Here is a 71807-nt window from a genome sequence, read left to right as displayed (position 1 = left end):
AGCACATTAAAAAAAAATGTTCCATACCATATACCATCAGTTCAGTTCAGTCGCTCAGCCGTGTCCGACTCTTTGTGACTCCATGAATCACAGCACGCCATGTCTCCCTGTCCATCACCAACTCCCGGAGTTCACTCAAACTCATGTCCATCGAGTCGTTGATGCTATCCAGCCATCTCATCCTCTGTCGTCCCCTTCTCCTCCTGCCCCCAATCTCTCCCAGGATCAGGGTCTTTTCCAATGAGTCAACTCTTCGCATGAGGTGGCCAAAGTATTGGAGTTTCAGCTTCAGCATCACTCCTTCCAATGAACACCAAGGACTGATATCCTTTAGGATAGAATGGTTGGACCTCCTTGCAATCCAAAGGACTCTTAAGAGTCTTCTCCAACACCACAGTTCAAAAGCATCAATTCTTCCATGCTCGGCTTTCTTCACAGTCCAACTCTCACATCCATACATGACCACTGGAAAAACCATAGCCTTGACTAGATGGACTTTTGTTGGCAGGGTAATATCTCTGCTTTTCAATATGCTATCTAGGTTGGTCATAACTTTCCTTCCAAGAAGTAAGTGTCTTTTCATTTCATGGCTGCAATCACCATCTGCAGTGATTTTGGAGCCCAGAAAAATAAAGTCTAACACTGTTTCCACTGTTTCCCCATCTATATGCCATGAAGTGATGGGACCAGATGCCATGATCTTAGTTTTCTGAATGTTGAGCTTTAAGCCAACTTTTTCACTCTCCTCTTTCACTTTCATCAAGAGGCTTTTTAGTTCCTCTTCACTTTCTGCCATAAGGGTGGTGTCATCTGCATATCTGAGATTATTGCTATTTCTCAGGGCAATCTTGATTCCAGCTTGTGCTTCTTCCAGCCCAGCGTTTCTCATGATGTACTCTGCATATAAGTTAAATAGGCAGGGTGACAATATACAGGCTTGACATACTCTTTTTCCTATTTGGAACCAGTCTGTTGTTCCATGTCCAGTTCTAACTGTATACCATCAGGGAGATGCAATTAGAGTAATGAATAATGATGAGGTATGACTGCATACCCATTATGATCAGAATCTGGAACACTGACAAAACCAAATGCTTAGAGGATATGAGGCAACAAGCAACTCTCATACACTGGGAAAGGCAAAATGATACCATACCTTTGGAAAGAATTTTGTGGTTCCTTATACAACTAAATATACTGGCACCTTATGATTTAGCAACTGCACTCCTTGGTATTTCCAAAGAATCTGGAAAATTCAGTCCACGTAAAAACCTGCATAAGTATGTTTTTAGCAACTTTATTCATAATTACCCAAATTTGGAAGCAGACAAGACATCTTTCAGTGGATGAATGGATAAATGGTGGAACATTCAGACAAAAAATTATTATTCAGAGGTATTTCAAAATGAGCTATCAATCCATGAAAAGACATGGAGAAACTTAAATGCATATTCAGTTCAGTTCAGTTGCTCAGTCATATCTGTCTTTTTGCAATTCCATGAACCTCAGCATGCCAGGCCTTCCTGTCCATCACCAACTCCCAGAGTTCACCCAAACTCATGTCCACTGAGTTTGCAATGCAATCCAATCTCCTCCTCCTCCACCACTCAAACTTTCCCAGCATCAGGATCTTTTCAAATGAGTCCAATCTTTGGATCAGGTGGCCAAAGTAGTGGAGTCTCAGCTTCAACATCAGTCCTTCCAAAGAACACCCAGGACTGATCTCCTTTAGGATGCACTGGTTGGATCTCCTTGCAGTCCAAGAAGACTCTCAGGAGAAGACTCTCAAGAGTCTTCTCCAACACCACAGTTCAAAAGCAGCAATTCTTTGCTGCTCATTCCAGTACAGTTCAGTCGCTCAGTCGTGTCCAACTCTTTGCAACCCCATGAAATGCAACAAACCAGGCCTCCCTGTCCATCACCAACTCTCAGAGTTTACTCAGACTCATGTCCATTGAGTTGGTGATGCCATCTAACCATCTTGTCCTCTGTCGTCCCCTTCTCCTCCTGCCTTCAATCTTTCCCAACATCAGGGGATTTAAAACGAGTCAGCTCTTTGCATCAGGTGGCCAAGATATTGGAGTTTCAGCTTCAACATCAGTCCTTCCAGTGAACACCCAGGACTGATTTCCTTTAGGATGGATTGGTTGGATCTCCTTGCAGTCCAAGGGACTCTCAGGAGTCTTCTCCAAAACCACAGTTGAAAATCATCAATTCTTCAGCACTCAGCTTTCTTTATAGTCGACCTCTCACATCCATACAAGATTACTGGGAAAACCATAGCCTTGATTAGATGGACCTTTGTTGACAAAGTAATGTCTCTGCTTTTAATGTGCTGTCTAGGTTGGTCATAACTTTGCTTTCAAGGAATAAACATCTTTTAATTTCATGGCCACAATCACCATCTGCAGTGATTTTGGAGCCCAAGAAAATAAAGTCAGCCACTGTTTCCCCATCTATTTGCCATGAAGTGATGGGACTGGATGCCATGATCTGTTTTCTGAATGTTGAGCTTTAAGCCAACTTTTTCATTCTCCTCTTTCACTTTCATCAAGAGGCGCTTTAGTGCTTCTTTATTTTCTGCCATAGGATGGTGTCATCTGCATATCTGAGGTTATTGATATTTCTCCCGAAAATCTTGATTCCAGCTTGTGCTTCTTCCAGCCCAGTGTTTCTCATGATGTACTCTGCATATAAGGCAAATAAGCAGGGTGACAATATATAGCCTTGACGTACTCCTTTTCCTATTTGGAACCAGTCTGTTGTTCCATGTCCAGTTCTAACTGTTGCTTCCTGACCTGCATACAGGTTTCTCAAGAGGCAGGTCAGGTGCTTTTGTATTCCCATCTCTTTCAGAATTTTCCGCAGTTTATTGTGATCCACACAGTCAAAGGCTTTGGCATAGTCAATAAAGCAGAAATAGATGTTTTTCTGGAACTCTCTTGCTTTTTCGATGATCCAGAGGATGTTGGCAGTTTGATCTCTGCTTCCTCTGCCTTTTCTAAACCAGCTTGAACATCGGTAAGTTCACAGTTCACATATTGCTGAAGCCTGGCTTGACGAATTTTGGGCATTACTCTACTAGTGTGTGAGATGAGTGCGGTAGTTTGAGCATTCTTTGGCATTGCTTTTCTTTGGGATTGGAATGAAAACTGACCTTTTCCAATCCTGTGGCCACTGCTGAGTTTTCCAAATTTGCTGGCATATTGAGTGAAGCACTTTCACAGCATCATCTTTTAGGATTTGAAAGAGCTCAACTGGAATTCCCTTGTAGTTCAGTCGGTAAAGAATTTGCCTACAGTTCAGGAGACCCGGGTTCAATTCCTGGGTTGGGAAGATCCCCTGGAGAAGGAAATGGCAACCCACTCCAGTATCCTCGCCTGGAAAATCTCATGGACAGAGGATCCTGGTCAGCTGCAGTCAATGGGGTCACCAAGAGTCGGGCGCAACTGAGCGACTAACACTTACTTACACTTAACTGGAATTCCATCACATCCACTAGCTTTGTTCATAGTGATGCTTCCTAAGGCCAACTTGACTTCACATTCCAGGATACATGGCTCTAGGTGAGTGGTCCCACCATCATGATTATCTGGGTTGTGAAGATCTTTTTTGTACAGTTCTTCTTTGTATTGTTGCCACCTCTTCTTAATATCTTCTGCTTCTGTTAGGTCCATACCACTTCTGTCCTTTATTGAGCCCATCTTTGCATGAAGTGTTCCCTTGGTATCTCTAATTTTCTTGTAGAGATTTCTAGTCTTTCCCATTCTATGGTTTTTCTCTATTTCTTTGGCATTGATCACTGAGGAAGATTTTCTTATCTCTCCTTGGTATTCTTTGGAACTCTGCATCCAGATGCTTATATCTTTCCTTTTCTCCTTTTTTCTGCTTCTCTTCTTTCCACAGCTATTTGTAAGGCCTCCTCAGCCAGCCATTTTGCCTTTTTGCATTTCTTTTTCTTGGGAATGGTCTTGATCTCTGTCTCCTGTACAATGTCACAAACCTCTGTCCATAGTTCATCAGGCACTCTGTCTATCAGATCTAGTCCCTTAAATCTATTTCTCACTTCCACTGTATAATCATAAGGGATTTGATTTAGGTCATACCTGAATGGTCTAATGAATTTCCCCACTTTCTCCAATTTCAGTCTGAATTTGGCAATAAGGAGCTTATGATCTGAGCCACAGTCAGCTCCCAGTCTTGTTTTCGCTGACTGTATAGAGCTTCTCCATCTTTGGCTGCAAAGAATATAATCAATCTGATTTCGGTGTTGGCCATCTGATGATGTCCATGTGTAGAGTCTTCTCTTGTGTTGTTGGAAGAGGGTGTTTGCTATGACCAGTGTGTTCTTTTGACAAAACTCTATCAGCCTTTGCTTTGCTTCATTCTATACTCCAAGGCCAAATTTTCATGTTACTCCAGGTGTTTCTTGACTTCTTGCTTTTGTATTCCAGTCCCCTATATGAAAACGACATATTTTTTGGGGTGTTAGTTCTAAAAGGTCTTGTAAGTCTTCATAGAACCATTCAACTTCAGCTTCTTCAGCCTTACTGGTAGGGGCATAGACTTGGATTACTGTGATATTGAATGGCTTGCCTTGGAAACGAACAGAGATCATTCTGTCATTTTTGAAATTGCATCCAAGTACTGCATTTTGAACTCTTTTTTTTTTTTTTTTTAGTTTTTAAACTTTACATAATTGTATTAGTCTTGCCAAATATCAAAATGAATCCATCACAGGTATATATGTGCTCCCCATCCTGAACCCTCCTCCCTCCTCCCTCCCCATACCATCCCTCTGGGTCGTCCCAGTGCACTAGCCCCAAGCATCCAGTATCGTGCATCGAACCTGGACTGGCATCTCGTTTCATACATGATATTTTACATGTTTCAATGCCATTCTCCCAAATCTTCCCACCCTCTCCCTCTCCCATAGAGTCCATAAGACTGTTCCATACATCAGTGTCTCTTTCGCTGTCTCATACACAGGGTCATTGTTATCATCTTTCTAAATTCCATATATATGCGTTAGTATACTGTATTGGTGTTTTTCCTTCTGGCTTACTTCACTCTGTATAATAGGCTCCAGTTTCATCCACCTCATTAGAACTGATTCAAATGAATTCTTTTTAATGGCTGAGTAATACTCCATTGTGTATATGTACCACTGCTTTCTTATCCATTCATCTGCTGATGGACATCTAGGTTGCTTCCATGTCCTGGCTATTATAAACAGTGCTGCGATGAACATTGGGGTACACGTGTCTCTTTCCCTTCTGGTTTCCTCAGTGTGTATGCCCAGCAGTGGGATTGCTGGATCATAAGGCAGTTCTATTTCCAGTTTTTTAAGGAATCTCCACACTGTTCTCCATAGTGGCTGTACTAGTTTGCATTCCCACCAACAGTGTAAGAGGGTTCCCTTTTCTCCACACCCTCTCCAACATTTATTATTTGTAGACTTTTGGATCGCAGCCATTCTGACTGGTGTGAAATGGTACCTCATAGTGGTCTTGATTTGCATTTCTCTGATAATGAGTGATGTTGAGCATCTTTTCATGTGTTTGTTAGCCATCTGTATGTCTTCTTTGGAGAAATGTCTATTTAGTTCTTCGGCCCATTTTTTGATTGGGTCATTTATTTTTCTGGAGTTGAGCTGTAGGAGTTGCTTGTATATTTTTGATATTAGTTGTTTGTCAGTTGCTTCATTTGCTATTATTTTCTCCCATTCTGAAGGCTGTCTTTTCACCTTGCTTATAGTTTCCTTTGATGTGCAGAAGCTTTTAAGGTTAATTAGGTCCCATTTGTTTATTTTTGCTTTTATTTCCGATATCCTAGGAGGTGGGTCATAGAGGATCCTGCTGTGATGTATGTCAGAGAGTGTTTTGCCTATGTTCTCCTCTAGGAGTTTTATAGTTTCTGGTCTTATGTTTAGATCTTTAATCCATTTTGAGAAAAATATGGAACGCTTCACGAATTTGCGTGTCATCCTTGCGCAGGGGCCATGCTAATCTTCTCTGTATCGTTCCAATTTTAGTATATGTGCTGCCAAAGCGAGCACCATTTTGAACTCTTTTGTTGACTATGTTGGCTACTCTGTTTCTTCTAAGGAATTCCTGCCCACAGTAGTAGATATAATGGTCATCTGAGTTAAGTTCACCCATTCCAGTCCATTTTAGTTCACTGATTCCTAGAATGTTGACATTCACTCTTGTCATCTCTTGTTTGACCACTTACAATTTGCCTTGATTCGTGGACCTAACATTCCAGGTTCCTATGCAATATTGCTCTTTACATCATCGGACCTTGCTTCTTTCACCAGTCACATCCACAACTGGGTGTTGTTTTTGCTTTGGCTCCATCCCTTCATTCTTTTTGGTGTTATTTCTCCACTGATCTCCAGTAGCATATTGGGCACCTACGGACTTAGGGAGTTCATTTTTCAGTGTTCTATCTTTTTGCCTTTTCATACTGTTCATGGGGTTCTGGAAGTATACTGAAGAATACTGAAATGTATATTACTAAATGAAAGAAATCAATCTGAAAATGCTGTTTGACTCCAGAAGCCAATAAAAAAACTGATGATTATGGGGTTGTGGAATGGAAGGAGATCAAACTGACAAAAGCCAAAAGGATTTTTACCACAGTGGAAATGTTATTGTGCCTATATTGGTACATTGTTATATTTTGCCCAAACCGTAGAATGCACAACACCAAGAATGAACCCTAAACTGTGGAGTTCGTGTGATTGTAATGTGTCAGTGTAGGTTCATCGTTCATGAAAAATGTGCCATTCTGGTGGGTATTATTCTTAATGATGGAGGCTATGTATGGTTTTTTGTTGTTGTTGTTTGTTTGTTTGTTTGGTGTTCTAAAAGGTCTTGTAGGTCTTCATAGAACCGTTCAACTTCAGCTTCTTCAGCGTTACTGGTTGGGGCATAGACTTGGATTACTGTGATATTGAATGGTTTGCTTGGAAACGAACAGAGATCATTCTGTCATTTTTGAGATTGCATCCAAGTACTGCATTTTGGACTCTTTTGTTGACCATGATGGCCACTCCATTTCTTCTGAGGGATTCCTGCCCGCAGTAGTAGATATAATGGTCATCTGAGTTAAATTCACCCATTCCAATCCATTTCAGTTCGCTGATTCCTAGAATGTTGACATTCACTCTTGCCATCTCTTGTTTGACCACTTCCAATTTGCCTTGATTCATGGACCTGACATTCCAGGTTCCTATGCAATATTGCTCTTTACAGCATCAGACCTTGCTTCTATCACCAGTCACATCCACAGCTGGGTATTCTTTTTGCTTTGGCTCCATCCCTTCATTCTTTCTCGAGTTATTTCTCCACTGATCTCCAGTAGCATATTGGGCACCTACTGACCTGGGGAGTTTCTCTTTCAGTATCCTATCATTTTGCCTTTTCATACTGTTCATGGGGTTCTCAAGGCAAGAATACTGAAGTGGTTTGCCATTCCCTTCTCCAGTGGACCACATTCTGTCAGATCTCTCCACCATGACCCGCCCATTTTGGGTTGCCCCACAGGCATGGCTTAGTTTCATTGAGTTAGACAAGGCTGTGGTCCTAGTGTGATTAGATTGACTAGTTTTCTGTGAGTATGGTTTCAGTGTGTTTGCCTTCTGATGCCCTCTTGCAACACCTACTGTCTTACTTGGGTTTCTCTTACCTTGGTGTGGGGTATCTCTTCACGGCTGCTCCAGCAAAGCTCAGCCATTGCTCCTTACCTTGGATGAGGGGTATCTCCGCACTGCCGCCCTTCCTGACTTTCAATGTGGGATAGCTCCTCTAGGCCCTCTTGCGCACACGCAGCCATGGCTCCTTAGATGTGGAGTTGCTCCTCCCAGCCGCCACCCTTGGTCTCGGGCATGGGGGCGTGGGGTAGCTCCTCCAGGCCGCTGCCCCTGGCCTCGGGCTTAGGGGCATGGGGTAGCTCCTCCCGCCCACCGCCCCTGGCCTCAGGCTTGGGGCATGGGGTATCTCCTCCTGGCCGCCACCCCTGACCTCAGACACGGGGTAACTCCTCTGATCGCCGCCCCTGACCTTGGACGCAGGAATACGGAATGAAGCAGGGCAAAGACTAATAGAGTTTTGCCAAGAAAATGCACTGGTCATAACAAACACCCTCTTCCAACAACACAAGAGAAGACTCTATACATGGACATCACCAGACGGTCAACACCGAAATCAGATTGATTATATTCTTTGCAGCCAAAGATGGAGAAGCTCTGTACAGTAAGCAAAAACAAGACCAGGAGCTGACTGTGGCTCAGATCATGAACTCCTTATTGCCAAATTCAGACTGAAATTGAAGAAAGTAGGGAAAACCACTAGGCCTTTCAGGTATGACCTAAATCAAATCCCTTACGATTATACAGTGGAAGTGAGAAACAGATTTAAGGGCCTAGATCTGATAGATAGAGTGCCTGATGAACTATGGAATGAGGTTCATGACATTGTACAGTGCCGGGGACCAGCCCCGGCTGATCCAGGGTATTCGAAGGAGAGACGGCATAGGCGAGGATCAGGATACGATAGCTTCAATTAGATATTAATTAAAGATATAAAGAGTAATAGAATAAAGATAGCTCAGTAGGAAAATTCAGTGGAGAAAAGAGGCTGAGTAGCTTGGTTTACGCGGGGGACCAATAAAACTTCAAGACAAGAAGCTTGCACCACTTACGTAGGCCGCAGGCGTCCTTCCGTTCTCCCGAAGGAGAGGAGACACTGAGGCCTCCCCGGTCGGATCTTAGAAGCCCAGGCATAATTAGTAAGCATGGTGGGTTCCAAGGCTCCAGATGGAGACTCAACCAGAGTGAGAGAGAGAGCGACATGGGGAGACCAGTATTTCGAGAAACTGATCCCAATTCTTTATTTTCCAGAGTCTGTTTTTATACACTGAGATGTTATACAAAAGTCACGTGGGGACAGCAGTCCTGACTTTTATTAAAGTCAGGTGCTTCACACAAATGTATACAGAGGTCTTAGGGGTATTACATCATCTTCTGGCCAGGGGGGCCTGCTGACAATTTACGACCCTCTCCTTGTGACAGCGGTCAGTCAATCAGGACACTTATTTCTCCAGGGCTGATTATTCTCAAAAGAGACGCCATCCAAATAAAGTTACATTCCTACAGGGTGAGGGTGTAGTGGGTTTTAGTTAAGGAAAGAATTTACTTAGCCTAAGGTCTAACGTGATTAATATCAAAGGTTAATACTTATTTCTTCTATATATTCATTAATGTGTGTAAGGGCAGGGGATGTGGAGACGTAGCAACAAACATTGGCTCAACAAATGAAAAACCCTTCACCAACACAATTTCTAATCAGCCCATTATACTTATAGTTTTCTAACTTTTCTAAAGAACCTGTTTTTAGAGGGTTTAAAGCATCTTGTGCCTCTCACGGTTGGGAGGCTGTGAGCAATCACATGTGGCCGGAGGAGCCTGTCAGGCAGGCTAGAGAACCTTCAGAGGAGTTTGTAGGTTAAAACACTCTTGTCACACCCAAGAGTTTTTATTGACTGGAGCTCCAGGTTAACTCCTTCTCCGAAAGAGGTGGTGGGGGACAGCCCCCCGTAAAGTCAGAGGTGTAGGTGAGAGCACAAAGTAGTAAAGTAGGCAGGCTCTGGTTATGGGGGTAGATGCTCGAGGAGTTCCAGGGGGACTCCTGAGGCTCGATCCCGCCTTTGCGTATGTCGAGCCTCCTTCCTCATGACCTTTGTCACGGGCGGAGTACCTCACTCTGGCCCCCAACAGTACAGGAGACAGGGATCAAGACCATCCCCATGGAAAAGAAATTCAAAAAAGCATAATGGCTGTCTGGGGAGGCCTTACAAATAGCTGTGAAAAGAAGAGAAGCGAAAAGCAAAGGGAAAAAGGAAAGATATAAACATCTGAATGCAGAGTTCCAAAGAATAGCAAGAAGAAATAAGAAAGCCTTCTTCAGTGATCAATGCAAAGAAATAGAGAAAAACAACAGAATGGGAAAGACTAGAGATCTCTTCAAGAAAATCAGAGATACCAAAGGAGCATTTCATGCAAAGATGGGCTCGATAAAGGACAGAAATGGTATGGACCTATCAGAAGCAGAAGATATTAAGAAGAGGGGGCAAGACTACACAGAAGAACTGTACAAAAAAGATCTTCACAACCTAGATAATCACGATGGTGTGATCACTGACCTAGAGCCAGATATCCTGGAATGTGAAGTTAAGTGGGCCTTAGAAAGCATAGCTATGAACAAAGCTAGTGGAGGTGATGGAATTCCAGTTGAACTATTCCAAATCCTGAAAGATGATGCTGTGAAAGTGCTTCACTCAATATGCCAGCAAATTTGGAAACCTCAGCAGTGGCCACAGGACTGGAAAAGGTCAGTTTTCATTCCAATCCCAAAGAAAGGCAATGCCAAAGAATGCTCAAACTACCGCACAATTGCACTCATCTTGCACGCTAATAAAGTAATGCTCAAAATTCTCCAAGCCAGGCTTCAGCAATATGTGAACCGTGAACCTTCCTGATGTTCAAGCTGGTTTTAGAAAAGGCAGAGGACCCAGAGATCAAATTGCCAACATCCACTGGATCATGCAAAAAGCAAAAGAGTTTCTGCTTTATTGACTATGCCAAAGCCTTTGACTGTGTGGATCACAATAAACTGTGGAAAATTCTGAAAGAGATGGGAATACCAGACCACCTGATACCTCTTGAGAAATCTGTATGCAGGTCAGGAAGCAACAGTTAGAACTGGACATGGAACAACAGACTGGTTCCAAATAGGAAAAGGAGTTGTCAAGGCTGTATATTGTCACCCTGTTTATTTAACTTATATGCAGAGTACATCATTAGAAACACTGGGCTGGAAGAAACACAAGCTGGCATCAAGATTGCCAAGAGAAATATCAATAACCTTAGATATGCAGATGATACCACCCTTATGGCAGAAAGTGAAGAGGAACTCAAAAGCCCCTTGATGAAAGTGAAAGTGGAGAGTGCAAAAGTTGGCTTAAAGCTCAACATTCAGAAAACGAAGATCATGGCATCCAGTCCCATCACTTCATGGGAAATAGATGGGGAAACAGTGGAAACAGTGTCAGACTTTATTTTTCTGGGCTTCAAAATCACTGCAGATGGTGACTGCAGCCATGAAATTAAAAGATGCTTACTCCTTGGAAGGAAAGTTATGACCAACCTAGATAGCATATTCAAAAGCAGAGACATTGCTTTGCCAACAAAGGTTCACCTAGTCAAGGCTATGGTTTTTCCTGTGGTCATATATGGATGTGAGAGTTGGACTGTGAAGAAGGCTGAGCGCCGAAGAATTGATGCTTTTCAACTGTGGTGTTGGAGAAGACTCTTGAGAGTCCCTTGGACTGCAAGGAGATCCAACCAGTCCATTCTGAAGAAGATCAGCCCTGGGATTTCTTTGGAAGGAATGATGCTAAAGCTGAAACTCCAGTACTTTGGCCACCTCATGCGAAAGGTTGACTCATTGGAAAAGACTCTGATGCTGGGAGGGATTGGGGGCAAGAGGAGACGGGGACGACAGAGGATGAGATGGCTGGATGGCATCACTGACTCAATGGACGTGAGTCTGAGTGAACTCCGGGAGTTGGTGATGGACAGGGAGGACCTGCATGCTGCGATTCATGGGTTCTCAAAGAGTCAGACACGACTGAGCGACTGATCTGATCTGATGTCTGTTTTTTTAGGGAGTATATGGAATAACTATTCCTTCCTCTCAATTTCATTGTAAACCTAACACTTCTGTAAAAAATTCTTTTTTAAATAGTTATCTACTTTCTATTTGGATTCTTTATTACTGAGTTTTGAGAGTTCTTTATACATTCTAGTCACTAGTTCTTTGTCTATGTGCAAATTTTTCTCCCAGTTTCTAACTTGTCTTTTCATTCTCTCCTCAGGGTATTAGGCAAAAAAAAAAAAAAAAAGTTTTGATGAGATCTAGTTTATTAATGTTTTCTTTTATGAATCATGTTTTTGGTGTCAGGTTTAAGAATTTAGTGAAGTGAGAGTGTTAGTCACTCCATCATGTCTGACTGTTATGACCCCCATGGACTGTAGCCAGCCAGGCTCCTCTGTCCATGGAATTCTCCAGGCAAGAATACTGGAGTGGGTAGTCATTCCCTTCTCCAGGGGATCTTCCTGACCCAGGGATCTAGCCCACGTCTCCTGCATTGCAGGCAGAATCTTTACCATCTAAGCCACCAAGGAAGCCCAAGAATGTATTGCCTAGCTGTGTATCCAAAAGATTTTATCCTATATTTTTTTCTAAAAGTTTTCTAATTTTATATTTTAGATTTAAGCCTAGAGTCCTTTTGGGGGCTAATACTGGTTTCAGATGTAAGGTTTAGGTCAAAGTTCATTTTTTAAATTTTTGGCTAGTGGATGCCCAAGTCCTCCAAATCATTTAGTTACTGAATTGCTTTGATACGCTTGTGAAAATTTAATTGGTCATATTTGCAACGGTCTATTTATTGGTTCTCCATTCTGTTGTATTAATCTATGTGATCAGCACTTTGCCAACATTGTATAATGTCCTTAAAAATATAGTAAGACTTAACATCATATAAAATGATTCCTCCCAGTTTTCTCTTCTTTTTCAAGGTTGTTTTGTTATCCTAGGCCCTATATCTTTCCATCTGAATTCAGAAATAAGTTTGTCTATAGTCTATGTCTATGAAAATCCTGCTGGATTTTGAAAAAAAGTTGCATAAAACCTATAGATCACTTTGAGAAAAACTGATATTTTACTACCAGTTAAGTCTTCAATGGACTGGTTCAAAATTGGGAAAGGAGTACACCAAGGCTGTATATTGTCACCTTAGCTTATTTAACTTGAGTACATCAGGCAAAATGCCGGAGTGGATGAACCACAAGCTGGAGTCAAGATTGCCAGACATATCAACAATCTCAGATATGTAGATAATACCACCTTAATGGCAGAAAGCAAAGAGGAACTAAAGAGCTATTTGATGAAGGTGAAAGAGGAAAGTGAAAAAGCTGGCATAAAACTCAAAATTCACAAAACTGAGATCCTGGCAACTGATCTCATCACTTCATGGCAAATAGATGGGGAGAAAATGGAAACAGTGGCAAATTTTATTTCTTGGGCTCCAAAATCACTGCAGACAGTGACTGCAGCCATGAAATTAAAAGACACTTGCTTCTTGGAAGAAAAGCTGAGAAACCTAGACAGCATATTAAAAAGCAGAGACACCACTTTGCTGACAAAGGTCTACATAGTCAAAGTTATGTTTTTTCCAGTAGTCATGTATGGATTATGTGAGTTGGATCATAATGAAGGATGAGCACCAAAGAATTGATGCTTTTGAATTGTGGTGCTAGAGAAGACTCTTGAGAGTCCCTTGGACATCAAAGAGATCAAACCAGTCAATCCTAAAGGAGATCAACCCTGAGTATTCATTCGAAAGACTGATGCTGAAGCTGATGCTCCAAACTTTGGCCACCTGATGCAATGAGCCAACTCAATGAAAAAGACTCTGATATTCTGCAACATTGAGGGCAGGAGGAGAAGGGAGTGACTGAGGATGAGATGGCCTGGATGGCAACACCAACTCAGTGGACATGAGTTTGAGCAAACTCAGAAAGACAGTGAAGGACAGGCAAGCCTGGCATGCTGCAGCCCATGGGATCACAGAGTTGGACACAACTTAGTGACTGAACAACAGCAACAACAAAGCCTTCAAATCCACAAGTACAGTCTTCAGCTCCATGTATCTAGTTTTGTTTCATTTTTTCACTGACATTTAAAAATTTCAGCATTCATATCCTGAAAATGTTTAAATTTTGTACATAAGTATTTCATTTCTTAGGAATGATTATAGATACTACTGTGTTTTTCATTTGTTCCCAGGTTAACTATTAGTATATAAAATCTGATTAATTTTTTGTGTCTTGGACTTGTATCCTGTAATCTTGCTGGGCTCACTCATTAATTCTAGGAGGCTTTTCTTTTTTATATTTGGGGGAGGCAGTGACATAATTATATTATATGACCATGATTACCCTTAGGAGTTTGGGTGGTATACTGAGAATAAAGGAGAAGTCATTAAAATATTTTATGCAAAGGAGTGACCAGATCACACTTTGGATTGGAATAATCCCTCTGGTTATAAGATAAAGAATGAAGCAAAATAAATTTAAAGAGGAAGAATGGGTAAGTCTCAAATCATGTAGATGTGTTTCTGTGTAATTTTACAAGCTTGTTCCTACATGATGTTTGAATGATTAATTCAGTCAGTAGTGATTTCCACTGACGTGTCAGAAACTGATTCATTCCATTCCTTGACTTTCTGCTAGCACCAGCAGGAAAGTGTCAATGGACTTGTCATCTCTTAGACGTTCCAGAATAATTGCTGTTATTTTCAATTTTATTTCCATAGAGCAATGATGGAAGAAAGCTATTTATTGGCCCTCCCTTGTGGCCCAGTGGTTAAGAATCTGCCTGCCAAGACAGGGGACACAGGTTTGATCCCTGGTCTGGGAGGATTCCATCTGCCTTGGGGCAACAAATCCTGTGCACCATAATTATTGAGCCCTGGTGCCCTAGAGCCCACTTTCTGCAACAAGAGAAGCCACTGCAGTGAGAAGCCCACATACCACAACTAGAGAGTAGCCCCATACTGCAACTAGAGAGGAGCCTATCCAGTGAAACTAGTAATTGTATTTATTTTTCATGTGAAGAAACTCTGCTTTCAGTGGCTATTTAATTTATAAAGTTCATAGCTAAAAGATGGAATGTATGCTTTAGATACATGGCTTGAAAACTAGTTTGTGAAAGAATACTAAGTCGGTTAGGGTCACAATTTGACTCAAACATCATTTGTAAGCTAATCACATCAAGTTTATCAACACAAAATCTATTAATTGATTTACTTTATCTTCCAGATTTCTGTGGAAATGTAGCTTTCTTTATTAAAAAAAGTAGAAGAAACCAAGAAAATAGGAAAGAATCTTATAGTGTGGACAGCATTTTATATTCACAGGTATGTTTATATCATATTCAGTATTTGAGGCATTATACTAGCCTCTGAGAATATAGAACTGAGCTAGATGTAGTCTAGGCATCTTAGAAAACCTGAGGCAAAATGATTGTAAGACAATAAAAAAATAAAACGAAGATACAATCTCAAGTATGTATAAAAATATAAGTATACAATATATAAAAATAAATACAAAACTAAATATTGTCAAAGTTGCATAGAATCACAAAGCCTCGGGTTCTGCAGTGTCTGCCATGCCAAGCCAAGTGATTACAGTTGTGGCCGACTCTTTGCAACCCCATCAGGGAACTCTGTCCATGGGATTCTCCAGGCAAGAATAATGGCATGCATTGCCATTTTCTTCTCCAGTTCTGCAGTCCATGGGGTTGTTAAAAATTCAGTCATGACTAGGGGACTGCACAACAAGAAGAAACTGATAAGACAAACATCCTAAGATATCACCTATACATGGAATCTAAAAAACGGTACAAATGAACTGATCTACAAAACAGAAATAGAGAAATCAAACTTCTGGTTACCTGGTGGTAAAAGAGTGGAGAGGGATAAATTGGGAGATTGAGATTGACGTATAAACACAACTCTCTACAAAAGAGATAACTGGCAAGGACATACTATATTGCACAGGGAACATTACCCTATACTGTGTGAATTCCTATAGGGGAAATAGTCTATAAACAGTGCACACATGTACATGCATAGCTAATTCATTCTGCTGTATACTTGAAATTAACACAATTTTAGGAAAAGGCAATGGCACCCCACTCCAGTACTCTTGCCTGGAAAATCCCTTGGACGGAGGAGACTGGTAGGCTGCAGTCCTTGGGGTCGCTAAGGGTCGGACACAACTGAGTGACTTCACTTTCACTTTTCACTTTCATGCATTGGAGAAGGAAATGGCAACCCACTCTGGTGTTCTTGCCTGGAGAATCCCAGGGATGGGGGAGCCGGGTGGGTTGCCATCTATTGGGTCGCACAGAGTCAGACACGACTGAAGCGACTTAGCAGCAGCAGCAGCAGCACAATTTTTACTGGAGTATAGTTGTAAATCAAAATTTTTTACAAAAGAAGAAACTGAGAAATATACAAGTGAGATGGGAGAAATGGAAGTATTGGATTGGCCAAAAAGTTCATTCATGTTTTTCCATTCCATAAGATCTTATGGAAAAACTGGAAGAAACTTTTTGGCCAACCAATAACACAGAAAGAGAGAATGCATTATAAATTGCTATTTCATCCTTTGGGGGACTCATCAGTACAGTGTAGCTAATGCTGTAAAAATTTAAAACATTTTGTTTCTTAAAACTCAATAATATGTAACAGTTCTGAGATGTGGGTATCACAGCCTTCATTAGTATAAGTATTTAACTATTTGTGATTTAAGTGGGATAAAAGCAGGGTGTTTTAAATCTAGTAAAGTTAAATAAAAAATTGATATTTATATACATTTATTTACACACTGTAATTAAAAACATGAACACTGAGAATAAGTGTAAAAAGCTTTTTTTCAGTGTTTCAAATTCTGTTTTAAAATACGAAATCTAAAAGAAATGTTAGCCCTGGTAATTTTTTAAAACTTCATTTGGCTGCACCACATGTTAGTCATGGCACATGGGATGTTCAATTTTCCTTGCAGCATGTGGAATCTTTTCTTTTTTGCCACTTTCTGTGATTTTTTTTTTCTTTTTTCTGCTTTTTGCGTTAAAGAGTTGTTGTTTTTTTTCCCCATTGGAGTATAATCCCATATGGTGCAACTAAAGATTCCATGTGCTGTACAGCTGATTCACTTTGTTGTACAGCATGTGGGAATCATTAGCACATGAGACCTTCTAGTTGTGGCATGTGAGATCTAGTTCCCTGACCAGGGGTCAAACCCAGACCCCTTGCATTGGGAGCATGGAGTCTTAGCCACTGGACCACCAGGGAGTCCTTAGTCTTAGTGCTTTTGAAAATTTCCCTATATATCTGTAACTGATAGTAAGAGAATTTTGAATATGTTAACCAGTTATAAAGTTCTCATTAACATTTTGTATGGTTTCAGCTATCATAGTCATTTTTATGGTCCCATGTTTGCAAAGAAAAGTGCTGTCTATGTAACAAAAGAGGAATTCATTCATATTTTTTGTTTGGTCGCTAAGTCATGTCCAAATCTTTGTGACCCCATGGACGGCAGAATGTCAGGCTTCTCTATCCATTCACAGTTATCGGGTTCAAATAAAAGTATCAACTCATATTATTCAACTCCTGGAGGAGGACATGGAAACCTACTCTAGAATTCTTGCCTGGAGAATCCCAAGGACAGAAGAGCCTGGTGGGCTACTGTCCATAGGGTCACAAAGAGTCAGATACAACTGAAGCAACTTAGCACATACAATATTTAATACTTAGAATTATGCTCTTCCAAATCCCTGTATCATTCAAGAATAGCTTATTTCTTCGCTGTTAGCAAATATTATAGATCAATTTTGATGATAAATTTTCAGCAGATCAGGCAGTACAGCAGCAACTATATATAGTAATTTATAATGCATCTCTTGGAAATGGTGTGTGAAATTCCCTAAAAGGGTCCTGAAGTATTTAAGGATATGGAGACATTACTATTTGTCTTGCTGCAAATCCTTTTTCTAATTACGTATCTCTTGCCACTACTAACTCCAGAGTCAGTCAGGTAGGCACATTCTCCAGTTCCTTGGATGACAAATCTAAAACCAAACACAAAAATATTAAAAAGCACAGGTTGGACATCTGCATTCTTTCCTCCTCATATTCTTCCACACCCCCACTCCAGGTATTTTTAATGTGAACCAGAGAAAAGTGAAAATCTGTCTTCATATGGCTTCTTAGTATAATATATATACATCATTTTTGTATTTAGTTCCTTATATACTCTCATACTCCCTACCTGAATATCAGATTATCATCACCCATCCCAAATCCAGTTATGTTGTTGACTAGTTATTTAGCGCTTGCTGTTGCAGCCAAGTGAACTGCTGCCATGGGTGGAGATAAAAGACATTTGCATATATTGAAATATAGGGAAGTCATTCTGGCTTACACATGAGTAAACTTGAATTTTAGGCCATCTATAACAGCCTGTTTGTGGCCTATCAAACATATATTCTACTTTTGCTTTAATGACGAAAGAAAAGGGTACACTGACCAGAAATAAAAAATGTCCATGTTAAAAATAAAAATTAAATGTCTCTCTTCTGGGGACACTAGTGCTGGTCCTCCCTCAATGATAAGACTCCCTTCCCAGGTGCCAAGGCCATACTGACCCGCTCTGTATGTGCTGGTCTATTTTTTTCATTTGGATTCATGTTGATGTATGGCAAAACCAATACAATAGTGTAAAGTAATTAACCTCCAATTAAAATAAATAAATTTATATTTTTAAAAAAGAAATATCCTTGAAATCTTGAAGGAATGTGACCCTGACTTGTTTAATGTTCTCTCTTCTGACAAAATATAAAACTGGGCTAGAAACCCTGTTTCTCTGAAGCAGTTTCTCAGAGTGATCTGGGAGGTGGGCTTCCAGGCTAGTCCTCAGCTTGGCTCAAATAAAACTCTTCTCTATTCTTTTAGTTTTGATCATTTATTAATTATTTTCATTGGCATTCAATGAAGATGATTTTCAGTGTTCTCTTGACCTGCTTCATAAACATATGAAAATAAAATTATGTACTTACTAGTAAATTCTTAAATGGGCTTGGCTTTGATTGAGGGAAGCTATTGCCCCTTTTTATTCTGTCTGCTCCAGTGTAATGGTTACAGTTAAGACCTCTCCACTGAAGTGTTCAGATACTAAGTTTCTTCCAGGGATAAATTATCACAGGAGGGATTCCCTCTGGGTCCCTGACAACATACCTTTTAGGAATAACACAGCAGCTGGCAGAGTGGACTGAGGGTCTGTGGATACCAATTCTTCAGTGGCTTTCCAAGACTATAGGACCCCAGAGTACCTCAGCTGCTCTCTCTACATTCTAAATATGGATTTCAGCACAGTTTAAGTCAGTGCGTGAAAGCAGAAGAACTATGTCTAATGTCATCATCATGCTAAAGACTTCAATTGAAAACATGATATGTAAACTTTTCCCAAAGGCACTGCTAATAAACAGAAGAGCATACAAAGGACTTCTATTTCTTACATCATAGTGCAGGAAACTTTCCATGATATGAAATTTACATTCCCATAAATACAACTCACACCCATAACTACATAGATTAGAAGGCAGCCTAAAAACTTACGGGACATTAAGTTTAGAGTTGTCTGTCCACTTCCAAGCATGATGTGATGATTCTCTGCTAAGGCCAATCCAATAGTCAAAAATGTCTTTGTATCTTGTCAGAAAGTTCTATTATAAAACACAGAAAGCAAAAACACATGTCTCCTTCATTTTACCCTTGAGTCCTCTTCCCCCCAGCCTTCTCTCGTTGGATGACAGCCTGGTAAGATTGAGAAGCTTAGACATTGAAGGGAGAAGACTAGTCCCCAGTTCTCAGCTTAAGTCACTCAAATGTGTCTGATCCTAAATTACATTAAAGTGATCACACATCTCAATTTGACTGGGAAAGTCCCAGGTTATGCCTGTGGTTCCAACATAATATTGTCACTTTCACTCCCCAAGATGTCCCAGTTTGGATGATAAATTACAGGATTACCATACTTCTTTTTTTTACAATGGGAACAATATATCTAATGTGAAGGTTAACTATGAGGATTACATGAGAGAATGTGTCTAATTTGTCTCACAGGTTTCCAGGCAGAGAACATGCCCAAGAAATATCAGGCACTAATATGCACTCCAAGGCCCCAAGTCTGCCTGGAATGGGATCCTTCCTCTTCTTTCAGCTGTCACCCTGTGCGGCCTATATCCTTCTCAGGGGCTAAGTATTTAACAAAGAACATGATCCAAAAATATTCCTTACCAGCTCCTCCTCAGTTTCAAACTGAGCAAGAACAGCTCCCACTGAAGTACAGGATATCTGACTCAATGTCCAATTCTCTGAGTCTTCAGAAAAATAAAAACACTTATTCCCAAATCCAATCCATCCTTTTGGGCAGGTGACATACACAACTTGTAAGTCTGTCTCTCTGCTTCTCACTAAAAGTTGGACAGACACAGTGAAGCATAACAAATAAATTTTCTCATCCCTTTTATCTATTTTTACACTTACCACCCTGAGGTCAGTCTTTTTTTACATATGTATATATACATATATACACGTGTGTACATGTATATGTAGGTACAGTATAACAAAATTCCAAAATGAGGGGTTTGAAGAAAAGCATGGCCAAAGAACAGCTAGACTCTTGTGCTTTCATGGCCTTGGCTAATAATCTTTTGCTTTTCTCAAAATCTGAACAGGGGCTACTTTCTATAGGTAGACTCTTAGAAATGTTTTCCAAGCCCAAATTTGTCTGTTTTTCTGAATGAATAGTTTTCCTTTATATGTATCTTGGCACCACCCACTACATAATTTTCTCTCATTTTACTTCCAGGAACATATTCTCAAGTGTATTTCTAATGCCTCTTAGAATGCTATCAGCCTTAGTCATTTATAAAATGTCAACTGTTACTCAATATTTGGAAATTTGATTGCACTTCACTGCTTGCCAAAAGAAGTCTTTTGAGGTCATTTTTCCTTTTTGGTTTCTGGGAAAATGGAATATTGAGATCCGTGATCACTTGCTGAGTACAAACTAGTGAAAGAGGCTTTTCCCAAGTGATTTTATTATATTGAGGATTTGCCTTAGAATAGAATGTTCTATGAAAACTATTATGTTAATAAATATACACATTACATAATTCTCAATGTAGCAGTCAAAATATTATTCTACAATGAAATTCAGATCATGGCATTCCTCTCCTACAATTTCCCTCTTCTTGATACCCGCTACTGCACTCAGATTAAAAGCCAGAGTTTTTACCTGGCTCATTAGGCTGTAACCTCCCTGACCCCCAGCCCGTTACTCTTCCTCATTCCCACCTTGCTTAAGCCTGTTACTTCCACCTCATTCCCTTCCTCCTTCAGCATGGAGGAAAGCCTCCATGCTGTTCCTCAAACCTGCCAGGAGATTCTTCCTTTCATTCTACTTGTTCCTGCCATCTGGAATGCTTTCCCCACATACCCAATGGCTTCTTCATCTCCTTCAAGTTTGCTGAAAAGTCGTTTTCTCAAGGAGGCTTGCCCTGGACACTTAACATTCAACTCAATCTGTTACCCTATATTATAATATCTGCATCTTCCTGCTGTTTATAGAATTGGAGTGTTTTGTTCACTGATACACCTCAAGCATTTCACACACCCTGGCACATAATGGAGCTCAATAAATATTTATTGACAATGTGAATGTGCAAAGAACATGGTACGGTTTGGAGAACAGGTAACTCACCTGCCAGAAGAATGGAAAGTGTCACCACATTTAGAGCTACAAGTATAAGAATAATCAGGATGCACCAGCAAAGCTTGGCAGGTGTAACAGAAGAGGTAATTGCTAGGCATTTCTTTTGGAGATCTTTGCCTGTAAATACAAATGTCATAATCTCAATCTCATGGAGGTATTAGAAAGAAAAACAAATTTATCACAGAATCAACACATAAAGTCTGCTGTACCTCACCTCCCCTATTGCCAAACTCTCTCACAAAAGGTCCATGTCCAGGACAGACAGCCATGGACATGGCCCCAAAGCGACTAGAGAGAAGAGAAACTGAAGCTTTTTCCCCTGGAGAGTCTTCCAGTTATTGGAAGAAGAGCTAATAAGAGAGTAAGAAACGAAAAGAGTAGAAATCAGAATGAAAACAAAACATACAAACAATCCAGATTTACCTCCATAAATAACAAATTTGGTTAGAAGTTCTGAGAAGAGCATTAGAAAATTAATCACTATAATTCATCATATTAACAGAATAAGAGAAGAGAAATGGATATGACCATGTCAATAAGTATGACATAAAATATGGAAAAACGTATGTCATCCAAAATAAAAAAGCCCAACAAATTATGAACTGAACTTTCACTTTTCATAGAAATAGGGCAGCTAACATGATACTTAATGGTGAAAAAGTGAAGGCCTTCCTCCAAAGGTCAGGAACAAGGCAGGGATGTCTGCTCTCACCAATCTAATTTAACATTTTACTGGAGTTTCTATGAGTGCCAATAAGGTAAGAAAAGTAAATAAGGCAAAAGTTTTTAACTTTTTTTTTTGCCTTTTTAAGGCAAAGAGATGAGAAAGAAGTGAAAATGTTTCTCGAAGTCACATCCACTCTCCTCCCAGTAGAAATACCAATTTGAAAAGTATCTGCACATTAAAAATACCTTCCCCAGAGCAAGGATCACCAGGTACACCCACCCCCTGCCTCATCCCAGCTCCTGTGTACTCTAGCAATTCCAGGCAGATAATGCAGCCTTAGACAGCTTCCACCCAGGGCTTCCTGTGGGCATCTAGGAGCCTAGGCTCCTGTCTCCCCCCTGCACCTGCCAACTCCAGCAGCTCCAGGTGGGGCTCCTGTGACACTTGGCTCCTGGTGAACTCTTGGGGACCAGGCCCCCAAAACCCTTCCCTCAGGACTGGGCAGTCCAGCAGAGAGAGAGAGACCCATTCCCCATGGGAAAAGGGGAGTAAAACAGCACCTGACTTCACTACACATCCCAGATCTGCCTTCCCCATCCTTCTGACTCCTGCAGCCCTGTGTGACTCCCTGCAGACTCACAAACCAAGGCCCCCCTCTCCCAGGTGCCTGCCAGCTCCAGTGACCCAAGTGACTCCTGTGACACCAGGTTCCCAGCAGGCTTCTGGGAACTAAGGCCTCCTTTCACCCTAGTGACTGCTGAATCTAGCAGCCCTAGGCAGCTCCTGTGACTTCCCTGTTGGCTGCCACCAATCAAGAAACCAACATAACTAGTCATTAGGGAAACAGTAAAATACAGTGAGCTGCCACAATATGTGCATCAGAGTGGCAAGTAAAACAAAATAACAAAACTAAGTGATAGGGAAGAAAAGATGCAAATGGAATTCTCATGAACTGTTGGAAATATAACTGTATAGCCACTTTGGAAAACAGCTTGGCAGTTAGGTGTGGTGAACATACCCTTACCATATGCCCTAGCAATCTAAGAATCCCTTGGTGTCTATGCAAGAGGAATGAAAACTTCCATTTACACAAAAACCTAGACTTGAATATTTATATTAACTTTATTCATTATCGGGCTTCCCTTGTGGTTCAGCTGGTAAAGAATCCACATGTAAATGCGGGAGACCTGGGTTCGACCCCTGGCTTGGAAAGATCCCCTGGAGAATGGAAAGACTACCCACTCCAGTATTCTGGCCTGCAGAATTCAATGGACTGTATAGTCCATGGGCTCACAAAGAGTCAGACACAACTGAGTGGCTTTCGCTTTACCTTTTTATTCATCATCACCAAAACTGACAACAATTCAAATATCCTTCAGCTGATAGAAAGATAAATAAATACCACTTGGTACTAGGAGAAAAGAAAAACTTGACTTTATATTCACAATTGCTCATTTCTTATTTTTCTTTGGCTTGTTAAATTTTAGTGAGGCTCACTCTCCCATCCAAATCCCCAAACTCTGGCTTGCCTGAAAATGTAAACAAGCTCTAAAAAGAGAAGTGAGATGCATCATAGCTCATGTGTGACCATGAGTTCGTGTCCCTGGCACAAAGTGGGAAGTGCTAACTTCAGGCTATCACCTACTCTTTACAGTTCATGCTCTCTTCCCCCACAAGTGTCCAACCCACTTCTTGACCTATTTATAAAATGAGGACCTTTTTTAGAGCATTTTTGCTATTGCAGGAGTCCTTGTAAATAATATCTCTCCTTCTTAAAACTACACTATTGATAACACAGTACAATATGGATGAATTTCAAATGCACGATGCTTAGTGAAAAAAGTCAGACTCCATCAACATTCTTCTAAAGCAAGAGTATAAGAAAAGATAACAGATCAGTTTTTATCAAAGGGTGGACAGAGAGGAAAGCAATGTTTACAAAGGTGTGGGTGCGGGCGGAACTGTTCTTTATAATGATCGTGATGTGACTACACAACTATATGTATTTGTCAAAACTAAAAGTGTATACCAAAAGGATGACTATTATTTTTTTATTTTTAATTGAAGGATAGTTGTTTTACAGTGTTGTGCTGGTTTCTGCTATATAACAGCATGAATCAGCTATAAGTATACATATATCCCCTCCCTCTTGAGCCTCCTCCCACCCTCCCATCCCACCCCTCTAGATCATCACAGAGCCCTGACCAAAGTAAGACCCTGATGCTGGGAAAGACTGAAGGAAGGAGGTAGAAGGGGATGACAGAGGTTGAGATGGTTGGATGGCATCACTGACTCGATGGACATGAGTTTGAGCAAGCTCTGGGAGTTGGTGATGGACAAGGAAGCCCCATGCTGCAATCCATGGGTTCACAGAATCGGACAAGACTGAGTAACTGAGTTGAACTGAACTGAATAGGCAAATATATAATTTAGCATTAGAGTGTTTTTATAATTTTTCTCCATGGTATTTGCCATTAACTTATGAATTATTATTTGCTTTCAAGTATTATTGTTTCAAGTGTATTTTTTAGATGATTTTGATATTGTTGTCCATGGAGTAGAAAGAACACTGGTGAGGAATTTAAGGAATCCTAGAAAGAGTTTTGTCTCTATCACCATCTGCGTGTGTGGACTTGAACAAGTTATTCTGTCTGTTAGTGTTTTAACTGGTCACCATTTTTCAAATCTTAGTAGCAGAATGAACAATGGTCTCAAAAGTGTCATAGTTATATTAAATTCTAAATACATAATTGTCCTCACAGCGATGATCAAAGTCTTTCCTGAATTTTTGACAACTAGTGCATGCGTGGTTAGTGTTAGTGGGGTGGGGACAGGTTAGAAACATAACATTTATTTCTTCTTCCTCTTTCTTACTTTATTGTTCCCCTTCTTTCTTACTTTAGAGAGACCAGTTCTGTTAACGTGCCCAATGCACTGGCAACAAATCCAAGATAAATGCTTGTATTTTCATGAATCTTCCAAATCTTGGAATGACAGTCCAGCTGACTGTTCCACAAGAGAATCCAGTCTACTGCTTATTCAAGATGGGGAAGAACTGGTAAATAATTAAGTAAAATACTTTAATACAACTTAGCACTGACTTCTAGCCACACCAAGATCTTTGTGCTTTAGCCTTAAGGGTTCTATGAAAATATCAACCTTGACTTCAAGAAGCTCACAATCTGAGAGACTAAATAGACATGTAAACAAGATAAATATAATTTAATGAATACAACAATATAAATATAAACATTTGTATATAGTAATATATAAATGAACAAATAGAAATATCACAAATAAGGATTAATTAACTCCAACAGGGAGTCAGGAAAAGCCTCTTAGAAGAGGTGATACTTGAACTGGGTTTCAGAGGATGAACATAAGAATGCAAACCAGCAACAGATAAACAGATTCAATATTCAGTCATTTCTTCTGTTTCATTTACAGAGACTCATACAAAACCTGATAAACAAAGAAGGAATTCTGTTTGGGATTGGATTAAATTTTACATTATCAGAGAAGAGCTGGAAGTGGGTAAATGGATCCTTTTTAAACTCTAATATGTGAGTTTTAGATAAGCTAATTTGAATATTCAATTTGCTTCCCACTAGCTATCCATTTTGCAGATGGTAGTGTATATATGTCCATGCTACTCTCTGTTTGTCCTACTCGCCTTCCCTTGTGTCTCCATTCCTGCCCTGCAAATACGTTCATCAGTACCATTTTTCTAGATTCCATATAGACGCATTAATATATGAGATCCAACCAGTCCATCCTAAAGGAGACCAGTCCTTGGTGTTCATTGGAAGGACTGATGCTACAGCTGAAACTCCAATACATTGGCCACCTCATACGAAGAGCTGACTCATTGGAAAACACCCTGATGCTGGGAGGGACTGGGGGCAGGAGGAGAAGGGGATGACAGGATGAGATGGCTGGATGCCATCACCGACTCGATGCACATGAGTTTGAGTGAACTCCAGGAGTAGGTGATGGACAAGGAGGCCTGACATGCTACGATTCATGGGGTCACAAAGAGTCGGACATGACTGAGTGACTGAACTGAACTGAATGATGCTTGCTTTTTAAATTTATTTATTTATATTAATTGGAGCATAATTACTGGTCTACTGGTTTTAACTTTTACTTTCATGTCCTAGAAAACTTATTTAACTTACAAGGACAGTTTAAATTTAAAAGAAAATAGATTTCACCTTTGTGCTGCTCAAGTAGTTTCGCCTACGTGGCTTAGGTAGTAAAACATCAACATTTGGCAAGAACTTTTGCTTTCATTAAGCATTAAGCACGAGCCCTGTGTTTCAGGAACCTCAATATCCGATTGTCCCAGATAAAAAGTAAAGTTCAGGGAGAGGGGAGAATGGGAGAAGAAAGAAGGAAATGCAAATTTTTAGCAGAAAATAGAAGTTCAGTAAAAGCTATAAAAAGTGTTCTTTCTACTGGACTGAAGAACAAACATGCATAAGCTATGTTCTTTCTCTTTATCATCAAATTTAATATAAACTAAAAATGCTAAAGAATTTGCTGGTGGATAGATTTAGGTCCAATTCCTACTTTCAAACTCTACATCTGCTTTTAAATTATCAAAGATTAAAATTTTTAAAAATAGAAATAAATAAATTACAAAGGATCTATACACCAATAGTCTCAGTTTTTGCAGGTGACTTTTTAAAAATCAATAATTATTCATGATTTTATCAAAGTCTCTTTAGAGAACAATAAATTAATTCTCAGCTCCCAATTTGCACTAGTAGTAAAGAACCCACCTGCCAATGCAGGAGACATTAGAGACACGGGTTTGATCCCTGGGTCCAGAAGATCCCCTGGAGGAGGACATGGCAACCCACTCTAGTATTCTTGCCTTTAGACTCCAATAAACAGAAAAGACTGGTGTCCTCTTCCAGGGGATTTTCCAGACAAGAATACTGGAGTGGGTTGCCATTTCCTTCTCCAGGGAATCTTCCTGACCCAGGGATCAAACTTAGGTTTCCCGCATGCAGGCAGACTCTATACTATCTGAGCCACCAGGAAATCCCTTAATTTAACTAAAATGGTTATGTTTAAAAGATGCTCATTTCATTTTTATGATCACTTCTGAAAATTTCTGGTAAGACACATTATATAAACTACTTTGGTAATGTATTCTAAGTAGGATGATATAAAGCTTAGCTGAAGATGTGCTATAATCAAAAGTCCAGAGAATGAAAAAAAAAAAAAAAAAAAGAGAGAGAGAGAACACAGAAGTACACCAGATCCCATGAGACAGAGAGAGACATAAAGCAAGAGAGAAACAGTGTATGAATGCTCAGTCACTTCAGTCAGGTCTGACTCTTTGTGACCCCATGGTCTATAGACCGCCAGGCTGCACTGTCCATGGGATTCTCCAGGCAAGAATACTGGGGTGGGTTGCCATGCCCTCCTCCAGAGGATCTTCCCCACCCAGTGATCAAACTTGCATCTCCTGAATTGCAGGCAGATTCTTTACCCACTGAACCACTTGGAAAAGCTGGAGAAAGCCAGAGGGAAAGACAAAGGGAAAGTCATTTGAACATATAAATGAGCCTCAATAGATTTCATCTGAAACACTTAACGATATCACTGAAAATCACATTTACCCTTAATTCCAAAAGAAAATTTTTCAGGACAGTTTTATCCCCAAGGGTAAGAAAATATACTTTTATATTTATTTAGATTTTTTTGGAACACAAAATTTTGACTTGTACTCATATTTCTTCCAGAAAATGTGACTACTCATTCAAAGCCCAGATCAAAAGTCACTTCACAAGTAAAGCCATCACCAATTCCCTAGGTTTTATTAAATACCTTGTAGTACAAATCGCATCAAATTGTAGTAACTCATTTGTCTGTCCCTGAGATGATGAAGCCCTGCAGGCAGAGTCTAAATACAATTTGTCTTTGTAGCTCTGTGTCTAACAAATAACAGATTCCAAATATATTATTATTAGTTTCAAACAGACTACAGCATAGGTGTCATGGTTAATTTTTTTTAACATATACATGTGTTTATTCTTTTTCAAATTCTTTTCCCACTTAGGTTGTTAAATAATATTGAGCAGAGTTCCCTGTGCTATATAGGAGGTATGGGTAACTTTTATTAGTTTATGTATTACAAAATTGTTAGTGTCTGTTTGCCATCCCTCTGGGATATAATCATCTGTTATTTAACATCATAATGTGAGTTGCCAGAATGCAAGTAGCCAGCAACCTGGAGAAAATACGAAGACTAATTAAAAACAAAACCCACAGACCATTTTTCTCTTAACCTCCTATAACATAATTCACTGTGCAGTAATATTTAAGTAACATATCCAGTAGCAGAATAACTAACATAACAATTACACACCTGCCCTCTCACCCACTTCTAGTCCCTCAAAACATCTCTCCTTCTATGGAGGTTAACTGTGAAGTACTGATACCTCTAAAGCACAATTTCTACTATGCTGTCAGTGATCAGTAGTATAAGAACTCTCCTCCCCAACTCCCGTTTTGTTTTGTCAAAGTTCATCAATTTAACCTTACCAGATCTCCACGCCTCTGTGTTCTCTCTATAGGTAGGGTCTGTCTCTAAGATTTTCAAAAACACCTCTGTTGATGTCATGTTTCTGTTTGAAAAAAAGGATTTGGTGGTACCTTTTCTCAGTAGTTGCAAAGCAGGAAATGTGAATTGAAAGGAACTTACTTTAACATTTGGCTGAAAAGAAACTAGCAACCTCTCAGTTTAGACTCCACCTCTTATTGCAAAAGAGCCTCTTGATGAAAATGAGTGAAAACGCTGGCTTAAAATTCAACATTCAAAACTCTAAGATTATGGCATCCAGTCCCATTATTTCATGGCAAATAGATGGGGAAACAATGGAAACAGTGACAGATTTTATTTTCTTGGGCTCCAAAATCATTGCAGATGGTGACTGCAGCCATGATATTCAAAGATGCTTGCTCCTTGGAAGAAAAGCTATGACCAAACTAGACAGCATATTAAAAAGCAGAGACATTACTTTGCCAACAAAGATCCATCTAGTCAAAGCTATGTTTTTTCCAGTAGTCATGTATGGATGTGAGAGTTGGACTATAAAGAAAGCTGAGCGCCAAAGAATTGATGCATTTGAACTGTGGTGTTGGATAAGACTCTTGAGAGTCCCTTGGATGGCAAGGAGATCAAACCAGTCAATCCTAAAGGAAATCAGTCCTGAACATTCGTTGGAAGGACTGTTGCTGAAGCTACAATACTGTGGCCACCTGATGTGAAGAACTTACTCATTGGAAAAGACCCTGATGATGGGTCTTTTCAGAAGGCAAAAGGGGAAAGGGGTGCCAGAGGATAAGATGGTCAGATAGTATCACTGACTCAATGAACATGAATCTGAGCAAACTCTGGAAGATAATGGAGAACAGAGGATCCTGGTATGCTACAGTCCTTGAGGTTACAAAGAGTTGGACGTGACTTAGCAACTGAACAGCATCATGTCACTACGTCACTGGGTGCAGACCTTCCAAAAATGTACATGTTTTTGTTGTTCAGTCACTCAGTCATGTCCAACTCTTTGTGACCCCATGGACTGCAACACGCCAAATTTCCCTGTCCTTCACCATCTCCTGGAGCTTGCTCAAACTCATGTCTACTGAGTCAGTGATGTCATCCAACCATCTCATCCTCTGTCATCCCCTTCTCCTCCTGCCTTCAGTCTTTCCCAGCATCAAGGTCTTTTCCAATGACTTGACTCTTCACATCAGGTGGCCATGTTTAGAGTCATCTCTTGTACTGTTGGAAATGTACATGAGGCAGGAGCTAAATGGACTCGGGGCTGTACAGCTGGACTTTGTCCCCTGTGGACAGGTATTCCAAGATAAAGAGGAGGAGGAGCTAAGCCCTGCCCAGAAATGAGATAGTACTTTTCTCATTCTCAAGGTCCAGAGGACCTTTCCAAGAATACACCTGCAGCAAGGCTCTTTGTGGATCAAAAAAGGAGTAATGTCAACCTGTCCACAGGCCTCTTCACTAGAAGCCATCTTGGCTAGGAAATGTGGGCACACACGTGGGAGGACACTGATATACACCAAATATGGACTCAGAATCAGCCAAAGCAAGACGTTTGGCCAAAGGAAACCCAGAAGAAAATCGCATAAAAGTGATTCAACTACCACAAGGACCCGACGCTCTGGGCTTGCCGGTGTGTGCCTATGCACACGTACTCTTTTCCCTCCTAATAAATGTTTCACTTGTTTCACTAGTTTTGGTTTCTCTGTGGAAATTCACTTTCTGGAAATGAATCCTAATGGCCAGGACTCAGCACTTGGCCTGACTTCAATCTCTGGCCAGAAACCAAAGTCCTGTTTCAAGTCCCTGCATGTTGAGGCCACCTAAGCTCAGACATATCTTCACAAAAACCTTTGCCTTTGTCTGTTCACGAAAAAAACAATAACAACAAGGAGACCTTAGAGGTAGCACAGCCTCAAGATAAAAGAAACTTATGTCCCTGAATTTCCACGTGGAAGAAAACTGCATTCTAACTAGAACCTCCTATATTTCACAGCTACATGAGTGATAAGTAAATATACACTGTGCTATCAATGAAATTCAGGAGGTTATCTATTGTAGCAGCTGTGTAATGTATCTAGTCAGAGTGGCAGCCTCATTTTTTCCATATTTTTTGCATTACTAATCACTTCTTATCCAGTCACCAAATATCTGCAGATTGTTTACTACTATGGTAGGTGCTGAGAAACAAAAGCTCTGCGAATTCTGATGAAGAGGATGAAGCAGGGACCTGGGTCTTGTGTGGGAGAGGTCTGGATGGATTTTCCAGAATGGCTGAGGCAAGATTAGTGTCTTCTCTGGTGTCTAGTCAAGACAGGGACATTTTAAAAGATTACGGTTTATAGTACCACTGAAAACTTGACAGAGCTAAGAGCAACAACAAATTGAAATTATAATAGAGTGATCATTATAATTATAATGAAGTGTTCAGCATACAAAAATAGAGTTGGAAGGAGAGGGTCTGATTTCAGAATTCAAGAACTAGAACTTCTTTGTATCTTGGTATTGTACCACACAAAAGGACAGAGCAACACCTGGCCATTCCTGTGGCCTCAAGATACCCCGAGAAATCTTGTTGTCACCCTCAAGATCTCCCTCCCTCCCTTTCCTGTGTTTGTGCAACCAATCCTTGCTTAACACACTTCACTTCTCATCAACTGAAGTTTTAATGCTTGAGAAACAAGCTCTGTAATGAACCCATGGCTTCTCACATTTAAAAAATTAAATAAACTTCCTCCTTTTTTTTAAGTGTGTCAGTCACAACTCAGAGCTACATCTGTATCTTCAAGCTGGGGCTCTCACAATCCAGCCAAAAACGCCTCTTCTCAATCAGGTCTTTGTTTCTGAAATTTCAGTTAATAAAAGCAATACATTATGAAAATGGTGACACACTTAACCTGCATGACACCAGGAAGGGAGCCCTTTTTTTTTTTTTTTTTTTTTTTAACACACCCTTATTCTGTCAGCGGGAGTTTAAGGCTCTTCAGACAAAACGGAAAGAAAAGTCTCCCCAAGAACACTGGGACCTTTGTGTTTCTGGAAAGGAGCAGAATTCAGGCCGGTTCCAAAGGGATCTCAACTTTTCAATTAAGATACAATCCTGGGAGAGAGGCAGACGGAGACATAAAAAGGGGAAAGACCCTGAAACAGGTCACTAAGAACACCTGCTGCCCTCTCTCAGCCTTTCAAAGCCCTTAATCCCTAGACCGCAGAGCTTACCCTAAGGAATCTCCCAGTCACCCACTAAAGTTCTGCAAACTCCTATGAAGAGGGCGGCTTAGGCGCACAGCCATCTGGGGAGAAATCAAGTCAAATATTTTTCAAATCACGCAACTAGGCCAGATGTTCACCCCGTATTGGGACAGCCCTGGAGAGTTTGCAACCTGCTAGAGACCAAGAAGGCAATTTCTTCTTTCTCTTCTCCTCTCGGTAGCGGTTTCTCTTTCACTATGGCTTTGCTCTGGATCAGAAGTGGCCAAACGGGGGTGCGGCCTCTCAGGGCTGCGACCGCCGCCCTCTCCCGGTGCCTCCAGCTTACCTGTGGGGTGACCACATCCCTCTCCTCCTCGCAGATAGATCTGCGGCTATCTCCCACATCCAGGTCCCAACCGTCTGCCAAGGTCTAAAGGAGACACCGGATGCGGGGCCTGGAAAATTACGCCCATAGAGCGGATGGTACCCCAGATTGTACAAGATAACCCTCCCTCCCCCACCCTCCACCTTCTGCGCTCCACCCTAGATGTTACGCCCCACTTCCTGTGTTTCATTTCTCATGATGTGGAGGCAGAAAAGAAACTCAGAACACTTGAAAACAGGATGCCTGCGGTTGAAGGGTCTTTGGCTCCTTTCCAACCTGCCAAACGCCTGATGGGGACCTGGTGGACTAACAGTGGATCTAAGAGGACAGCCCTCTGCTCAGGCTGTCTGCCACGCTGGGTCCCTTCCTAGCAGAGCAGGAGAACGTCTGCATAAATCTCCACAGCCTGCGAGTCTCCCTGGCCTAGCAGAGATGGGGACAAGGCTCTGTCTCTCTGAGGTTCAACCTGTGGTAACCAAGACCCCTGAGGACAGAAACCCTGCTGTGTGTAGCCACCCACACACAAACCTACTCTAAAAGGTGTTGATTTGTGGCTTGTTCGCACCACTGTTCTCAGGAGATCATACACAGATCAAAACCCCAGGCTATTACGTTCTGAGGCTACAAAATGAGGAAAGGTAATAAAGGTCAAACTATAAGGTTATATAAATTGTCAGAAATTAGGACTAGAGTTGGGAAGAAATAAGAATGCTTGTTTAAACAGGAGTTGTTTTGGGTTTCAAAATGGTTACACATTTGCAGGTGTAGGAGGGAGGCACTTTGAAACTATATTTGCACCTGGCAGTGCTTGCAGATACTGTTTTGAAAATGTCTGGTGATGGTCTTGAGTTTGATATAATTCAGAAAGTTTAAGTTCTCAGTGATGCATCTGCAAGTTCTCAGATGCAAGAATGCATCTGAAACTACCTCCACCTAAGGCCATCTGGTTCCATTTTGTATGTGTGAACTATAGTTACTCCATTTTTATTTTTGAAAGATCTTAAATACATAATCAGGCTTCCCTGGTGGCTCTGTGATGAAGAACCTGCCTGACAATGCAGGAGAGGCAGGTTCAATCCCCGGTCCAGGAAGATCCTTTGGTGAGGAAAATGGTAGCCCAGTCCCAGTATTCTTGCTGGGAAAATCCCATGGGCAGAGGAGCCTGGTGGGCTACAGTCCATGGGGTCACAAAAGAGTTGGACAGGACTTAGTGACTAAACAACAGCAGCAGCAAATATATCATCACCTGTCTACATCACCCTTTTTTGGACTTTTGTGAGGTGATAAGATTTCAACCCTGAGGATCTGCTACACTGAGATTGGTCCAGTTGGAACAGAGTTTACAAACAGATTCTTAAAACAAGACAGTAATGGCATAAATTGGTCTTTGATGAACAAAAATTTCTTTCCTGGTGAATTATTTTGATCCTTGAAATGATTTAGAAGTTTCACCAAGTGGTGACAATAAAAAGCTGACTCTTTAGAAGACAGTTTGTCAGTTTCTTATGAAATTAATATACTTGCCAGATGATCCAACAGTCTCACTTTTTGGCAGTTACAGAAATGAGTTGAAAACTGATGTTTATGCAGACTTACACAGGTGTGTCTATAGCAGCTGTATTTATGATTGCCAAAACTTGGAAGCAACCAAGATGCCTGTTAATATATAAATGGCTAAATACACTGTAGACTCTCCAAACAATGACATAATGTTCAGGGACTTAAAGAAAAGTTCTCAAGTGAAAAAAAAATAAAAAGAACCTTTTATACGGGTTATTAAGTGAAAGAAGGCAATCTAATAAAGCTGCATACTGTAAAATTGCAACAATTTGACATTTAGGTAAAGGCAAAACTATGGAAATGTTGAAAAGACATGTCAGAAGGGCCAAGGTGGAGAGATTGGGAGGGATGAATGGGGGAGGCCAGGGGATTTTTAAGACAGTGAAACTATACTCTGTGATTCTGTAATGATGGATTTAAAACTATTAGGTGGTGTTTTGGGGGATTCTCAAGAACTCTAGTTCTTTATGTCTCAGCACAGAAAGAATCCAGTGAGAGGCAACGTGATAGATAAGAAGTGATTTATTAGAATAGGAGATTTGTGAGGCTAACAAGTGGGTGGATGAGGGGGTGCTGTGCCTGAGAACTTAGTGGGCTATAGTTTTATATTAATAATCAAAGGAAAAGTAGGGAGGGGGAAAATACCTCTTTTTTTCCTCATTCTTGAGTAGATGTCAAGCTTCCATAGTCAGCTCTGCCTTCACGTCAGGCTGGGGAGTTTTCTTCTCCCTATGTGGTTAAGCCAGGACAGTCATGGCACTATGGAAAAATTGTTTCAAGTCTCAGGACCATGAGGGTCTTTCACTTTGAATGTCACTTTTCCATTTTATTGTTTTTTTATATGTGCAGAGAGGTTGTCCTAGGGGGTCATTAACTTACTGAGCTCACTAGGTGGGATGTGGGTCTCATGCCATCGTTCTATTGTTTTGAGAGATGTCTCAATGCTTCTATTTTGCAAGGTTTTGTTGCTAAACAACCCTGCTTGGTTTTGTAGTTAAGCAAACCTGCTTTTTTAAGCAATCATTAACATACAGGGGTTTCCCAGTCTCATACTTTTTTACTTACAATCCCCAGTGGGATTAACCATTTAATTACCTACTTTGTCCCCTTACTCTATCCCTATCAAATTCATATCATTATGAAAGTGAAAGTGTTAGTTGCTCAGTCTTGTCTGATTTTTTGCAACCCCATGGACAGTAGCCCACCAGGCTTCTCTGTCCAAGGAATTCTCCTGGCAAGAATATTGGAGTGGATAGCCATTCCCTTCTCCAGAGGCTCTTCCTGACCCAGGATTGAACCCCAGCCTCCTGCCTCACAGGCCGATTCTTTACTGTCTGAGCCAACAGGAAAGCCCAAGCTTGCCATAGCATATAGAACATAAAGAGTAAACCCTAATGTAGTCTATGGACTTCAGTTCATAATATTATAGCAAAATTTGTTCATCAGTTGTAACCAATAAAACAAACTAATGCAATGTGTTTAAAACAGGGGAAGCTGTGTATGAGGAAGAAATGCCTGTGGGAACTCTCTGCATTTCTGCTTTTCACCCCAATCTAAAACTGCTTTTTTTTTTTTTTTTCCATAAACCTAAAATGGAGTCTCTTAACTTAAAAGAGCAGTTGATTCTTAGTCAGCATTATCATTGTTTTTAGCTCAGTGACCTAGGAACCGCTCTCATCCTTAAACTAGAACTGGAAGTTAAACATGCGACGTATACGGAGCTCTAGTGTGTTCTGTGTGATGAGTTTATAGGTCAAAGATTATTTGCTGTCAGAATCCTTTAAACTTAAAGTGTAAGTCTGAAAAAGGCACTTTAGAAACCACTGGGGACAATGCTGAACAAATTAAAGCACTAAACCATCAAGAGAAAAAAAGAGGCTGAAATCTCTATTCTTTGCTTTGCTATGACCACAGAAATCTTTGAAACAGAATTGTTATCCATCCAACTACCCTTGCTGAAGGGTAAATATAATCGGGACTTTCCTAGTTATTTAGTGGTTAAGGATTCACCTCCCAATACAGGGAAAGCAGGTTCAGTTACTGCTCAGGGAACTAACATCCCACATGCTGTGGGGCAACTAAACCCTCAGGCTGCAACTAGAGAATAGCCATGCCATAAAAAAGACCCTGCATGCTGCAACTAAATCTCACTTAGCAACTAAACTACCACCACCATAGAGCTTCTCCATCTTCAGCTGCAAATAATATAATTAATCTGATGGTGGTATCCATCTATAGAGTTGGGCTTCCCATGTGGCACTTTGGTTAAGAATCCACCTGCCACTGCAGAAATTGTGGGTTCAGTCCCTGGGTGGGGAAGATCTCCTGGAGAAGGTATCTCTTGACTTAGGCAAACACCTGTCTAGAGCTTAAACAAGGGGCTTCCCTGGTAGCTCAGCTGGTGAAGACTTTTCCTGCAATGCATGAGACCCCAGTTTGATTTCTGGGTTAGGAAGATCCCCTAGAGAAGGGATAGGCTATCCACTCCATTATCCATGGGCTTTTTTTGGTGGCTCAGACAGTAAAGAATCCTCTTTTAATGCAGGAGATCTGGGTTAGATCCCTGGGTTGGGAAGATCCCTGAAGGAGGGCATGGCAACCCACTCCAGTATTCTTGCCTGGAGAATCCTCATGGACAGAAGAGCCTGGCAGGCTGCAGTCCATAGCATCACAAAAGAGTCAGACATGACTGAAAGACTAAGTGCAAAGTGTACACAAAGGGAAATATCAAGGCTGTCCAGGTCCCCATATGTATATATACATCAATCTTGTTCAGAGGTACCTGGGCACAATAAGCAACACAGTGAATACTGTTTTCATCCACTCGAATTTAGACAAACTACCTACCCAGGAGCAGAGCTGCTGTTTGCGGTACAATGGCCAGCCTTGAGCAAAATTTATTTTAGCTTTTTTCCTCTGTATAACTTGGTTTTGTAGGTATTACAGGAGCAAAATGTGATGCGGTAGGCTGCAAAAGGAGCCTGGGTTTTGAGGTAGGAAACAGATGGTCAGTCTTGCTCCTTACTCATCCATAAATTCAAAAAAATCCAGTGCCTGGATAAGGCAAATATTAATGTATCAAATGAAATAATGTGAATTGAAGCATTTACCAATAACTTGAGCTTTCTGATTTCAATATACAGAAGGTTTGATATAAAAAAGAAAGGCCAGCAGCGCCCCCTGGTAGGAACCGTTAGTGAATGAACTCAGATTTTTAAAAACATTAAACAACAAAAACCAACCCCAAAACAAAAACCAACCAGCCAACCAGACAACAACAACAAAAGCCTGCAAAGCAAAATATACTTGGGTTTTTGGAGCAACTACGCAAGTTTCACTCTAGCAATCAATACTCCTTTTCTTTATGTGTGTGCATGCGTGGGTGCTCAGTTGTGTCCTACTCTTTGTGACCCCATGGACTGTAGTACGCCCGTCTCTGCTATCCATGGGGATTCTCCAGGGAACAATAACGGAGCAGGTTGCCATGCCCTTCTCCAGGGAATCTTCCCAAACCAAGGATTCAACCCACATCTGTTATGTCTTCTGAATTGGCAGGCAGATTCTTTATAATTGGCACCACCTGTGAAGCCCTAGACATAGGTTTATTCCATATCTTGGCAATTGTATAAGTATTGCTGCTACAAACATTGAGGGGTGTGTATCTTTTAAAATTAGGGTTTTTGTTTTTTTGTGACATATACCCAGGAATGGAATTGCTGGGTCATATGGTAGTTCTAGTATACATATGCTAACAATATTAATCTTCCAAGTCACAAACATGGGATGTCTCTTCATTTAGTTATGTCTTCTTTAATTTCTTTAAATTCTACAGTTTTTAGTACAAGTTTTAATTAGGTTTTTTTCTGAAGTATTTTATTCTTTTTGATACTGTTGCCAATGAATTTCATTTTCTTTCCAAATCATTAATCAGTGTATAGCAACTGATTTCTGTGTATTGACTTTTTATTCTGAAACTTAGACAAATTCATTTATTAGTCTAATGGTTTGTGAGTGTGTGAGTCTGGAGTCTTGATGGTTTTCTACACATAAGGTTATGTCTTCTCTGAACAGATGTAATTTTGCTTCTTTTTTTTTCAACTTGGAGGACTTAACTTCTTTTCCATGTCTAATTGGTTTGGCTAGAACTTCCATACCTATGTTGAATAGGAGTGGTGAGAACAGACATTCTTGCTTGTTCTTGACCTCAGAAGAAAAGCTTTTATTTTTTTTTTTTTCACCACTGATTGTGCCGTGGGCTTTTCATAAATGATCTTTATTATGTTGAGGTATGTTAGTCACTCAGTTGTGTCTGACATTTTGTGATCCAATGGACTGTAGCCTGCCAGGTTCCTCCGGTCCATGAAGTGGTCCAGACAAGAATAATGGAGTGAGTAGCCATTCCCTTCTCCAGGGGCTCTTCTTGACCCAGGGACCAAACCCCTGTCTGCTGCATCTCCTGCTTTGGCTGGCGGCTTCTTTACCACTGAGCCACCTGAGGAGTCCATTTTATAAGTATACAATAGTAATTGCATAGTAAGGGTCTTCTGTCCTATAAGATGGTTGTCAAGATGGTTGTAACAAATTAAAACATCCATCAGTATGTTTCACACTGCATATGCACAAATGAAGAGTCTCCTTTGGTTTATATTTCTGGCTGGTTTATACTTTTGAAGCTCACATAATTTTGCAAGCTTCTGGTTGAAGAGAATACTCTTTCCTCACTCAATTGTTTTTAACATGGCCATTGTGGACTTCTCGTGGTCATAGTCACGCTTCCTAACTTGAAGTTAAACTTTAGTGCACTGAAAGCATGCTTTTAAGCTAAGAATAGTCTGGATCTTTGGCTCTTTGCTTTCTCTGTTGTATTACTCAGTGACCTTTTTCACATTTACAACTCCTTTTCCCACATTTTGCAGCTCTTGTCAGGAGCACAAATATTTCAGGAAGATTTGAGAGCTTTAGAAAATTGTCCTACAGTTTTTTGTGTGTGTTAGTGTTTACTTTTTACAACATTGCGTTAAATATGGTTTATCTTGATTCTTGGGGGGTTTTTTGTTTGTTTGTTTGTTTTTATTTTGAGCCAAATTAGAGTACTTCATTTCCTTCACTCTGGTCCTGGCCCAGAAAAAGGTGTTGAAAAAAGATACTTACAAAGACAACAAACAATCTTTCCAGAATATTGTCAAACAATAGGCCAATTAACTAAACAAAGTAGATATTGAGTTGGCCAAAAAGTTCCTTTGGAATTTTCCATGTTATAGAAAACTTGAACGAACTTTTTGGCCAACCTAATGTTATATGTCTAAGTACACTGGACACCCAGTAAGTGGACTTCCTCACTAATTTATAGACAAAACCCACAACTACCATTGTGGGTAGGTGCTGGTATAAGAAAGAGCAAAACTTTTTAAACTGATCACTTCCTTCAGCTGATCTTGCCTCATAGAAGTTGGAGTTTTTCCTTTTATACGAGTAAAAGGAAGAATTCTTCTGTTTGCAATGGAGAGTCAGCTGGTATATGCTGATTTAAACTTACCCAGGGATTCTGGCATTGAAAGGTCATCACCCCCATCTCTTCTTCAGAGTAAGTGGCTTTAATTTTCCTTTTGGCATTTGTATATCTTCCAATAGTTAGATGTTCCTGTAAATTTGTGGCTTTAAATCATGACTTTGAAGATGAGCAGTTATCATGTTTTAAGTTGATATAGCATGGCCTGTCTGTAGGTAATCACAGGTGTGGAAAAAAGTACATACCTTTAGATTTCTTTTTGAATATCATTCCTGTTACTGAACCTTGGCTAAAAGAACCTGAATAAATATTTTACAAGTATGAACAAAGGAGTATTTTTTATTTTATTTGGAAATAAAAGGAGTTTTTCTATTTTTGTTTTTGTTTTATTTTTTGCCATCCCATGTGGGGAGCAGGATCTTTGTTCCCCAACCAAGGATGAAACCCGTGCTCCCTGCAGTGGAAGCACAGAGTCTTAACCACTGGACCAGCCAGGAAGTCCCTTTTTTGTTTTTATTTTTTAACAAAGAAATGTTTTTAGAAATATTCTGCTACCTTGTTGTAATAGTAACCTACTTTATTTCAAATCTCTCTGTAAAATACTGTGATTAAGTTCCAATGCATTTGCACCCATGACATTCCTTTCAGAATACAAAGTGTTAATGATTAACACTTTGCTAATTAATTAACACAAAGTGTTAAAGATGTTAATGATGAACATCTTCCACTTTTCAAAGGGAAGAAAAAATGTTCCAAAAGAAAGTTATATTCAAGATCAAAGATGTGAATATACTCACAATCTGATGATTTTTAAATTGAAAAATGTATCAGTTTAGAAGGAGATAGGCCACAAGACACAGGAGAATGTCACTGATAAACCTATTTGATATTTGTTGAATTTGGTAATTTTCTGTGTGTCAGAGGAGCTAGTATTCTGAGTGAAGGAGATGAGGATTCTAATGTGAGGTAACAGGTGATGGATTCCATGGCTGAAAAGAAACTAGAAACTAAGTAGAAAAATGTATAAAATTATCATAATATAGTACTGCCTTCTGATGTCAAACCAAATTTACTAATATTGCAATTTTTATCCCACCTGATATTCATTCCTTTGTGTGCTTAGCAGGTGTGCTACATCCTTTCAGGATGACTTGGGATAATTTCAAACTATTCAGTTATCAACATTCTAAATTCGAGACTGGAAAGTCTTAGGGTTATCAAATAGTTTCACAATACCCTTCAAATGGCGGTTATGGAAAATTGGAGAATTTTGATAACTATAGTGACAGTTTGGTCAAACTATAGTTATTTTTTGATGGGAAACAGAAAAGCATTCCGTTCCCTATTCAAATCTAGCAAAAGTGGCGAGAAAAGAGGATGGTGTTGAAAGGAGATGTGGGAGGATGAATATAGAAAAAGCAAGATTTTCCTCAAAAGCTATGATCTAAGATCCCAAATCAATGGGGTCAGAAAATGTGTCTATTCTGCTCGTAATCATTATTCCTCAAAATATCATTATAAAAGTAAATCTAAAAAACAAAGCAGAATAAAGTCAGAACAAAATACGTGGTTACAAAACACTTGACTGCAAAAAAATGTATAACCTACAAGTTGAGAATTTTGTATTTGGTGGTTTTACCAAGGGCCATAGCTGGGAAGGCAGCCTCTTAGATAACTCCGAGGAACTGTCCCCAAATGGTAAGGGAGAAACCAGGACATATAGGAGTTTTTGCTGCAAATAAAAAAATATATAGTTGACTACGAAAAGATGACTGCTAATCACAAAAACAGACATATCGAGTTAATGATTTTAGTGTTTACTTATGTGTGAGAAGACGCAAGAGTCTGGGCTTACTCAAATCATTCCCGTGACATGCATTTTAACTATCTACTGCTAGTATCCTGTTTTTCTTCACTCTGAATTCCACTCGGGCTTCAACATTGCGGCGGCTGCCCTGGCTAATGGGTTTATGGTCACAACATCTCTTGTTTATTGAAATGGCAGCTGACATTCTTTCTCCACAGATTGACCTGTTATTACATTTATTGTGAAACTACCCCTGAGCTCTTTGGCTGAACTGTTCAGGCTGTGGGAACTGTAGAGTAGTGATTACATCAAAGGCATTCAGGTAAACCAGAGATGTGAGTTGTGACCTATTTAGTTTATGGCCCAGCACTTGCTTTCTTAAAAAAGTAGATAAGTGTTCACAAAATGCCTCTAGAGTTTACATATTCATCCAAAAATAAGCACCTGTGCCAGACATGCCCTGGTGCTGAGGTTAGGACAAGTGGAAAAAATAGTGGAAAAATATTTTCTCTGTTTGTGTTTATGTTATACTGCTAGGAAGACATACAAATAAACAAATAACTAAGTATATACATATATATGGGTTAGATAATATTAAATGCAATAGAGAAAATTTTATCTATATTTTTTACTCTCTCATATTCACCCCTCTGCTTTTTTTATTCTTTATTTATTTATTTATGGCTGCACTGGGACTTCGCTGCTGCCTGTGAACTTTGTTGAGTTGTGGACTACTCAAGGGCTAGTCACTAGCTATAGCGCACAGGCTTCTCATTGTGGTGGCTTTTCTTGTTGCAGAGCTCAGACTCGGTACTGGATGTGCACTGCTTAGTTGTTTCACGGCATGTGGAATCTTCCCAGATCAGGGATAGAATCCCTGTCCCCTGCTTTGGCAGGTGGATTCTTAACCACTGGACCACTAGGAAAGTCCTGAGAAACTGTTTTTTATTTGTGCTGGAATTGAGAGTTAACTTCAGAGAGGGTATGATATCAAGTAGAAGAAGGCCTGCTTCACAAAATGACATCTGAGCCAAGACCTGAAAGAATTAAAGGACAAAGATATGTTTCCTTGGAGAAGAGCTTTTTAGAAAATGGACCAGGGCAAGTGCAAGTTCCCTGGGATGAGAACATTCCTGTCCTTTTGTAGGAGGAGCACATACATTGGGTGTGAAATGATGGACCATATCTGTGTTGAAAGCAGCAGGAGATAAAGTCAGAGATGTAATGGGAAATGGATTAAACAGGAATTTGTAGACTGTTTTACAAATGTACAGTCTTAAATCTGCTTGAGAGAAGGCCAAGAAAAGGTTTGCAGCAATGGAGTGAGATGATTTGGCATACTATTTTTTTTTTAACTTTATGTATTTATTTATTTATTTTTGGCTGCACTGGATCTTCGTGGCAGTCCAAGGGCTTCTCGTTGTTACGGAGCGTGGGCTCTAGGCTCATGGGCTTCATTAGTCGCAGAATGCAGTCTCGGTAGTTGGGGCTTGTGGGCTCTAGAGCATGGGCTCAGTAATTGTGGCAGAATCTTCCCAGACCAGGGATTGAATCTGAGTCCCCTACATTAGCAGGGAGATTCTTATCCACAGCACCATCAGGGAAGTCCTTGGCATATTGTTTATATTCAAACAAAAAATAGCCCTGCGTGGGTATTTCCAGATGACTAAAGGAGGAGAAGGGGAGAACAGGATGAGATGGTTGGATGGCATCACCAACTCAATGGACATGAGTTTGGGTAAACTCCAGGAGTTGGTGATGGACAGGGAGACCTGGCATACTGAGGTTCATGGATTCGCAAAGAGTCGGACACGACTGAGCGACTGAACTGAAGTGAACTAAAAATTTACCTGGCGTCCTCAATTTGTTGCAACTTCGTTAGTTCTGAAGTCATGTAGTGTTGCAGAAAAACAACTCAGAAGAGTCATAAGACCCTCCTCTCAATTCCATAAATTTTAAATGAACAGTTATTATGTACCAGACTCCATGTTTAGAAGAAGTTTTTCATATAACCCTGTCCAAAACCTCACAAAGTAACTATTATTTTATGTTTCACAAGTGAGGAAGTTGTATTTTATGAAGGTTACAGGCTTAAAGTAACATACTCAAATACAAATCTGTTACATTTGAGAGCCTTTGCTCTTAACCACTGCTGTTCTTCAGTAATAACTGATAAGACTATATGAAACTTTCTCCATTTTTCAAAATTTCAAGGCAGGAAAGAATAAGGAAGAAAAGAGACATAAAGGTAAAATACCATACAGCTGTTAGGAAAGTTCACCTAGGACTGTCTCAGGCTCACTAAGTTTAGCTGCTCTGTGTCACACAGGATCGCATTAGAAGTTATAGGTCAAAATTCTCCAGTGTGCTTTCTCTCATTTTCAGATTACACCCAGGACCTTGGAGCTCCTCTAGGTGTTATCTTTTCTCTTTCTCCTCCACATGATTATCCAGGTGTCACTATCTAAAATTTAATCCATTCTGTTTCCTACCTTAATCTTTTATCATATTTAGCTATCTTAAATTCCATCTCCACAAGGATGTTTTAGAAAGGGCTAACTCTTAGACAAATGTTACTGTCCTAACAGGAGAGATCGGTAGTAGTTGGCTGAAAACTGGGTCACACAACTCAGTTGCCTGGGGGAGTGTAAAAAACTAAAATAGAAATAAATGGACTTATAGGTCATTCTGGAACATTTTTTAAAAATCAATCAATTAATTTTATTTATTTTTGGCTATGGTGGATCTTTGTTGCTGCATGGGCTTTCTCTAGTTGTAGTGAGCAACTCTTTAGTTGCTTCTCATTGCAGTGGTTTCTCTTGTTGTGGAGCATAGTCTCTAGGGTGCTTGAGTTTCAATACTTGTGGCCCACAGGCTTAGTTACCCTGCCACGTCAGGTGGGGTCTTCCTGGAATAGGGATTGAACCTGTGTCCCCTGAATTAGCAGGAAGATCCTTAACCACTGGACCACCAGGGAAGTCCTTAGGACCCTACTTTAAGATAACTGATAAATGTTCTTTCCTGCCCCTAACCCCCAACCTGAATCTTGCTCTTTCTTATGTGATCCAAACAGCCTTTGCTTTTTGTACCAGATGAACTCAACTGAGTTAACCAAGCATGTTTTCTTAATGTCTCAGATCTTTGTCAGGGTCCACGTTGGCATAACTTTCCCCTGAAATTTAGTTGTGCTGTGATTATACTTCTTGCCTTGACTGTGACTGGGTTGAGTGTTTCAGGTAAGTGATGCAAGATCATTTATTTCTTGTTCTACTTATTCTCCTTCTGCCATAAATAGTAAAATATGTTAAACAGCTTTGGCCACCCCAAACTTAGCGGAAGACTGATGAAATAAAAACAGTTACGAAACAGTGCTCTAATAGTGCCCAGACCATATCCACTTTGCAAACCCTAGGCTTTCATATTTCTCTTTCTAATTGTTCTGAGAATCTTCATAGGGGATTTACATGTGCTCCAAGAACTTTTTAAAAAATTGTAATTATGATAAAAGCTTGATAATAACAAAGAAAATAAGTTTACAATTGCTTAGAGTTTCTTTTTTTTTTTTTAATGTGGACCATTTTTAAAGTCTATTGAATTTGTTACAATACTGCTTCTGCTGTTTTTATGTTCTGGGTTTGTTGTTGTTGTTGTTGTTGTTTTGTTTTGTTTTGTTTTTTGGCCCCAAGGCATATGGGATCTCAGCTCCCCCACCAGGGATCAAACCAGCATCCTCTGCATTGGAAGGTGAAGTCTTAACCACTGGACTTCCTGGGACATCCCTACAGTTTCTTAGGTGCCTACTAAATTCCAGATTGTCCTAGGCAATGTCTCCCATAGGACAGACACAATTATACTCATTCTGAAAATGGAACATGTAGACAGGAGTGTAAGCAACTTAAGAATTTAAATAACATCTGAGAGTTTACTTATATAGTGGGTGTGTGCATGCTAAGTCACTTCAGTCATGTCTGACTCTTAGAAATCTTAGGGACCATAGCCCTCCAGGCTCCTCTGTTCTCTCCAGGCAAGAATACTGGAGTGGGTTGCCATTCCCTTCTCCAGATTACTTATACATTAGATGCAAGTAACTCAGTGTTTCTCTGTGTTTACTTACATGTTGTTTATGTTGTTTTCTAAGCAGACCCACTGTTACTAAATTGCTATTGCTCTTATCTTCTGTTCATTTCAAGCTTGTTGAGATAGTACTGAGACGACAATTCCCTGAAGTGATAAATATAGCATATGCATTTCATTGCACCTTTCAGCATTTTATCTTCTTAATGGTGTTTCTTTATTTACCAGTGATATTCATAAGACAAAACACATCAGTAGAAAAAACCAGCATGGATGCTCAAGAGAACAGGAAGGAAGCAACAGGTATATTTTGTGGCTTGAATTTTCTAAGACTAATGGCTAAAATTTGAAGTTATCATTGTATTACTTTCCTTAAGGCTCATTACAACCCATATGTTAAGATTAGTCTTATCACTCTGATTTTATGTTTGGCAGAGCTGAGGCATGGAAAGGTTAAGCAACTCATTTGGGGTCATACATGTGCTAAGGGGTGACATTGAGAATTGTACTTCAGTGGTCTACCATCATAGCCTATCATCTTAACTACCAGATAATACTGCCTTATGAGTACTCAGGCTAGGAGAGTCAGTAATTATTAGTCAAAATCCAAGCTATAAAGTAAAATATACATTAAGTGAGCTATTTGGTGATTTTAATATGTCAAGCAACTAACCTTTGACTAAAGCTAATGAATAGAACACAAACATGTAATGAATTCTTTAATATTTATTGTATTAATCATTAAGATATTGATCTTGTCTTTATACTTACTAAGCAGTGTGTGTTAATACTCCATTGTTGACAGACTGTAGCAGAATGTGGTCATTTTTTATATATATTTGTACAGAAGAGAAATTTTAAGAAAATGAGAATATCCCTCTAAAAAATGCTATCAAATAGATCTTATTATTATTAGGCAAATATATAATTTAGCAGTTAGAAATTTTCTAATAATTTCTCTCCATGATATTTGCCATTAATTGTGAGTATGAATTATTATTTGCTTTTCATTTTACATGTTGTTTCAAGTAGACTTTTTTTTAAGAGCATTTGATATAGTTGTCCATGGAGTAGGAAGAGCAATGATAAGGAATTTAAGGAATCTCAAAAAGAGTTTGGCTCTATCACCACCTGCTTGTGTGGACTTGAACAAGTTATTCTGTCTCTCAGTGTTTTAGCTGGTCACTAAGAATTGATGCTTTTGAACTGTGGTGTTGGAGAAGACTCTTGAGAGTCCCTCGGACTGCAAGAAGATCCAACCAGTCCATTCTGAAGGAGATCAGCCCTGGGATTTCTTTGGAAGGAATGATGCTAAAGCTGAAACTCCAGTACTTTGGCCACCTCATGCGAAGAGTTGACTCATTGGAAAAGACTTTGATGCTGGGAGGGACTGGGGGCAGGAGGAGAAGGGGACGACAGAGGATGAGATGGCTGGATGGCATCACTGACTCAATGGACATGAGTCTGAGTGAACTTCAGGAGTTGGTGATGGACAGGGAGGCCTGGCGTGCTGCAATTCATGGGGTTGCAAAGAGTCAGACATGTCTGAGCGACTGAACTGAACTGAATAGCAGAATGAACAGTGGTCTCAAAACCCTCAGTTATATTAAATTCATGAATTGTTCTCACAGTGATGATCAAAGACTTTCCTGAATTTATAATGACTTGTATGAGATCCAACCAGTCCATCCTAAAGGAAGTCAATCCTGAATATTCATTGAAAGGACTGATGTTGAAGCTGAAACTTCAATACTTTGTCCACCTGATGTGAAGAGCTGACTCATTTAAAAAGACCTTGGTGCTGGGAAAGTTTGAAGGCGGGAGAAGAAGGGGACAACAAAGGATAAGATGGTTGAATGCCATCACCAACTCAATGGGCATGAGTTTGAGTAAACTCCAGGAGTTGTTGATGGACAGGGAGGCCTGGCCTGCTGCAGTCCATGGGGTCACAAAGAGTCGGACACTACTGAGCGACTGAACTGAACTGAATTGTGTATGTGTTATTAGTGTTAGTAGGGTGGGGACAGGTTAGAAATATAACATTCATTTCTTTTCTTCCTCTTTCTTATTTTATTTTTATTTTCCCTCTTCTTCTTACTTTAGAGAGACCAGTTCTGTTAACGTGTCCAATGCACTGGAAACGAATCCGAGATAAATGCTTATATTTTAGTGAAACTTCCAAACCTTGGAATGATAGTCTAGCTGACTGTTCCACAAGAGAATCCAGTCTACTGCTTATTCAAGATCAGGAAGAATTGGTAAATAATTAATAAGTAAAATATTTTAATACAATTCAGCACTGGCTTCTAACCATATCAAGATTTTTGTGCTCTAGTCTTGAAGGTTCTATGCAGATAGAAGTATTAACCTTGACTTCAAGGAGCTCACAATCTGAGAGACTAAATGGACATATAAGCAAAATAAATATTATTTAATGAATACAAAAATATAAATATAAATATTTGGGTATATAAATGAACGGAATAGAAATATCACAAGTAAGGAATAATTAACTCCAATGGGTATAGGAAAGGCGTCATAGAGAAAGTAATACTTGCTGGGTTTCAGAGGATGAATAGAAGAATGCAAACCAGCAATAGATAAAGGGATTCAATACTCAGTCATTTCTTCTGTTTCATTTACAGAGACTCATGCAAAACCTGATAAACAAAGAAGGAATTCTGTTTTGGATTGGATTAAATTTTACATTATCAGGGAAGAGCTGGAAGTGGATAAATGGTTCCTTTTTAAATTCTAATATGTGAGTATTAGATAAGCTAATTTGAATATTCAATTTGTATCAGGTTTGCAAGGCAAGATAGTAACACTGCTATTGAAAACTGAGATTTATAGTTTTAATTTAGTTTAGAAATTTTCAAAAGAAGCAGTATAGTCTGAGAAGAAGAATGATTTTTGAAGTTAGTTGAAGGATTCATATTGATGTATGACAAAACCAATACAATGTTTTAAAGTAATTAGCCTTAATTAAAATAAATAAATGAAAAAAAAATTTTTTCATTTTTTAAAGAAAATCTCCATATATGAAAAGACATCACTCTTTGTCACAATGTATATTTTTAATTACAATGGAGTTTTAAGAAACAGGGGATAGACCAACTCCTTTGGGAGGGACACCAAAAAAATTTTTAATAACAAAATTTAAAAATAAAGAAATTTTTTAGCTGGATGCTATTGGACAAAGAATTTTTGTTGCAATATTATTAAAACAAAGAATTTAAGTAGAACTTTTCAAACTATGGGACCAAATAAGTAGGCCACATCCAGCATTGAAATAATGAATACGAGAAGAAAAAAGTATAGTAAATATCAGATTGTGGAATCCAGGCATTTGAGAGAATTGGCCAACTTGTGACAAATATTGTAGCCTATTTTAATCAGTGGTGTAGAAAGAGAGTTGTTTGAGGAGATGCAATGAAACTGCAAAAGCTGCGAAAGAGCTTTTTGCTATTTTTAAAATGTTTTTATTTATTTATTTATTTTTGTCTGTGCTGGGTCTTTATCACTGCTCAGACTTCTCTCTAGTTGCTCAGAGTAGGGGCTACTCTCTAGTTATAGCGTGTGGGCTTCTCATTGTAGTGGCTTCTCTTGTTGCAGAGCACAGGCTCTGTAAAAAAAATTTTGATGAGCTTTTCAGAACAGATGATATCTTGTTATGATTTTTGAGTCTGTGAATGATATATTTACATTTGTATAAAGGATAGTTAAAATTGATTTTTTTATCATTCAAAAAAATAAGACATTAAAATTGAAGACATAGGAGTGGGTAAAAATTTATATAAAATAGAGTAATAATTTGTTATGTAGAAAATTACAAAAAATTGAGAGACATGTTGCTTTAATTAGCAAATTTTTATGTTGCTTCACCCATGTTCTAAAATATAATATTTTTAAATACAGTACTTTAAAAAGAATATCACTTTAAAATAAAGGGTCCTGGACAAGAATAAATGTATGAAAAGGCAAATATATTTTGTTACATAAAATCTATTCTGATTTTTATTTGTTTTCCAGGAATTATATTCTATACTTTATTTACACATAAATGCAATTCTGATATTAACTTATTTCTATTTTTCTGAACATAGAAAAACGTTAATTTCGGTTTCTGCGTGGGTATGTTTCTTATTGGGCCATTATGTTTATTCTATTAAGCTTTATGATAAAATTGGAAATCTCTGAAGTGTCTATGAGCAGAAATATAGGCAAAGTTGATGAACTAAATTCAATTAGCATTCTATTCTATTCTGAAGACTGAAAGGATGCTTTGGTTAAGACAGTAATCAGGTAACCCTGAAAGGTATCATATGATAGTAGAAAGAGTAGCAGTTAGACTCGCTTTTCTTTAGTTCTCTACCCTGGTTTTCAAGTAATGAAAAACATAAACAGGAATAATTTTTTTCACTGCTTTGGGGATTAAAGAATATAACACTAAAGAACTAGGCAGAGATCTGGTCAAAGAAGGCCTGAGAAATCACTGAGGGTCTTTTGAAAAAGGGCTTGGTCAAATGAGCATTCAAAAAGTTATCTTGAAATTTGAAGAAGGGGACCAGAAGGGTGAAAGAGATAAAACACAGGGGACTTTTGCTATTACTCACTTGAAAGAAGTGCTGATGTGACTAGACTGTCAGGCCCTAGGAGGGAATAAGGTGGACTTCTCAGGGCCAAGGGGCTTTTTGAAGAAACAGAAAAAAGAACAAAGAAAATCTGTGATGGAGCCCTGCCCACTGTACCACTTCACTTTCGATTTAGGACAAGCAGGTGAACGTCTTGCACATATCCCATCCTAGCACGCAAGTTCTGCGTGGCCATCCCATTCTTTGACTGCTACTCACACCACATCTGCAATGAGCCACAACACTCCTGCATCTTTGGAACCAATAGAACATTGATCACAGCAGACACTCGTGTACTGTTTAGAATCGGAAAGAAAGGAACCTTCCACTACATACAACATGAACTGAACCTCCTTTTCTGGCCACATTCAAATTCTGCAGAGCCTGTGTATCTGTACTTACTTACTACATTTCCTGAGCACATACTCTGTTTAAGCCTGATCACACTTCTATAGGTATCATCTCAATGCCTCCCCAAATACTAGGTCATTATATCCTAAATATTTAAGAAAATCAAAATTCCATGAAAGCAATAAGTTTTTCATGTGATATGTTAATAGGAGATTCAGTTTCCAATTTTCAAAGCTTCATTTTGTATATATCATGATGACATTTATGTTTAGAATGCTTTGCTTCCAGTGAAGATGAACTTACAAGTTCCAGATGCTTGATTAGCTTTCTTTTAAAAGTGTATATTTATGACTGACTGTGTAGTTATCACTGTTCAGTTGCTAAGTCGTGTCCAACCCTTTCTGACCCCCATGGACTGCAGCTCCCCAGGGTCCTCTGTCCTCCAGTGTCTCCCAGTTTGCTCAAATTCATGTCCGTTTGAGTCAGTGATGCTATCTAACCACCTCATCCTCTGCCTCCCCCTTCTCCTTTAGCCTGTCTTTCCCAGCATCAGGGTCTTTTCCAATGAGTTGGCTTTTCCCATCAGGTGGTCAAAGTATTGGAGCATCAGTCCTTCCAAGGAATATTCAGGGTTGATTTCTTTTAGGATTGACTGGTTTGATTTGCATGCAGTCCAAGGGACTCTCAAGAATCTTTTCCAGCACCACGATTTGAAAGCATCAATTCTTGGCACTTACTCTCTTTATGGTATAAATTTCACATCAGTACATGAGTAATGGAAAAGCCATAGATTTGACTATACTGACATTTGCTGGCAAAGTGATGTCTTGCTTTTGAATATGCTGTCTAGGTTTGTCATAGGTTTCCTTCCAAGGAGCAAGTGAAAAAAAATGAAAGAGAAAGTGTTAGTCCCTCAGTCCGTGACTCTTTCCCATGCTATGGATGTATCCTCCAGGTTCGCTCTGTCCATGGAAATGGAATTCTCCAGACAAGAATACTGGAGTGGGTAGCCATTCCCAGGAGCAAGTGTCTTTTAATTTCACATCTTCAGTCATTGTCTACAAAGATTTTGGAGCCCAAGCAAACAAAGTCTGTCACTGCGTTCATTTTTCCCCTGCTATTTGCCATGAATTAATGGAACTGGATGCTAAAATCTTAGCTTTTGAATGTTGAGTTTCAAGCCAACTTTTCACTGTCCTCTTTCACCCTCTTTCAGAGGCTTTTTACTCCTCTTCACTTTCTGCCATTAGACTGTTTATTTACCCAATGCTTAATTACTGAGCATCTCGTTGTTTCCTGAAAGTTACAGAAAATACTGGCTGGATGAGGAGAATTATGTGAGAAAATCATGAACACTAAAGAGAGTCTTTTCTTTTTCTCCACAGATTACCTATTTTTGGTGATGCTAGAGAAGACTGCTGTGTTTACATATCAAAGACACAATGTATTTCTGATTACTGTGCTGCAAAAAATAGATGGATCTGCCAAAAAGAACTAAAACCTGTCAGAAACAAAGGAATATATTCTTCCAATTGACTAGACATCCCCTTCCATGTCTTTAATTTCCATTTCAGATCTCTGTCATTTTAACTGTATATATTGTCATAGTGGCTCCATGCACATTTTGTGGTACAAAGTGAACACACACTGAGAATTCTAATTTTTGTGAATTTTACAAAAGTTCATGTCTAACCTCCTCATTAAATAACTGAGAAAACATATACCTAAAGAAAAGATGTCTCAGGGCATGTGCTCAGGAGTCAGATAGGTGGATCATATGGTAGTTCTATTTTTCAGTTTTTTATGGAACTGCCATACCATTCTCCATAGTGGCTGTATCAATTTACATTCCCACCAGTGGTGCAGGAGGGTTCCCTTTCCTCCACACGCTCTCCAGCTTTTCCTGTTTGTAGATTTTGTTCATGATGGTCATTCTGACGGGTGTGTTAGCTTTGACATAAATACACAACCATATGTAAAATGGGTAGCTAGTGGGAAGCTGCTATATAGTACAGAGAACTGAGCTCGGTGCTCTGTGATGACCTGGAAGAGTCTGATGGGGAGAGGGCAGGCAGGAGGCCCAGGAGGGAGGGGATATATATATATATATATATATATATATATATATATATATCAGTTCAGTTCAATCGCTCAGTCGTGTCCAACTCTTCGCCACCCCATGAATCGCAACACGCCAGGCCTCCCTGTCCATCACCAACTCCCGGAGTTCACTCAGACTCACATCCGTTGAGTCAGTGATGCCATCCAGCCATCTCATCCTTTGTTGTCCCCTTCTCCTCCTGCCACCAATCCCTCCCAGCATCAGAGTATTTTCCAATGAGTCAACTCTTCGCATCAGGTGGCCAAAGTACTGGAGTTTCAGCTTTAGCGTCATTCCTTCCAAAGAAATCCCAGGGCTGATCTCCTTCAGAACAGACTGGTTGGATCTCCTTGCAGTCCAAGGGACTCTCAAGAGTCTTCTCCAACACCACAGTTCAAAAGCATCAATTCTTCGGCGCTCAGCATTCTTCACAGTCCAACTCTCACATCCATACATGACCACTGGAAAAATCATAGCCTTTACTAGACAAACCTTTGTTGGCAAAGTAATGTCTCTGCTTTTGAATATGCTATCTAGGTTGGTCATAACTTTCCTTCCAAGGAGTAAGCATCTTTTAATTTCATGGCTGCAGTCACCATCTGCAGTGATTTTTGGAGCCCAAAAAATAAAGTCTGACACAGTTTCCACTGTTTCCCCATCTATTTTCCATGGAGTGATGGGATATACTAATAGCTGATTCATTTCATTGTACAGCAGAAGCTAACACAACATTGGAAAATAATACTCTAATGAAAAGTCTCATCTTAAGAGATGGTGATGCACTATAGATAAAAGCCCAAACCAGCTAAGGGGAATGATTTCTAATCCGGCAGCTTTCATCCATCCCCCTCTGTGCCTTATCTCACCTCCAAAAAGTTTTAGTCAATATTTCTAAAGTCTTCTGCTTCTTCCACAGCCTCTATTTTTTGCTTTTATATTTTGTGGTAGAGCATTGACTAAAATCAGTTCTCTGGACTCTTATATCAGAGATCCATTACTAAAGGAATTTGGGGAAGGGAACTTAACTCTTTCCCATCATTGCAAAGTTCTTTTCATTTTAGTTTTATCCTTGCTTTTTTTAAAATTAAATTTTATTGGAGTGTAATTGCTTTATAATCTTGTGTTAGTTTCTCAGTTCAATTCAGTTCCTCAGCCATGTCTGACTCTTTGCAAAGCCATGGACTGCAGCACACCAGGCTTCCCTGTCCATCACCACTCCTGGAGTTTACTCAAACTCATGTCCATCGAGTCAGTGATGCCATCCAACCATCTCATCCTCTGTCGTCCCCTTCTCCTCCTGCTTCCAACCTTTCCCAGCATCATGGTTTCAGTGAGTCAGTTCTTGATATCAGATGGCCAAAGTATTGTGACTTCAGCTTCAGCATCAGTCCTTCCAGTGAATATTCAGGACTGATTACCTTTGGGATTGACTGGTTTCATCTTGCAATCCAAGGGACTCTCAAGAATCTTCTCCAACACCACAGATCAAAAGCATCAATTCTTTGGTGCTCAGCTTTCTTTATAGTCCAGCTGTCACATCCATACATGACTACTGGAAAAACCATAGCTTTGACTAGACAGACTTTTGTTGGCAAAGTAACATCTCTGCTTTTTCATATGCTTTCAAGGTTCTTCATAGCTTTTCTTCCAAGGAGCATGAATCTTTTAATTTCATGGCTGCAGTCATCATCTGCAGTGATTTGGGAGCCCAAGAAAATAAAGTCTCTTACTGCTTCCATTGTTTCCCCATCTATTTTCCATGAAGTGATGGGACTGGATGCCATGATCTTTGTTTTCTGAATGTTGAGTTAAGTCAACTTTTTCACTCTCCTCTTTCACTTTCGTCAAGAGGTTCTTTAGTTCATCTTCACTTTTTGCCATAAGGCTGATGTCATTTGCATATCTGAGGTTATTGATATTTCTTCTTGCAATCTTGATTCCAGCTTTTGCTTCATCCAGCTCAGCATTTTGCATGATGTAATCTGTTCATAAGTTAAATAAACTGGGTGACAATATACAGCCTTGACGTACTCCTTTCCCAATTTGGAATCAGTCCACTGTTCCATGACCGGTTCTAATTGTTGCTTCTTTTTTTTTAAATTTTATTTTATTTTTAAACTTTACAATATTGTATTGGTTTTGCCAAATATTGAAATGAATCCACCACAGGTATACATGTGTTCCCCATCCCAAACCCTCCTCCCTCCTCCCTCCCCATACCATCCCTCTGGGTCGTCCCAGTGCACCAGCCCAAGCATCCAGTATCGTGCATCGAACCTGGACTGGCGACTTGTTTCATACATGATATTCTACATGTTTCAATGCCATTCTCCCAAATCTTCCCACCCTCTCCCTCTCCCACAGAGTCCATAAGACTGTTCTATACCTCAGTGTCTCTTTTGCTATCTCGTATACAGAGTTATTGTTACCATCTTTCTAAATTCCATATATATGCGTTAGTATACTGTATTGGTGTTTTTCTTTCTGGCTTACTTCACTCTGTATAATAGGCTCCACTGTTGCTTCTTGACCTGCATACAGATTTCACAGGAGGCAGGTCAGGTGGTCTGGTATTCCCATGTCTTTCAGAATTTTTGTTGTGATCCACACAGTCAAAGGCTTTGGCATAGTCAATGTTGGGAAGCGTAGTACAAAATAGCCGTATTAGGAGAAAGTCCTTGGGAAAATGGCGAAGGGCCAGAAGTATCCAGCTTTGTGTACTGCGGACAGAAAAACATCTCCTGCCTTTGGTTATGCTCATCGCCGAGATTTAATAATAAATAGGGATGTTACTTGAGAAAACGGGTTGTGGGATAAGCACATGAGTCACTTAGAGCACACTGTCCTTGAAATGTTTTTACTGATTATGCATTAACCCCGTATGCACTCTGCTGGCCGTATACTTTAAGCTCTTTGTTCCTGCTTCTATGAAAAGGCTTGACTGCAGAAATAAACTTGTCAGTCCTTGCAAGAGACTGTCCGAGTGTCATTCTGTCAGGTTCGTCGCTTCCAAGCCCCGGGGAGAAAAATCCCCAACAAGTGGCGCCCGAACAGGGACTTGAAAGGAAGGCTGAACAAAGCGACGAGCCCCTGCAGAAAGAGGTAAGCAGGATGGGACAACATAGCAGTAAAATTCCTTTCATTTCTATAATGCATCATTTTTTGAAACAAAACGGTGTTAATGTTTCAAGAGATCAGTTGAATGACTGCTATCATATACTACTGGAACATAATCCATGGTTCCTTGAGGACGGGACACTTGATCTTGATGTATGGAAAAGGGTTAAAAATAATGTTTTGTGAGCATATCGGCAGGGAGTTTACATTCCTGCTCAATGCTGGGTTACCTGGTCACTCATACGGGCTGTCATAGAACAAATTGAAGGACATAATGTTGATTTGGAGGTAGAGACTATTCAGTCTTTGCATGAATACGAGCTTAATGAACAAGACATGCAAGGTGCTTTGAAATGCAAGAATGTCATACTCAATCAAACACAAACCCTGGAAAAACAACTTGAGGATGTATCTATTAAGGATGTGCCAAAACTGAAACCGCTTAAGGCGGAAGTCATTTCATTCAGCGGACAGCCCAAATCTGAGGCTTTTCCTTCTGCTCCATCTGTAACTGCAGTTGCTAACCTTGCTCGTACTAACCGCTTCACTCCTCCTCGGGAGATGCCTGCTTGTGCTTTCGCTTTCCCAATACAATTTGATCAACCTGTCCAGGGTCAAAATTCTTGGGACAGTATAGATTTTAGCATGTTGTCTAATTTTAAGAAAGCATGTACTCTGTATGCACCTACTTCTCCTTACTGTATAGAATTTCTCAGGCTGACCATTGGATGCCATATGATTTTTTTCAAGTAGCAAAGATGGTTTTAAATCCTCAACAATTACTGCAGTGGCAAATGTGGGTTAGTGATGAGGCCCAACAGCTGATGATTGACCAGCAATCTCGTGGTAACACTGCCAATTTAACTTATGATATACTGGCTGGAACAGGGACTATGGTCAATGTAATGGCGCAATTAGCTAATATTACCCTTGAGATGTTGCATTTCATTAAAGAAACTGCCTGCAGGGCATGGGCAAAGGTTGATAGCACTAACTCTGATGGTTCATTTGTTAAGATTATTCAAGGACATGAGGAAGAATATTCTCAATTTATAGGAAAATTAAAGGATGCAGTTGAGAAATCTATTAAGGATGTGACTTTACAAAATATTATTTTAAAACAACTTGCTTTTGAAAATGCTAATGAGGAATGTTAATCCACGCTCAGACCAATTCGAGAGACTGGCTCTCTTATGGAATATTTGAAAGCATGTAGGGACATCGGATCTATGTCCCATAGAGCACAATTGGCAGCATTGGAAACCTTTAATGTGCAAAAAGCTGCTAATGCCAAATGTTTTAATTGTGGGAAGCCCGGCCATATGAAAAAACAATGTTGCATGCCAACACAGGCTGGAAAAAATAATACTACTTCTAATAAGAAGAGACCCCCAGGAGTATGTCCAAGATGTAAAAAGGGGTTCCATTGGCTGAATGAATGTCATTCTAAGTTTGATAAGGATGGAAACACCTTGAACCCCGGTACACAACAAGAACAATAGGGAAACTGATAAAGGGGCAGTCCTCTAGCCCCACTACAAAAGGAGGACCTAGCGTTATGACGCTACAAGCAGCTACATCTAAGAGTGCTTGCATTGATATACCTAGTCCTTATGATATGGAACTAATAGAATTATACAACCCCCCCAAAATTCCCCCTAGATATTATGGCCCGATTCCACCCAGGACAGTGGGACTAATTTTGGGACATAGTAGCTACACAATGAGAGGTTTAATGGTATTGACCAGTGTTATGGACGAAGATTATGAACGGGAAATACAGGTTATGGTAAATGTTGTGAAAATGGGAAATGTATACTTACAAAAAGGGGAACGTTTTGCACAATTATTACTTTTGCCATATGTCAAACCAATGAAGGCATCTGATAAAGTTCAGCAGGGAGGCTTTGGCAGTACCAACCTTACTGCTACACTATCCACCTTATTAAAGGAACATCAGAAACCCATGCTTACTTTACGCATTCAGGGAAAGAATTTCACAGGCATATTAGATACCAGAGCTGACATTTCAGTCATTAGAGCTGCAGAATGGCCCCTCGATTGGGGTAGGGTTATGGCTCCTTCTAGACTATTAGGAGTGGGTAAAACTGATGCCACACAAACTTTGTCAGTGCATCCTATTTACAAGTGTATAGCCCTGATCAAATTGTAGCTTATCTTAAGCCATATATTACTAATATCCCTACCAATTTATGGGGACGGGATTTTCTTGAACAAACGAAAGCCACAGTTTCTTTAAATGAACCTTTTTAATGGGGACCATTGAGTTAACACTGCTGCCCCTCGATTGGGAATCTGATATCCCAATATGGACACCTCAATGGCCCCTAACTAAAGAAAAATTGACAGCTCTTATGCAATTAGTTAATGAACAATTACAAAAAGGTCATATAGAACCTTCATTTTCCCCGTGGAATTCCCCTGTTTTTGTAATAAAAAAGAAATCAGGAAAATGGTGAATGTTGATAGATTTAAGAAATGTTAATAATACCATGTTACCTATGGGGCCCTTACAACCCGGATTGCCCTCCCCTTCTATGGTACCAAAAGGATGGTCTATAGTTACTATTGACTTAAAAGACTGCTTTTTTACTATACCTTTGCACCCTAAAGATAGAAAACATTTTGCCTTTTCAGTTCCTTCTATAAATCACATCGCTCCTGTTAAAAGATTTCAATGGAAGGTGCTACCTCAAGGAATGATGAACTCCCCTACCATTTGCCAATATCTCATATCTGTTTTATTACAACCCATTAGAGATAAGTATACTACTGTGTTTATAATTCATTATATGGATGATATACTTCTCTCTATGGAATCTGAACTCTGTTTACAACAGTTATGTAATGAAGTTACTACTACTCTTCAAAATCATGGCCTGCTTGTTGCGCCAGATAAAATTCAATGGAGAACACCCTTTAATTATTTAGGACATGTTATGGAAGAATCTAAAATCAAACCTCAAAAAACTCAAATTTCTGTGCAATCTCGACACACGCTGAACGATTTTCAAAAATTACTAGGAGATATTAATTGGCTGTGGCCATCTGTCGGCATCCCCACCTATGCCTTACAAAATCTATTTAAAATTTTAGAGGGATCCCCTGACCCTAATAGCCCTAGGCAGCTAACAAAAGAGGCCAAAGAAGAACTGGCCTTAATGGAGAAACGCATTCAACAATCTTTTTCAACTCGGCTAGATTATGATCAACCAATTTCTTTATATATATACCCCACTGAACATTCGCCCACTGCAATTATAGCTCAGCATAGCACAATAGAATGGGTATATTTACAGACTAAACAGTCTAAAAAAATTGTATCGTATCTTGAGAAAATAGGGCACTTAATTGTGTCAGGAAGAAGCCGTGTACAAACTTTAACTGGATTTGATCCATATGCAATATACGTCCCCTTGACAAAAAAGGAATTGCAAATTGCCTTACAGTATAACCTGACCATGCAAATGGCATTAAGTGATTTTCAAAATGTTATCTTATTTCATTTGCCGAAAGGAAAATTATGGGACTTTCTACAATGTACTAAATTCATTGTAACTAATATCATTGCATCCCAGCCTATCACCAATGCACCCACTTATTTCATTGATGGCAACAAGAAAGGCATAGCAGGGATTGTCGGCCCTGATATCAAAGAGAAATTACCCACTACCTATTCTTCAGTACAAAGAGTTGAACTGTCTGCTTTATATGCTCTTTTGTTGCTTCAACCATTATCCTTCAATGTATATACTGATTCCAAATACCTTGCTTCTCTTTTTCCTGATTACCGCCTTTTTATACAACCTAGATGAAGAATTATATACTCTCTTTTCACAGACTCAAGCTTTAATTCACTCACGTACGGAACCCTTCTTTATTGCACATATACGTGCTCATTCAGGTTTACCTGGCCCTCTGGTCGCAGGAAATGATGCTGTTGACAGGCTCATAGCTCCCATTTTTACATCTGCCAGTGACGAACATGCTAATATTCATACCAATGCTAACAGATTGCCCTCTAAATACCATATTCCTCTCCCTGAAGCACGGCATATTATTAAAACCTGTGATGTCTGTGCCCCTCTGCACTTACAAACTACGATTTCAGGAATTAATCCCCGGGGCAACAGCCTAACTCCCTTTGGCAATTTGATTTCACTCACTGCTCCTTAAGAAAGTTTTCTTTGCTTTTTGTCTCAGTTGATACATTTTCAGGCTTTATCTGGGCAGTGCCTGTCTCTTCAGAATCCAGCAAACACGCCATTTCCGCACTCTTACTCACCTTCCCTGTTATGGGGATTCCTTCTGTCTTGAAAACAGACAATGGACCTGCATTCACCTCGCCTTCGTTTCATTCATTTTTATCAGAATGAAACATCACACACATTACAGGAATACCCTATAATCCTCAGGGTCAAGCCATTATTGAAAGAGCCCACCGCACCCTAAAAACTCATTTACTAAAACAGAAAGGGGGAATATGGAAGAGAAGATACACTTCTTATCCTATGAACCCTCAATTATTATTATCTTTAACTCTTTATTCCCTAAATTTTTTAAACTTAACAAAAAATAATTCTGACACTCCTGCAGATAGACATTTTGCAGAAGACAAAAACAGCAAATTAGAAATCAATACACCAATATGGTATAAGCAATTTAATCAGTGGCTGCCAGGAATCTTATGACTCCTAGGCAAGGGTTATGGTCTTGTCATTGCAGATGGAGAGGAAATATGGGTTCCCCTTCGCCATGTCCGTTACCAAGAAGGACCCCGAGACCAGACTCCCTCGGGAAGTGATGAAGTTGATGCAAAGAGTCTCGTCAATGACCCTGGAAGAGCCAATGAGGAAACGCCATCATCTGAATCCTTACCGGACATGGGCTCAAATGAGAAACATGACTCGTCAGGCTGAGCAGACACTGAAGAGCACTGGAACGCCTATGACTCCAGATAAGCTATTTCTGGCAATGTTAGCTGTTCTTTCCTGTTCCTCTGGGGTAAGTGCAGAATATGTTTATTGGGCATGCAGACCCAACCCACCACTTCTCTCCATAGTGGATTGGGTAGATAAAGCCCCTATGATCTTTACTAATGACAGCACGCATTTTCCAAGTCCCTGGTCCACAAAGCGACCAATCCTTGAAGAAGATGAGGGAAAGCCAATCAACATTTCCGTGGGATTCAAAACCTTGCCTATCTGTTTCAGATCTCATCCTCTTTGCGTGACTATCTTCCCACAGTGGTGGGCATACTCTGCCAACAATGGGACTGCTTCGCGTCTGGGAATGTTTGCTATGGCATCTTTCTTACTTAATGGCTCCAAGCGACATTATCCAGGCCAGATAGCCAACTATTCGAACTCGCTTTTTCAACCAGAGGAACCTACATGTCATACTGTATCTTGGAGAAGAAAACAGGAGATACAACCATTACGTTGGTCTGATTGTCAAGGCCAATTTGGGAAAGTTGCTATAATTCAGCAAAACCATACTAATCATACATTTATATTTGTTGACTGTGGACCTCACGGTTTGTTTGTAAACTGTTCTGAAGAGCAGGAGGAACATCATAATTGCTCCTGGTTTAATAGATCAAACATTGGAGGCTTTCATAAATCTAAGACAAGTTTCTGGGCTGATAAGGACATACTGCTGAATTGGTATAACGGGGGCTTATCACCCCCATGACCCAGGATTGTCGTCCCCATTGTGGGGCCAAAGCAATGGCACATTTGGAAAATTCCAGCAGCTTTAGAGCACTTCGCTAGTGTTTATGGGACTGCGGGTGTGTTTCATCCTTCTAATTATACCTTCCTATATAATAGTACTGGCTATATTCAATCGTGTGTTCACCTTCCGTACTTGTTTATTGTAGGGCATTTTGATATTGACTTATCAGCCAAGATTGTCAATTGTACTGCATGTGCATTTTATACCTGCCTTAAGCACACCATTTCATATCACAATGCTAGCATTGCGCTAGTTAAACAAAAACCTGAGTTATGGCTTCCCGTAAACTTAACTGAGCCTTGGACTGATTCTGTATTTCATTCTGTATGTTGAAAACTGGGCTTAGGCAATCTAAGCACATCATTGGGTGGATTATTGCAGGCATCTTAAGCCTTATCTCCATTGTGACTGTAGGAACTTTGTCTGATATGGCTTTATATAATTCTATAAAAAAATCATGATTTTATCACTGCTTGGCACAAGGACTCTCATGATCTGTGGACTCAACAAGCTCAAATAGATCAGCAATTACAAACACGAGTTAATGAGTTACAAACTGTGGTTATCTACTTAGGAGATCAAATGCAGCAACTGACTTTCCAAACACATATACGTTGTCACTGGAATTTTACTTCTTTTTGTCTGACTAACATGCCCTATAATAGCACTGAATATCCTTGGAATAAAGTTAAGGCGCATTTGCAGGATCTCACAGATAACTCAAGTTTAGACATCAATTTGTTGAAACAAGTTGCTAATTTTCAAGATAGAGTACCTAGGGAATTGTATAGCACTCAATTCTATGATACTTTAACCAAAACCCTATTGTCTCTAGATCCTAGAACTTGGCTTTCAAGAAGCAATATTTTTATATATGTATTAATCACCCTGCTCTTTTTGTCATTGCTTATAGGATACAGAAGTCTCTACTCAAGACTCCGTGCCTCCCACAATGGAGTCCAACTAGCAGCCGCCGTGCTTAAATTAAAAACAAAAGGAGGATATGTTGGGAAGCGTAGTACAAAATAGCTGTATTAGGAGAAAGTCCTTGGGAAAATGGTGAAGGGCCAGAAGTATCCAGCTTTGTGTACTGCAGACAGAAAAACATCTCCTGCCTTTTATGCTCAGCACCAAGATTTAATAATAAATAGGAATGTTACTTGAGAAAACGGGTTGTGGGTTAAGCACATGAGTCACATAGAGCACGCTGTCCTTGAAATGTTTTTACTGATTATGTGTTAACCCCGTACGCGCTCTGCTGGCCGTATACTTTAAGCTCTTTGTTCCTGCTTCTATGAAAAGGCTTGACTGCAGAAATAAACTTGTCAGTCCTTGCAAGAGACTTTCCGAGTGTCATTCTTTCAGGTTCATCACTTCCAAGTCCCGGGGAGAAAATCCCCAACAGTCAATAAAGCAGACGTAGATGTTTTTCCTGTAATGCTCTTGCTTTTTGATTATGCAACAGATGTTGGCAATTTGATCTCTGGTTTCTTTGCCTTTTCTAAATACAGCTTGAATATCTGGAAGTTCTTGGTTCATGTGCTATTGAAGTCTGGCTTAGAGAATTTTGAGCATTATTTTGATAGCGTCGTGAGATGAGTGCAATTGTGTGGTAGTTTGAGTAATTTTTGGCATGCCTTTATTTGGGATTGAAATAAAAACGGACCTTCCAAATTTGTAGGCATATTGAGTGCAGCACTTTCACAGCATCATTTTTAGGATTTGAAATAGCTCAGCTGGAAATCCATCACCTCCACTAGCTTTGTTCATAGCGATGCTTCCTAAGGCCCACTTGACTTCACATTCCAGGATGTCTAGCTCTAGGTGAGTGATCACACCATCGTGGTTATCTGGGTCATGAAGATTTTTTTTGTACAGTATTAGTTTTTACTGTACACCAAAATGAACCAACCATACATATACACATACCCCTTCCCTTTAGGACTTCCTTCCAACAGTGCATTAATTACTGTTCCATGTGCTATGCACTGTGCTATACCTTTTTGGCATCAGGGACCAATTTCGAGAGGACATTTTTTCCACCAACCAGGGAAGGGGGTATGTTTCAGGATGATTCAAGTGCATGATATTTATTGTACATTTGTTTATTTACTTCTATATTATTATATCAGCTCCACTTGATTTTACATCAGATCATCAGGCATTAGATCCAGGATGTTGGGGACCCTGCCATATTGTATATTCTCATTAGTTATCTATTTTATACATAGTATCAATAGCGGATCTAATCCCTCATTTCCTCCCACCAACCCCTGTCTCCTTTGGTGTCCATACGTTTGTTCTCTGTGTCTATGTCTCTACTTCTGTTTTGCAAATATGATCACCTGTACCGTTTTTCTAGATTCCACATGTATGCATTAATACAAAATTTATTTTTCTCTTTCTGACTTACTTCACTTTGTATAACAGTCTCTAGGTCCTTCCACGTCTCTACAAGCAACCCAACTTTATTCCTGTATACGACTGAGTAATAGTCCGTTGTAGATATGCACCACATCTTCTTTATTCACACTTCTGCTGATGAACATTTGGGTTGTTTCCGTGTCCTCGCTACCGTAAATAGTGCTGCTATACACGTTGTACTGCATGTGTCTTTTTGAATTATGATTTTCTCTTCAATGCTTGTTTATTTTTCTTCTATGTTTACTTCTTTCTATGGTTCATGCTATAGGAAATATGTAATCAAATTTTTCATTGCTATCGTGGAAAATGTGTTTTTATTTTCCAACTCCACAGTTGGGGAAGCTAATGTTACAGAAGAGACATGTTTATTCTGATAGATCTCTCGAGTATTCTGTTTTAAAAAAACACATGGCAAATTTTCTATGGAAATCAAATAAATGGTAATATTGTATTTATTTTTTAAGGAGACTCATAATAAAATTCCTGAAAAATAGATATCTACTTACTCTGGTAAGTCAGTCCCAACCTGAATCATATAAATTCAAATAATAGTATAATGACCAAAATAAAATTTTAGTTTCTGCTTTCCACACATGTTGATTTATAATAATTATTAATATAAAATTTTGAACACATCAAAAATTCAAAGTATAATTCATTTTGTGCCAATTACTTAGGGAATATCAATAAGTTTTTAGGAAAAGATTCTAGACAAGAGTATCATTACAAAGTAATATATGATAAAAAGTGAGATTTTTGAAGTGTTTGATACTTTGGGGAAAAAGATCTGTAAAGAACAGATACTTTAGAAAAAATGTTCCCACAATTGACAATACACATTCCTACCTCATTGGAATGATGTTCAAAGCAACCTTCCTTCTAAAGCAGATCAGGGTAAAGCTAAGTTCATTCTCCTATACTTCTGAGATCTGAAATCAAGCACCCCTAAAGCACACATCTGTACAAACACTTTACAATGAAACTAAGCCCAAGAGGTTAGGTTCTTGCACTGCCATTTGCTATTGCATCATTAGAAAATCACGTGAATTCATTCTTGGATATATTAAGGCTGAGGTCATCTCTGAAACTCAAACTATGAAGATGCAATTCCAGGAGGAAGGCAAGTCTAAACCATATTCTGCTGCTGCTGCTGCAAAGTCGCTAGACAGATTGAAAAATATCAGATAGGAGAACATGTTTTATTTGCAGTATTGAAGCAACGTTTCCTGACAATAAACTTGCTGCAAAGCCAAGTCATGTCAACCTATTATGTCATTCAGGATCGGCCATCTACACTTCCTCTGTGCAGCCCATGCTTCAGATGCAGGCTCCTGACCACTCTCCAAACACAACCTGATGTTTTAGGATTTCAATTTTGCCCCATATGTGTGACAGACTCCTTTCATATAATCCTTTGATTCTTTGCCTAGAAAAAGCCTAGGAACTGTAGAAAGCGTGAATTGAATGTTCATTTCTTTCTGAACTTTTCCTCAAATCTCCCTGGTTCTCACCATTTTTAATCTTTTTCTCCTCACTTTTCTAAAACAGGATTTATCTTCTTTTTTTCCATATTATAATTAGTTCATTTATGATTGTAAGACTGGCTCTACTTCTCTCCTGGCTAAAATTGGACAAATATCATGATAGAACAATGAAGGGAAGTCTCTGATTCAGTTACAAGGGCGTAACAATGATCTATTTATGTTGTATTGAATGGCCCTTGAGACTGGACCAGTGACATATCTTCCATTTATTTTCTATGCCTTGTGCTTGAATTTGAAGTTCATTTCCCACCATTTTACCTTCCTTTTCCACCCATTGACAGAGCTCCTCAATATACACTGTGTGTGTTAAAGCAGGTATCATGGTTAACATATATACACTATAACATGTAAAATAAACAGCAAGGACCTACTGTATATTCCTTTGCTGTACACTTGAAACTAACACAACATTGTAAAGTAACTCTATTTCAATTTTTTTTAATTAATTATCATGCAAAAAATTACCCTGGAAAAAATTAAAGCATAAATGTATTAGCCTAGCTTTTTTAAACCATTATTTCCAATCCACGATGTGTAAGTAACCACCAATAAATTCTGTTTCTTTCAAATGCAGGTATGGATAAACAAGAATAAGTTTTGACTTTAATACCAAGCAGTGTGGGAAAGGAAAATCCAAGAAGTACAAGATAATTATTAAAAAGTTTTAAATTCTAAACATCTATAAATTCATGAGGCAACTAAAGTAACCAGGTGTGATGGGCATAGTTTTTAGTTCCCCCTTGATAGCAGTTGGTTTGCATCTGCAGGTGTTTGATAAACTCCATTCTGTCCTCTTGTGGGCTTACTGAGTTTTGTTTGTGTGTGTGGTGTATGTGTGTTTGTAACTATACTTGTTCCCTTCCAACAAAAAAAAAAAAAAGTTAAAAAAAATTGTATATCAATCAGAAGCGATTTATCTGTTTTTTCCTTTTGCACAGCTTATTTCTTTCATAATATATGAAATTTTACAATTATTTAAATCTCATTTTCCTATTATTATTTTTTATTACCACTATTGCTGTTTGAGCTCCATGAGATCAAGTACCTTTATAGTATTGTAAGTCAATGCATGGTTTTGGCACATAGTAGATGTTCAATCTGGAGAAGGAAATAGCAATCCACTCCAGTGTTATTGCCTGGAGAATCCCATGGACGGGGGAGCCTGGTGGGCTGCCGTCTATGGGGTCGCACAGAGTCGGACACGACTGAAGTGACTTAGCAGCAGCAGCAGCAGATGTTCAATAAGTATTTCCTGAACAAAAAAACAAATAAATATCAGAGGGTATTTGTTTACTGAATGAGCTGTTCTAGATGATTCTTGCTTGAGGTTTCTCATGCAATGGGAGTGAGATGGTTGCTGGACTGGGGTGAGTTCAAAGTCTGTGTTGCTTGTATATATGGTGACCGATTACTTCAAACCTCAGGAGGATGACTGAGTTACAGGAGCAGTTATCTGAAAGGACAATTTTTCAAGAAATAATATAAGCAGCATAGAACGATGTGTCAGCATTTAAGAGGTGACCTGAGGCTTTCCAGGTGGTGCTGCTGCTAAAGAATCCACCTGCCAATGCAGAAGATGCAAGAGACAAGGGTTTGATCCCTGGGTCAGGAAGACATCCTGAAGGAGGAAATGGCAACCCACCCAAATATTCTTGCCTGCAAAATTTCCATGGAAAGAGGTGCCTGGAGACTACATTCCATGAAGCTGTAAAGAGTCTGACACAACTGAGGACATGAGCACAGGAGGTGAGCCACTAACAGGGTTAGAACCCAAATACAACCACCCAGGTATATGGATTCAACTGCAGTCTCTATCAAAACAATCTGTAAGGGTCCTTTCAAAATAAACTTTGAAGGCTGCATAATCACAATGTGCTTTGGATTTTCTCTCTGTGCTTCATGAGAAATTGTCAATGTTACACTTTAAGAATTAGGTAACTGCTAAAGAAATGCAAAAAGGCAAAATGGCTGTCTGGGGAGGGCTTACAAATAGCTGTGAAAAGAAGAGAAGCAAAAAGCAAAGGAGAAAAGGAAAGATATAAACATCTGAATGCAGAGTTCCAAAGAATAGCAAGAAGAGATAAGAAAGCTTTCTTCAGCAATCAACACAAAGAAATAGAGGAAAACAACAGAATGGGAAAGACTAGGGATCTCTTCAAGAAAATCAGAGATACCAAAGGAACATTTCATGCAAAGATGAGCTCGATAAAGGACAGAAATGGTATGGACCTAACAGAAGCAGAAGATATTAAGAAGAGATGGCAAGAATACACAGAAGAACTGTACAAAGAAGATCTTCATGACCTAGATAAGCACGATGGTGTGATCACTGACCTAGAGCCAGACATCCTGGAATGTGAAGTCAAGTGGGCCTTAGAAAGCATCACTACGAACAAAGCTAGTGGAGGTGATGCAATTCCAGTTGAGCTATTCCAAATCCTGAAAGATGATGCTGTGAAAGTGCTGCACTCAGTATGCCAGCAAATTTGGAAAACTCAGCAGTGGCCACAGGACTGGAGAAGGTCAGTTTTCATTCCAATCCCAAAGAAAGGCAATGCCAAAGAATGCTCAAACTACACACAATTGCACTCATCTCACACGCTAGTAAAGTAATGCTCAAAATTCTCCAAGCCAGGCTTCAGCAATATGTGAACCGTGAACCTTCCTGATGTTCAAGCTGGTTTTAGAAAAGGCAGAGGAACCAGAGATCAAATTGCCAACATCCGCTGGATGATAGAAAAAGTAAGACAGTTCCAGAAAAGCATCTATTTCTGCTTTATTGACTATGCCAAAGCTTTTGACTGTGTGGATCACAATAAACTGTGGAAAATTCTTCAAGAGGTGGGAATACGAGACCACCTGACCTGCCTCTTGAGAAATCTGTATGCAGGTCAGGAAGCAACAGTTAGAACTGGACATGGAACAACAGACTGGTTCCAAATAGGAAAAGGAGTTCGTCAAGGCTGTATATTGTCACCCTGTTTATTTAACTTATATACAGAGTACATCATGAGAAAGGCTGGACTGGAAGAAACACAAACTGAAATCAAGATTGCTGGGAGAAATATCAATAACCTCAGATATGCAGATGACACCACCCTTACGGCAGAAAGTGAAGAGGAATTAAAAAGCCTCTTGATGAAAGTGAAAGTGGAGAGTGAAAATGTTGCCTTAAAGCTCATAATGCAGAAAACTAAGATCATGGTATCTGGTCCCATCACTTCATGGCAAATAGTTGGGGAAACAGTGGAAACAGTGTCAGACTACATTTTTGGCCTCCAAAATCACTGCAGATGGTGATTGCGGCCATGAAATTAAAAGATGCTTACTCCGTGGAGGGAAAGATATGACCAACCTAGACAGCATATTCAAAAGCAGAGATATTACTTTGCCAACAAAGGTACATCTAGTCAAGGCTATGGTTTTTCCAGTAGTCATGTATGGATGTGAGATTTGGACTATAAAGAAAGCTGAGCACAGAAGAATTGATGCTTTTGAACTGTGGTGTTGGAGAAGACCCTTGAGAGTCCCTTGGGCTGCAAGGAGATCCAACCAGTCCATTCTGAAGGAGATCAGTCCTGGGTGTTCATTGGAAGGATGGATGCTACAGCTGAAACTCCAATACTTTGGCCACCTCATGCAAAGAGTTGACTCATTGGAAAAAACCCTGATGCTGGGAGGGGTTGGGGGCAGGAGGAGAAGGGGACAACAGAGGACGAGATGGCTGGATGGCATCACCCACTCGATGGACATGAGTTTGAGTGAACTCCGGGAGTTGGTGATGGACAGAGAGGCCTGGCGTGCTGCGATTCATGGGGTCGCAAAGAGTCGGACACAACTGAGTGACTGAACTGAACTGAACTGATTCATCAGAAATACTTGATTTGTATTTAGATTTTGTAAAGCTTACAGTTTTAAAGTCTTTATTGAACTTGTTACAATATTGCTTCTGTTCTTCCCATGTTCTGGGTTTTTGTTTGTTTTTGTTTTTTGTTTTTGGCCAAGACGCATGTGGGATCTCAGCTTTCCAACCAGGGATCACACCTACTCCCCATGCACTGGAAGGCAAAGTCTTAACACTGGATGGCTTAGGAAGTCCCTATAGTTTCTTAAGTGCCTACTAAATTTCAGATTGTCCTGGGCAATGTCTCACATAGGATAGGCACAATTATACTCATTCTGAAGATGGAGCATGCAAACAGGAGTGTAAGCAATTTAAAAGTTTAAGTAACACCAGGTTACTGAAAGCAAGTAAAAAATGTGAAAGTGAAAGTCGCGTAGTCATGTCTGACTCTTTGCAACCCCATGGACCATACAGTCCATGGAATTCTCCAGGTCAGAATATTGGAATGGGTAGCCTTTCCCTTCTGCAGGGGCTCTTGGATTCTTTGCCAGCTGAGCCACAAGGGAAGCCCAAGAATACTGGAGTAGGTAGCCTATCCCTTCTCCAGCGGATCTTCACGACCAAGGAATCCAACCGGAGCCCCCTGCATTGCAGGCTGATAAGCAAACAAAGAAAGTTTAAGTAAATAGGTAAAGTCTTATTTATAGTAGAAGCAAGTAACTCAATGTTCCTGTGGGTTGACTTGTTATGTATTTGTTTACATTGTCTTCTAAATGGACTCTCTGTTACTACATTGCTATTCCTTTTATCTTCTGTTCATTTCAAGCTTGTTGAAATCATTTCCGGAAGTGATAAATATAGCATATCCATTTCACTGCAGCTTTTAGCATTAACCTTTTAAAATAGTTTCTCTTTATTTACCAGTGATATCCTTAATACAAAACTCATCAAAAGGAAAAAGCACTGTGGATTCCCAAGAAAAGAGGATGGAAACAACAGGTATATTTTGTGCCTTGAATTTCTTAAGAATAATGGCTAAAATTTGATAGATATCATTGCCTTATCTTAATTAAGGCTAATAACAACCAATACATTAAGATAGTATTATCACTCTGCTTTTACCTTTGACAAAACAGAGACATGGAAAGATTAAGCCACTCATTCAGAGTCATACAAGTCCTAAGAGGTGACACTGAGACTTTGGTCGTCTATATTCAGAGCCTATGATCTTAACCAGATAATACTGTCTTAATGAATATTCCTGCCAGGATAGTCAATAATTAATTAATAGTTAAAAACCAAGCTATAGTCAAATAGTCATTTACATGGGCTATTAGGTGATTTGAATGAATATATCAAGCAGTTAACTTTGGTCTGAAGTTAATTAATGAAACACAAATGTGAAATGAATTCTTTAAATTTATTGTATTAATCATTAAGACATTGATCATGTTCTTATACTTTCTAAGTAGTGTGTTTTAATACACTATTGATGAGTGGCTGCAGCAGAAAGTGATCATTTATTATATACATTGTACAGAACAGAAATTTTAAGAAACTTGGGAAATCCTTCTAGAAAATGCTATCCAATAGATCCTGTTAATAACCCATCCCCAAGAAGAAGAAATGCAAAAAACAATGGGCTGATTCCAATTTGGGAAAGGAGTACATCAAGGCTGTATATTGTCACTCTGCTTATTTAACTTATGTGCAGAGTACCTTGTGTGAAATCCCGGGCTAGATGGAGCACAAGCTGGAATCAAGATTACCGGGAGAGATATCAATAATCTTAGATATGCAGATGACACCACCCTTATGGCAAAAAGTGAAGAACTAAAGAGCCTCTTGATGAAAGTGAAAGAGGAGAGTGAAAAAGTGGGCTTAAAATTCAACATTCAAAAAATGAAGATGATGGCATCTGGTCCCATCACTTCATGGCAAATAGATGGGGAAAAAATGGGAACAGTGACAGACTTTATTTTCTAGGGCTCCCAGATCACTGCAGATTGTGACTATAGCCATGAAATTAAAAGACATGTGCTGCTTGGAAGAAAAACTGTGACCAACATAGACAGCATATTAAAAATCAGAGACATTACTTTGCCAACAGAGGTCCGTCTAGTCAAAGCAATGGTTTTTCCAATAGTCTTGTATGGATGTGAGACTCAGACCATAAAGACAGCTGAGTGCTGAAGAATTGATGTTTTTGAACTGTGGTGTTGGAGAAGACTCCTGAGAATCTTTTGGACTGCAAGGAGATCAAACCAGTCAATCCTAAAGGAAATCAGTCCTGAATATTCATTGGAAGGACTGATGCTGAAACTGAAGCTCCAGTCCTTTGGCCACCTGATGCAAAGAGCTGACTCATTGGAAAAGACACTGATGCTGGGAAAGATTGAAGGCAGAAGGAGAAGGGGATGACAGAGGTTGAGATGGTTGGATGGCATCACCAACTCGATGGACATGAGTTTGAGCAAGCTCTGGGAGTTGGTGATGGACAAGGAAGCCCCATGCTGCAATCCATGAATTTACAGAGTCGGACAAGACTGAGTAACTGAGTTGAACTGAATAGGCAAATATATAATTTAGCATTAGAATGTTTTTATAATTTTTCTCCATGGTATTTGCCATTAACTTATGAATTATTATTTGCTTTCAAGTATTGTTTCAAGTGTATTTTTTAGATGATTTTGATATTGTTGTCCATGGAGTAGAAAGAGCACTGGTGAGGAATTTAAGGAATCCTAGAAAGAGTTTGTCTCTATCACCATCTGCGTATGTAGACTTGAACAAGTTAT

At 39.6% G+C, this 71807-nt stretch overlaps 3 protein-coding genes, 1 long non-coding RNA gene and 1 other non-coding gene across 8 annotated transcripts in view; 2 read left to right on the top strand and 3 right to left on the bottom strand.

Annotated features, from left to right (window-relative positions):
* Nucleotides 1–4783, bottom strand: part of LOC138987957 (uncharacterized) — a 16716-nt gene extending 11933 nt beyond the window's left edge. The window contains exon 1 of the long non-coding RNA XR_011464265.1: nt 28–4783. This is a non-coding gene — a long non-coding RNA (uncharacterized lncRNA). The remainder of the gene's footprint in view (nt 1–27) is intronic.
* A 1168-nt stretch (nt 4784–5951) lies between these two features.
* On the bottom strand, nt 5952–6058 carry LOC138988072 (U6 spliceosomal RNA). Its single transcript, XR_011464409.1, has one exon. It is a non-coding gene; the product is annotated as a U6 spliceosomal RNA (small nuclear RNA).
* Nucleotides 6059–8870: 2812 nt separating this feature from the next.
* Nucleotides 8871–28854, bottom strand: LOC138987956 (C-type lectin domain family 2 member H-like). Of its 3 annotated transcripts, none has more exons than XM_070371053.1 (6): nt 28695–28854; nt 21458–21586; nt 19990–20165; nt 19309–19415; nt 17649–17762; nt 8871–9170 (listed from the first exon to the last, which is right to left on the bottom strand). In XM_070371053.1, the coding sequence occupies exons 1-6, from the start codon at nt 28771–28773 to the stop codon at nt 9155–9157; spliced, it is 621 nt and encodes a 206-aa protein (XP_070227154.1). In that variant the 5' UTR covers nt 28774–28854; the 3' UTR covers nt 8871–9154. The 3 variants fall into 3 exon arrangements, with proteins under 3 accessions (XP_070227154.1, XP_070227153.1, XP_070227152.1); XM_070371052.1 differs by lacking the exon at nt 8871–9170 and adding an exon at nt 14904–17593 and having other exon boundaries at nt 17640–17762; XM_070371051.1 differs by lacking the exon at nt 8871–9170 and having other exon boundaries at nt 14904–17762.
* A 10390-nt stretch (nt 28855–39244) lies between these two features.
* KLRB1 (killer cell lectin like receptor B1) lies at nt 39245–52284 on the top strand. 2 transcript variants are annotated; one of them, XM_070371050.1, is made up of 6 exons: nt 39245–39431; nt 44301–44399; nt 45466–45540; nt 47341–47495; nt 47883–47998; nt 51608–52284. In XM_070371050.1, the coding sequence occupies exons 1-6, from the start codon at nt 39347–39349 to the stop codon at nt 51756–51758; spliced, it is 681 nt and encodes a 226-aa protein (XP_070227151.1). In that variant the 5' UTR covers nt 39245–39346; the 3' UTR covers nt 51759–52284. The 2 variants fall into 2 exon arrangements, with proteins under 2 accessions (XP_070227151.1, XP_005906993.2); XM_005906931.2 differs by lacking the exon at nt 44301–44399.
* Nucleotides 52285–59595: 7311 nt separating this feature from the next.
* Nucleotides 59596–62394, top strand: LOC138987841 (endogenous retrovirus group K member 25 Env polyprotein-like). Its single transcript, XM_070370019.1, has 2 exons — nt 59596–61252; nt 62111–62394. Exon 1 carries the CDS (start codon nt 60169–60171, stop codon nt 61153–61155), a length of 987 nt encoding a protein of 328 aa, XP_070226120.1. The 5' UTR covers nt 59596–60168; the 3' UTR covers nt 61156–61252; nt 62111–62394.
* The last annotated feature ends 9413 nt before the right edge of the window (nt 62395–71807 follow it).

This window comes from Bos mutus, chromosome 5 (assembly GCF_027580195.1).
Source record: "Bos mutus isolate GX-2022 chromosome 5, NWIPB_WYAK_1.1, whole genome shotgun sequence".
Lineage (NCBI taxonomy): Eukaryota > Metazoa > Chordata > Mammalia > Artiodactyla > Bovidae > Bos > Bos mutus.
This window is presented reverse-complemented; position numbering and strand designations above follow the sequence as displayed.

Coding starts and splice junctions, on each gene's coding strand:
- LOC138987956 (XM_070371051.1), bottom strand. CDS start 28,773: ATGACATCAACAGAGGTGTTTTTGAAAATCTTAGAGACAGACCCTACC. Junction 20,166..21,457: donor ACTTTCCATTCTTCTGGCAG/GTGAGTTACCTG, acceptor TCCAACTTTTAG/TGAGAAGCAGAGAGACAGAC. Junction 19,416..19,989: donor TTGAAACTGAGGAGGAGCTG/GTAAGGAATATT, acceptor GTTTTATAATAG/AACTTTCTGACAAGATACAA.
- KLRB1 (XM_070371050.1), top strand. CDS start 39,347: ATGGAGAGTCAGCTGGTATATGCTGATTTAAACTTACCCAGGGATTCT. Junction 44,400..45,465: donor GACTGGGTTGAGTGTTTCAG/GTAAGTGATGCA, acceptor TTTATTTACCAG/TGATATTCATAAGACAAAAC. Junction 47,496..47,882: donor TTCAAGATCAGGAAGAATTG/GTAAATAATTAA, acceptor TTTCATTTACAG/AGACTCATGCAAAACCTGAT.
- LOC138987841 (XM_070370019.1), top strand. CDS start 60,169: ATGGTCTTGTCATTGCAGATGGAGAGGAAATATGGGTTCCCCTTCGCC.